The 72,089-nt window shown below is 37.3% G+C and overlaps 3 protein-coding genes across 7 annotated transcripts; 2 read left to right on the top strand and 1 right to left on the bottom strand.

The window, feature by feature from the left end:
* Positions 1–50,560: 50,560 nt before the first annotated feature.
* On the top strand, positions 50,561–53,245 carry LOC113298249 (basic transcription factor 3-like). Of its 2 annotated transcripts, XM_026546939.1 has the most exons (6): positions 50,561–50,636; positions 51,701–51,768; positions 52,023–52,171; positions 52,255–52,311; positions 52,708–52,746; positions 52,879–53,245. In XM_026546939.1, exons 2-6 carry the CDS (start codon positions 51,701–51,703, stop codon positions 53,040–53,042), a joined length of 477 nt encoding a protein of 158 aa, XP_026402724.1. In that variant the 5' UTR covers positions 50,561–50,636; the 3' UTR covers positions 53,043–53,245. The 2 variants fall into 2 exon arrangements, with proteins under 2 accessions (XP_026402724.1, XP_026402723.1); XM_026546938.1 differs by lacking the exon at positions 50,561–50,636 and having other exon boundaries at positions 51,695–51,768.
* Positions 53,246–53,829: 584 nt separating this feature from the next.
* LOC113298247 (nascent polypeptide-associated complex subunit beta-like) lies at positions 53,830–56,707 on the top strand. 2 transcript variants are annotated; one of them, XM_026546937.1, is made up of 6 exons: positions 53,830–53,981; positions 54,878–54,945; positions 55,466–55,614; positions 55,731–55,787; positions 56,091–56,129; positions 56,246–56,707. In XM_026546937.1, exons 2-6 carry the CDS (start codon positions 54,878–54,880, stop codon positions 56,419–56,421), a joined length of 489 nt encoding a protein of 162 aa, XP_026402722.1. In that variant the 5' UTR covers positions 53,830–53,981; the 3' UTR covers positions 56,422–56,707. The 2 variants fall into 2 exon arrangements, with proteins under 2 accessions (XP_026402722.1, XP_026402721.1); XM_026546936.1 differs by lacking the exon at positions 53,830–53,981 and having other exon boundaries at positions 54,872–54,945.
* A 1,855-nt stretch (positions 56,708–58,562) lies between these two features.
* Positions 58,563–63,892, bottom strand: LOC113298246. Of its 3 annotated transcripts, XM_026546933.1 has the most exons (6): positions 63,265–63,892; positions 61,632–61,739; positions 60,004–60,093; positions 59,810–59,906; positions 59,339–59,486; positions 58,563–58,974 (listed from the first exon to the last, which is right to left on the bottom strand). In XM_026546933.1, the coding sequence occupies exons 2-6, from the start codon at positions 61,653–61,655 to the stop codon at positions 58,914–58,916; spliced, it is 420 nt and encodes a 139-aa protein (XP_026402718.1). In that variant the 5' UTR covers positions 61,656–61,739; positions 63,265–63,892; the 3' UTR covers positions 58,563–58,913. The 3 variants fall into 3 exon arrangements, with proteins under 3 accessions (XP_026402718.1, XP_026402719.1, XP_026402720.1); XM_026546934.1 differs by lacking the exon at positions 61,632–61,739 and having other exon boundaries at positions 63,265–63,891; XM_026546935.1 differs by lacking the exons at positions 61,632–61,739; positions 63,265–63,892 and adding an exon at positions 60,244–60,398.
* Between the last annotated feature and the right edge of the window lie 8,197 nt (positions 63,893–72,089).

The following is a 72,089-nucleotide window of genomic DNA, read 5'->3' as shown; positions in this document are numbered from 1 at the left end:
TGAGAGTCCATATCCTTGAGCGCGACGATCGTTTCCTCAATATTTCCTTCTTTTTATTTTTTCCTTTAGATTGGATCTCATCATCTAAATTCTCCTTTCTAGATGAAATGAGATTATCATGTAAACCCGGAGGTTTTAACAATAATAACCTTGAGAAATCTTTAAGGACTTCTGGCGTGCGTTACAGATGCCAAGAGAAAGTTTTCCAAAGAAATTTCTCATGCGACAATTTATAAGGAACGAACAAACACAAACTTATTAGGTTTAGAGTGTTTGTCTGCTCTGATACCAATTGAAAAAGTGGGGGTACAACAACCACACCCAACAATTCGATTAGAATCAACTAGACAGTCAGACTCAATCTAGATAAAAGTATATCAAAGAGTTTATATCTCAATCTCTCGATTTGATCTTTACTCAAGCAAATAGAAATCTGCAAGTCTTTATCAAAGAGAGATAACTTGGATGGTACCAAAGACCAATATCCAAGTGTCAATCAATTTAAATCAACAACCAAAAGATCGGATATTCTAATTGATTGAACAACGCACAACTTGTGATATTTCAATTATATAACAAAATATAATGCGGAAAAGAAATAACACAGACACCAGAATTTTGTTAACGAGGAAACCGCAAATGCAGAAAAACCCCGGGACCTAGTCCAGATTGAACACACACTGTATTAAGCCGCTACAGACACTAGCCTACTCCAAATTAACTTCGGTCTGGACTATAGTTGAACCCCAATCAATCTCACACTGATCCAAGGTACAGTTATGCTCATACTCCTCTGATCCCACCAGGATGCTACGTACTTGATTCCCTTAATTGATCTCACCCACAACTGAGAGTTATTACGACCCAAATTCGAAGACTTTAATAAACAAATCTATATCACACAGAAAAGTCTACGTTAATAGATAAATCCGTCTCCACGAATATACCTACGAGTTTTGTTCCGTCTTTTGATAAATCAAGGTGAACAGGAACCAATCAATAAACCGGTCTTATATTCCCGAAGAACAGCCTAGTATTATTGATCACCTCACAATAATCTTAATCGACACAGCGAAAAAAGATATTGTGGAATCACAAACGATGAGACGAAGTGTTTGTGATTACTTTTCTATCTTTCCTATCGGAGATATAAAATCTCGATCCAATTATTACAATCGTACTCGTAACGATAGAAGATGCAAGATCAGATCACACAACTACAAGAAAATTAGTATCGGTCTGGCTTCACAATCCCAATGAAGTCTTTAAGTCGTTAACCTGGTTTAGAATAAGAAACCAAAGGTTAAAGGACAATCGACTCTAGCTATGCAACTAGTATCACACGTAAGGTGTGGGGATTAGGTTTCCTACTTTCTAGAGTTCTTCCTTGTATAGTTTTCAAATCAAGGTTTGCAATCAATGTTATCTTGGTAACAAAGCATTCAATATTCATCGTTAGATGAAAACCTGATTAGATTCAAGCTAATATTTCTCAACCGTTGGATCGAAAACTTAGCTTGTTACACACAAATGAAATGTCCAATTTTGGGTTTACGAACCGTTCCCAAACATTAACATTTATTGGTTCAACAATAGTTAACCAAATGGTTAGCCATATGATTACTTTTATATCAACCATATTCTTCTTCACCATAACTAGTTCAAATGAACTAGTTAGAGAGTTGTTCAATTGCTTAGATCTTATGTAAATATATAAGACACAATCGAAGCAAAAATGGTTTGATTCACTCGAGTCGGTTCATGAAATTTATAGCCACGGTTTGCAAAAGCATTCCTTTAAATAAACATGAGTTCAAGAACAACCGTTTTTAGATATAACCTGCTCAAGTTCACGGACTGGGTTCGCGGGCTTAAGCTCATGGAAGGAGTTCACAAACTCCAGCAGAAATTCTCGGGTCGAGAATTTCCGCCAGTTCGCGGACTTGGCTCACGCCACTTCCATTTCTCTTGATCAACAAAGTTCGCAAACTTTGGTTCAAGGAATAAGGACTTATACATATATGTGTTTCCACAACAATGCTTATATCTTACCAATGGTTATGTAATCTAAACTCTCATTTCAATCATTGAAACATTCTCAGAGGACGGATATAGTCGTTATTCACAGACCATTTTTCATCAGGGTAATTTTCAAAGTGATTGAAACATAACATGACTTTCGTCACTAGGTAAAGATGAATTCGTCTAAAGCGAAAACTTACCAACACATATTTCAAGAAATAGATAGGCGAGATAAACTCGGCTCGAAATAGCAAATGTGCATAATGAAAGTCTATATATCAAAACGACTTTTGTCTCAAGAGTAGGAGATAGAATAGATGGACTTTTGAGTGCTAGATAAGTTCAAGTCTCCACATACCTTTTAGTCGATGAAGATCCACCAGTTCCTTGAGTAGTCTTTCGTCTTGTATGATGATTGCCATAGAGTTCTTGAGCTCAACTACACTTTATATCCTAGTCCGAGACCTTTAGCTATGTAGGCTTGAAATCAAGACTTATAGTTTTGATCACTAACATTGAAAAACATGCTTGAGATAGAAACGCATGCGAGTTCGACCGAGCAATGCTCTAACAATGTGATTTCCGTTCTGATCAAAGATCAAGGTGAGGTAGAAATCGATTGCAATTGACAAATTCTAGCAAACCTCAAAATACGGTCTTATGACTCCCGAAGAGCAGCCTAGATCATTATTCACCTCACAAGTAGATACTTGTGGAATAACAAAGTCTGAGGAGAGAAAATTTGTTATTTCTATCTATCTTGTGTTTTTGTAGTTAAAGGCTCAACAATCAAAACAAGATCAGGATATACGAACTATCAAGATAAAGATAGTTGGACCTGGCTTCACGAATTCCTAGGTGAAGTCTTTTTTAGTCGCTAAACCTGAAAAGGCTTAAAGGAGAGGAAGACTCTAGTTTACAACTAGGACACACAAGAATATATAGTATCAGGGATTCAAAGATCCCAGTTTCTTGAGGTTCTCCTTATATAAACTTTCAAGATCAAGGTTGCTTTAAGCTAAAGTAGCTTCGGAATCAAGCAATCAATAATCATTGTTAGATGAAAAATTTAACTTGAGATTAACATAACTGAATATACACACTGGTTAGGATTTACCATAACCAAACCATGTACAATGACTTGTTCATTAAAGGTTAGCCGAAACCATCCGATCGAGCGATAAGCTTAACCATTTTCATATAACACTTTAAGACTTTAACCTTGAGTCACATATGTGATCAAACATGTATAGATAGTGTTTTTAGGGAGTTGTACAAATGTTGATTATCTCATAGAAATAATTTTGATGCATCTGAAAATATTCGACAGGGTAAGTACGTGTATTGTACCTATTCGTGAGTATCTTTGTCATGGTACATGTACCGGGTATGTATACCTATAAGAAAAAATGGCTCAGGAATCCACAGATCTTTTATTACTTGCATATTGGGTATGCATACCTTTTCGCTTTAGAAACCAACAAATCTTTTCCGGTTTGTATACTAGGTATGCATACCTTCATGGTTCACGAGTCAACAGACTTTTTATGGTATGAATACCGGGTATGCGTACCAAAAAGTCGCTGGCGAACTATAGCTACGCCAAGACGTGTACTGGGTACATGTACTGCGGCTCTGGACTTATAACAGTTCTTCTCCTAATATGTGAACTGGTATGCATACTGTCCTGTATCCAAAGTTACAGTAGTTATATATATCTCTAATAATCAATTGAAACATTCCTGAATAACATCAATGACACATATCATTGTTCCAGGCTATTTTCAAATGATTAAATCTCGAATCATAATTAGGTCATAAATAATAAATTGTTCTTAACCAAATTCATCAAGTATGAACAGATGTTCTTAAGCTTAGCATATTTCGAGACTGATTATCAAGATAAACTTGAGTCGAAATTTCGGTTATGCATGTAATGTATAATTTATTCATGCGACAATGTCTCATAGATAGAAAGATGAAAACTTGAAAATAGGTGGTTTCGTCTTCACTTAACTTTTGTTGATGAAGTTCTCCAAAAGTTTCGTTTGATCTTCGCCTTCAAACGGTAAAACGCAGTGATGTCTGGTACTCAACTACACACTTCTAGCCTAGTCCGAGACTTGACTAAATGTAGACTAGAAATAAAGATATAGTTTTGATTAACTAAATTTGACCACCAGCTTGAGATAACAACACTTGTGAGTTCGCACGAGCAATGCTCTAACAATCTCTCCATTTGTCAATTTTAGTGACAAAATTATCAATACATATGGATTAAAAAATAAAGCTTCAAAACTCCAGAATCCATCATTCTTGATTTCCTTGGTTCTTCAACTCCTTGGATTCTTCGTTACTTCAGGTTGCAATGCTTGATAATAAACAAATTTGTCTCATACAGAAAAATCTATCAAAGGATAAATCTGTCTTCCACAGATAAACCCTAGGTTTTGTTCCGTCTTTTGATATAAAATCAAGGTGAACACGAACCAATTGATAATCCGGTCTTATATTCCCGAAGAACAGCCTAGATTAATCAATCACCTCTCTACAATCCTTCCTGATTACACAAGCGGATTGTCGATGAATCACAAACAGTGAGACGAAGATGTTTGTGACTTCTTTATCTTGCCTATCGGTGAACTCTCACGATCTCAAGTCAATCAACCGATTGTACTCGTACGATAGAAGATGCAAGATCAGATCACACAACTACGATAAAGTAGTATCGGTATGGCTTCACAATCCCAATAAAGTCTTTAAGTCGTTAACCTGATTTTAGAGAAGAAAATCAAAGGTTAATGGAGATCGACTCTAGCGGACGCACTAGTAGCACACACACGTGTGGGGATTAGTTTTGCACAGTGCTAGATGTCTCCTTTATATAGCCTTAAAATCAGGGTTTTTCCTTAGTTACAAAGCAATCCTTATTCACCGTTAGATGAAAACCTGATTTAGATTCAAGCTAATATTTCTCAACTGTTAGATCGAAAAACCTAGCTTGTCACACACATTTTGGTAAACGTTTACTGGGTTTGTGAAAACCATGCCCAAACGTGTACGTGTATATTGGTTCAACATAGTAACCCAAAAAGGTCAACCATATGAGCATTTCATATTAACCTTGTTCTTCTTCACCATAACTAGTTCAACTGACTCAAATGAACTAGTTAAAGAGTTGTTCAATTGTTATGAGATCTTATGTAACTACACAAGACACAATTGAAACAAAGATGATTCGATTCGATTGAATCGGCTCGTGAACTTTATAGCCACGGTTTGCATAAAGCATTCCTTAGTAATTTAAGTTTCATGTTCAGAGCACATCTTTATATCATAACCTCTTAAGTTCACAAACAAGTTCGCGGACTTAAGTTAATCGGTTGAGTTTTCCAAACTCAGCAGAAATTCTCGGAAAGAGAACTTACGCCAGTTCGCGGACTGAGTCTGCGGACTGGGTTCGCGGACTTGGCAAGCCAATTCCACAATCCTCCCGATTTCTCTTGATCAACAAAGTTCGAAAACTTCGGTTCAAGGAATACATGGTTATGTAATCTAAACTCTTATTTCAATCATTGAGACATTCTCAGAGGACGCTATGTAGTCGTTATTCACAGACTGATTCACGTCAGAGCTATTCTCCAAGTGATTGAAACTTTTCATGACTTTTGTCACTAGGTGAAGATAAACTTGATCAAAGCGAAACGCTTTACCAACACATGATTTCGAGATATAGATAGGCGAGATATACTCGGCTCGAAATATCAAATGTGTATGATCTAGTCTATATAGCATACGACTTTTGTCTCATAAGAAGTAGGAGATAGAAGAGATAGACTTTTGAGTGATAGATAAATTCAAGTCTCCACATACCTTTTATTGATGAAGTTCCACGGTTCCTTGTATAGATCTTCGTCGTTGTATGATGAATCTCCATGAAGTCCTTGAGCTCAACTACACTTTTTTATCCTAGTCCGAGACTTAGCTATGTAGGCTAGAAATCAAGACTTATAGTTTTTATCACTAACATTGACAAACATGCTTGAGATAGCAACGCATGCGAGGTTGACCGAGCTATGCTCTAACAATATGTAGCACGAAACTATTAATCAATTCTCCCCCTTTTTGTCAATAAAAATTGGCAAAGGTATGAAACTATGGAATCGTAATGAATTCAACCAAAAAATGCATCAAGACTTAAAAGAAACACATATCAACTTTTATTTGTATAATATCACATGATATAAAATACTTAGTGTCTCATCTAAGAGATTTAAGATACAAGCATCCCCTTTAAATTCCACATCCACTCTCCCTACAAAGTGAAAACACGAGGGTACCCAAATACACTACAATCTTTTATTTATCAACCTATAAGTCCTTTACCAAGTGTGATCGTCTATGGACATAGTCGATACAATACAACAACTTCGGTACACACTTCGTGTGATCGTCTATGGATACGAGATCGAGACAATACAACAACAATATCACTTGTATAATTGACTATGGATTCATGATCGGGACGATACGACAACAAAGTGTTCACTTGATAATAGGTACGATATTGAACCGAAACTCTATAGGATCAATATCAATTGTTATGGAGTTAACGTACGTGTGTAATGTACTTAATTATAATAAAAATTATAATGCGGAAAACACACAACAAGATTTTGTTAACGAGGAAATCGCAAATGCAGAAAAACCCCGGGACCTAGTCCAGTTTTTAATACTCTCAAAATTGATCCGCTATACAAAATTTAATACCAATTTCGTATAATTGAGACCAAGTAGACCACCCTAGCTACTTAGTTTCCTCAGTATCCCCGCGCCTTCGACTTCTAGAGTCAGGCACGTGAATAGCAAGTCCTTTGGATCGTATTCCAAACAGCAAAGGAAGAATCTTTTTAGCAACCGCTCTAATCAATCTTTGCTATAAAGATACGTAAGTTGTTGACAAAGGCTCTTCTGTTTAAACTAATAAACTCCTTTATGTGGTTAGATCGATCTAAACTTTGATTACCGAAATAATCAAATTCTAGATTCGCATACAATCAATATGGATCTCAATTTGAAACTATAAGGCGATACCGATCTCACGCAACTAGTCAATCAATTCTATCAAATATAAACAAGATTCTAGTTGGATCCCAGCCGATCAAGGTTTGTGCACTAAATCCACAAGATACGAAAACTAATAAGAATTCTTTTTCGTCTTCATTTCTTCTATTGCCTTCAATAACCTGCACAAAACCACTTGAATCCTCTTGTGATCAATCACGCACAGAACGAAGTCTGTTAATAATGGATTATCACAAGATGTCTTTAGATCCGAAAATGGTTCTAAAGATCTCGTTGATACTTTGATCTAGTTTGAGTGAGCCTTATATCATAAGAGAAGGTTCTCAAGAATAAATAAACTAGGTGCAATCAAAGTTTCAACAACCGTTAGTCAATCAAATCAATAATCGAAAACTACAATAACAATGGAATTATCTAGTTTCCCACCGACGGTACTCGTAGAGCTTCTTGATCCCACATAAGTCCTTAAACGAGCGGTCGTAAGAGATTTCGCCTAATTAGGGTAGTTTCCTCTACGGATAGACGGCTCCACTAGAAACAATAAGAGTGAAGTTTGCTGGCTCTTAGGATAGTTTGCAAGAAAACCAAACTCAAGTATTTATAGACCAAGGTTGTTTGGACAACAAGGAAATTCCAAAATAGAAAATATTCTCAAGATATTAACATTAAAGTACCTAATTTGGGTATTCCTATTTCCAATTAATTACCAAACCATATTTCCCAAAACTCCCTTAGAAAACTTTTATTATTAGTCTAGCACGTTAACTAATAATATTTTACAGAGGATATGCTTCAATTGATGGTAATTAAAACATATATTATGAAAATCATAATTAAATACTCAATTTTTGGGTTCGGGATCACCTTGAGCATCAAGGAATATCTTTGAACAATAAATGATAAGAGTTACGTACATGTTAAAATATGTCGACATCTAGAAGTTTCTCAGCAAACCCTAATTCCAAGCTTCAGACATGTTGGTGGTGAGTTTTTGACAAGGGCATCTGTGGCAAATTGGCCTTGAATAGTTTTAGAAATATAGTGAAAATCCTTGACCCGACATCAGGATTATTGAACTTGTATCAATACAATTTGTATTCCGCAAGTGAATTAGTAAAGTGTATTCAATTAACGGACTCAGTAGTCCTAAAGCTATTCTAAAAGTGAATCTGCATGTCAAATTTCAGGGCTTTCTCTAGCAGAAACCTTGTTATTTTATGTACGCTAATACACATACCTTTTATGCCATATACATGGCATTATTCACATTCATATAGGATTGGATGTCATTCTCGAATCAACATGCTACTGAGAGTATCATATTTGGTACATATTCATACCAGTATTGTCTCAAGTCGCAAACTCTTACGACTGAGTTCCTTGAACATGCTATGTGTTAGAGCACTGCTCGGTCGAACTCACAAGCGTTGATATCTTAAGCTTGTTTGTCAAGTTTAGTTGTCAAAACTATAAGTCTTGATTTCCAGTATACTTATAGCTATGTCTCGGATTAGGATAGAATGTGTAGTTGAGCTGTAGACTTCACGACGTTCATCAATTGAAGGTGAAGAACTACTAAGGGGAGCTTGTGGAACTTCATCAACAAAAGGTATGTGGAGACTTGAACTCATCTATCACTCAGAAGTTTATTTCTATTATATCTCATATTGAGACAAAAGTCGTATAACTATATAGACTTTACTTTATACACATTTGATTTGATATTTCGAGCTGAGTTTAACTCGCTTACATATTTCTCGAGATATCTGTTGGTAAGCTTTCTCTTTAACCAAGTTCATCTTTTATTCTTGACGAAAGTCAAAAGATGATCATGTGAAAAATCGCCTGGTAACATCTTACATGATTTGTGTGAGACAGTCATTTGATCTAGACTCGGAATATTTCGTATCGATCATTCGATCACTTGAAAATTGCTTTGAAGCTAATAGTTTGTGTGATACAGTTATTCTCGTCTTCCAAGAATGTTTCAATGATTGAAATGGGAGTTTAGAACAATTAACCTTTGATTGGATATAGTATATTATGCGTACTTGTATGCTAACTGTTGCAAGTGTATTCCAATTCCAGAATTTAGTACGCATACCCGTATGCGTACTGATTCAACAGTTGAAGTCCGGGAACTATAGTATGCATACACGTATGCATATTGATTTCAACTGAGTTCGGTCATGAACAACAATATGCGTACCCGTTTGCATACTGGCGAACAAGACTAAGTCCGGGAACTTAGGTACGCGTACCCGTTTGCATACCTGAATGGGTTAAGTTCTAAAATGGGTTATGTATGTTTACATACTCCTGAACAAATACATTTATATAATAAGGAATGCAATCTTTGTAAACCGTGGCTATAATGTTCATGAATCGATACGAGTGAATCAAAACCGATTTTGCTTCAATTGTGTCTTGTATACTTCAATGAGAATATAAACAATTGAACAACTTTATAACTTGTTTCATTTGAGTCATTTGAATTAGTTGTGATTAAGATGAACAAGGTTGATAAGAAAGTGTTCATATGGCTAACTTCGATCAACTATTGTTGAACCAACCAAGTGTACACGTTTAAGTATGGTTACCCATATCTAAATGAAGGCACATTTCATTTGTGTGTAACAAGCTAAGAAAATCTAATGGTTGAAAGATATTAGCTTGACTCTAATCAGGTTTTCGTCTAACGGTGAATATTGAATTCTTTGTTACCAAGGTAGCATTGATTGCAAACCCTGATTTGAAGACTATGTAAGGGAGAACTCTAGTAACTGGGAAACCCAATCCCCACACCTCTTGTGTGATACTAGTTGCGACTAGAGTCGATTCTCCTTTAACCTAGGTTTTTCCTAAAACCATTATAGGTTAACGACTTAAAGACTTCATTGGGATTCTGAAGCCAGACCCAACTATTTTCTCTGCAGTTGTGTGTTCTGATCATACTTTGTTCTATCGTATTTAGTATTATCTTCTCTAAAATTTGCTCGAGATTTGATCTCTGATAGGTAAGATAAAAAGTAATCACAAAGCTCTTCGTCTCATTATTGTGATTCCATAATATCTTGTTTCGCTGCCATCCGATTAAGATTATTGTGAGGTGATTGATATTACTAGCTTGTTCTTCGGGAATATAAGTCTGGTGTATCATTTGGTCCTGTTCACCTTCATTTGTCAAAAAACGGAATAAAAAACTCGTAGGTATTTCTGTGGGAGACAGATTTATCTATTCTATAGACTTTTCTGTGTGAGACATGTTTGTTTATCAAGTCTTCGACTTTGGGTCGTAGCAACTCTTAGTTGTGGGTGAGATCAGCTAAGGGAATCAAGTGTGTAGGGTCCTTCTGGGATTCAGAGGCATAAGGAACGCGACTGTACCTTAATCAGTGTGAGATTGGTTAGAACTCAACTACATTCCAGTCCGAAGTTAACTTGTGGTAGGCTAGAGTATGTAGCGGCTTAATAAAGTGTGGTATTCAAATCTGGACTAGGTCCCGGGGGTTTTCTGCATTTGCGGTTTCCTCGTTAACAAAATTTTTGGTGTTTGTGTTATTTCTTTTCCGCATTATATTTTCTATATAAGTGAAATATCACAGGTTGTGTGTAGTTCAATCAATTGATGAATCCAACCTTTGGTTGTTGACTGAAATTGATTGACGCTTGGATATTGGTCTTTGTTACCATCCAAGTTATTTCTCTTATTAATTTGGCTCACGTATTTTTATCTGTTCGATTACAGATTGATTTGAGAAATTGAGATATAACTGTTAGAGCATTTCTCGGTCGAACTTGCATGTGTTGCTATCTCAAGCATGTTTGTCAATGTTAGTGATCAAAACTATATGTCTTGATTTCTAGGTTACTTATGACTAAGTCTCGGTCTAGAATAGTTAGGAATAGTTGAGCTCCATACTCCATGGCGATTATCTTGCGAAGACGAAGAATTACTCAAGAAACCAGTGGAACTTCATCCGACCAAAAGGTATGTGGAGACTTGAACTCATCTGTCACTCAAAAGTGTATCTACTCTATCTCCCACTCTTGAGACAAAATTCGTATAAGTATGATAGTTTTCATACATACACATTTGCTATTTCGAGCCGAGTTTACTCGCCTATCTTTTTCTCGAAATATGTGTTGGTAAGCTTTTTCTTTAACCATTTTCATCTTTACTCGTGACGAAAGTCATGATGATGTTTCAATCTTGAAAATAGCTTTGATGACGATAGTCGATTCTTTATGTCTAACGACTATTATAACATTATAGAAGAATATTTCAATGATTGAAATGTAGAGTTGAGATTATGTAACCAACTATGGATATAAGTATATATTATGTGCTCGCACATTAGTGTATAAATCCATGTGTTGGAAACCAAATGCGTGCATATGTGTGCATGCGGTATTGGTGAAGGAGACAGGTTGGGTACGCGTAACCGTACGCGTACTGGCGGAACTTTTCCTCCCGGAAAATTATGCTGAGTTTGGAGTTTCCGAACTCATAAACCATTCACCTTAGATACGCGTACTGGCGAAAATTTTCTACCCGAAAAGTTCTGTTGAGTTTGGAAACCAAAACCAAATCAAATCCGGTAGCTAAGGTACGCATACCCTATGCGTACCCAAGCTGGTTATTCTCAAATCGGTAGTTTCATGAATTTAAACAATAAATCAATAAGGAATGCAATCTTTGCAAACTGTGGCTATATTGTTCATGAATTGATTCAAGTGAATCAAACCGATTTTGTTTCAATTGTGTCTATGTATAAAGATCTAAGCAATTGAACAACTCTTGAACTAGTTCTTATGAGTCATTTGAACTAGTTATAAGAAAGATGAATACGGTTAACATGAAAGTGCTCATATGGCTAACCATTGGTTAACTATTTGTGAACCAACTAAGTGTACACGTTTAGGTACGGTTACTCAAACCTAAATGAATACAATTCATTTATGTGTGTGACAAGCTAAGTTTCGATCTAACGGTTGAAAGATATTAGCTTGGATAAATCAGGTTTTTCATCTAACGGTGAATATTGAATGATTTGTTACCAAGGTAACTTGGATTGCAAACCCTGATTTGAAAAACTATATAAGGGAGACGTCTAGGAACTGGAAAAACTAATCCCCACACCTCCTGTGTGATACTGGTTAGTTTGCTAGAGTCGATTCTCCTTTAACCATAGGTTTCTTCTCGAGACCCTGTCGGTTAACGACTTAAAGACTTCATTGGGATTGTGAATCCAGACGAAACTACTTCTCTTGCAGTTGAGCGATCTGATCTTGCTATTTTCTATCGTACGAGTTCAATTGTAAGATTGGCTTGAGATTATATCTCCGATAGGGCAAGATAAAAAGAAATCACAAACATCTTCGTCTCATCGTTTGTGATTCCGCAATATCTAGTTTCGCTACCATACGATTTAGATTATTGTGAGGTGATTGATAATACTAGGCTGTTCTTCGGGAATATAAGTTTGGTTTATCAATTGGTTCATGTTCACCTTGATTTTATCAAAAGACGGAACAAAACTTGTAGGTTTATCTGTGGGACACAAATTTATCTATTATCGTAGACTTTTCTGTGTGATACAGATTTGTTTATTAAAGTCTTCGACTTTGGGTCGTAGCAACTCTTGGTTGTGGGTGAGATCAGCTAAGGAAAACAAGTGCGTAGTATCCTGCTGGGATCAGAGACGTAAGGAGCAACTGTGCCTTGAATCAGTGTGATATTGATAAGGTTTCAACTACAGTCCATACCGAAGTTAGTTTGTAGTAGGCTTGTGTCTGTAGCGGCTTAATACAGTGTGGTGTTCAATCTGGACTAGGTCCCGGGGTTTTTCTGCATTTGTGGTTTCCTCGTTAACAAAATTTCTGGTGTCTTTGTTATTTCTATTCCGCATTATATTTTGTTATATAATTGAAATACCACAGGTTGTGCGTTTGTATCGATCAATTGTGAAATCCAAACTATGCTTGTTGATTGGAAATTGATTGATCCTTGGCTATTGGTCTTTGGTACCATCCAAGTTTATTATCCTTGTATTTGATAAAGACTCGCAAATTCTTATTTGCTTGAGTAAAGATCAAATCAGGTGAGAGAGATATTAACTCCTCGATATACTTTTCTTTAGATTGAGTCGGACTGTCTAGTTGATTCTCTAGAAAGTATATTGGAGTTAGTCCATACAGATTGCTAATCGAAATATTGGGTGTGGTTGTTAGACTCCCGATTTTTCAATGGTATCAGAGCAGGTAAACACGTTCAAGACCTCAAAAGTCTGTGTTTGTAGCGATCCGACTCTATGGACAGAAGTGTTATCTCAATAAATGCACCACAAGATCCAGGGATCCCAGAAAATACTTCCATGACTGATTTAATTAAATTCATAGAAGAAATTCTGGTCAAACCTCCACCTGGTTTAAACTCTCTTGAAGTCTTCTCAGGACTTGAAAAGAAACTTGAAAGCTTATCTTCTGATGTTGATTTATATCTCCAGAAAGAACAAGAATCTCTTGACAGTCTAAATCAAGTTATGATGAATAATGCTCATGTTGAGGTGGATATTGATTTATAATCAATAATAGCAATGCTTCTCCTCTGTGTAACTCAATCAGTTGTAACAAAACTAAATGATTTACAAAACGAGTTTAAATCTCAGTCATCTGGGTATGTCACCTCAAAGTATGAATTGATTCAGAGCTCAATTCATGATCCTCTATATCAAGATAGTAATATTGTCTTCATCTCTGAAGAAGCCAGGACATCTTTTATTAAAGGGGTTGTCCTGTGCAATAGTAAGAACTATCTACAAAAGCTGTCTCAATTGAGTTGGAAGAAGAGAAATCGGTCACTCAATATTTCTTGAGTTCTTTTAAAATTCTTGGATAAACTTACAAAAATAAGACTTTGGAAGGATCACAAATTTGTGAGTTGTAAAAGTTGTTGGAAAGAATCCCTCTCGTGGTGCCATACTCTGCAAGTCTAATTTTGAGCTAATACTCCTTGTTTGTACCAAACGAGTCCTAGACTTGCACACGAGCAGTTCACATACGATGAACCAGAACCGTCTCACGAACGAATCCATCTCTCATACGTGTCAAAAAGGTTCACTCGACACTTAAAGGAGAGAAAAATTCTCTTCGGTTTCTTCACTCTTCTCTTCGTCTCTCTAAGTCCAAGACGCAAGAAGAAACCGATCAGTTCTCATACCTTCAACATCTTGTTTCTAAACCAAATCAAGGTTGGTTTGTTCTCTTGGCTCCAGAATCCGCTCGTGCACGTTGGGTCGAGACATCAAACTAGGGATGTATGTGTGTGTGCTGGTTTACCATCCACAGTTCACAAGACAAGTAAGTTTCTCAACTCCCTCTTTGTATCTTTTCAACCATGGAGCAAAGAAGAACCAGGCATGTAGGAAGCTCGAGACATCAAACTAGGGATGATTCGTTCTATGACCCCAATATCCTTGCTAGGTTCGTCAACCCTACTGCTCGTATGCTTTATTTAGAATTGTTGATGGTGGATTTTAGTTCAGGGATAAAATTGTGAAACCAAATTTATGCGCTGACATCCTGCAAAGGATAAAGCCACTGATAAAATGATGAATACTTCTTCACTTCGCTAATTTACCTAGAATGGAGCATGTGGCAACAATCCCATGTACCATGTGAATTTATAGCATTATTAATGCATGCTTAGCCTTGTATTTCCTGCAGAACTCTCACTATTAGTGCGGCATGACGACTGAGTGTTGCTCTCAGCAGAGTAACACGAATCTCCAAGTGTTAATAATGAAGCATACAAGAAATACCCGTACAGGTTACATCTCTCGGTGTTTTATACTAGCCCAATTGAGCATATTTTAATATGGACTGTCCATATCGGTCTCAAAAACAATCACGACCACTAAGTTGACCGCATGATTTAACCAGCCTAGACGATTCTCAGCAGGAGCAGGCTACCACCTTAATGACCACCAGCGGTCCCATTTATGCCCTGGTCGGTCGAATACATACCACACCTCCCAAACGGCCATCGAACACCAGCCTAGAATGGGATGGTTGGGATAGTGTGGAGCAGCTTGGAAAATCTTGTGCGCACAAGACCGCCTGCGGAAGTCTCAAATTCATCACGACCGTCCAACTTCATCACCATGATTGGACGGCGTGGATTATCCCATGACCGGTTGGACAAAGCTTTTACTGCACACCGACGAGCCCCCTTCACGCCTGCATAATCGATCCTCCCCTGGCCTAGCCACAGAACCATGTACGGTTGCCCGAAGTTGGGCCGGCGTGAAAGCTTAAAGGGTCGCAGGAAATTCCACTAAAGGTCTCAAATTGATCACGACCATCCAACTTCACCGGCAAGATTGGATGGCTTAGACATAGCCGTCAGGAAGGTATTGACGTGTTCATCACCGGCCCAATGTGGGCCCCACTTGGTCGGCCTCCCCAAAAGAGGAGCGTGGCTTCCTAATTCGTCCAGCCAAAGTGGCGTGGACGTGAAACCCTAATTAGGGTTTGCGGAACATCACATGTGTCGCAAATCAGTCTCAACCATCCATTTTCGTACGCCCAAACTAGGCATGGTCGTGCGGTCTCAATCGCAAAACGATCTCGACCACTCAACTTCGCCGGAAAAATTGAGTGGCTTAGATCACATCTCCATGGGACAGTGAGGTACAAACACGAACGCTGGCAAGCCGTCTACGCGCATGCCCGTTCGGTTTTTTCCAAAAGCCTCTTCCATGCTTGGATTCGACCAAGCTGAAAAAGGGGTACTTCCGCACCTCCAAAACCCTAATCCGACGGTCGCAGATGTGGGTCGCAAGTCATCTCGTCTGTCCAACTTCACCAGCTTGGACGGACATCCTAAGACATGAGTTAGGCAACCAGTCAGGCATCACCACGATCACCGTCCACCACTCTTCCACACAGAGTGATCATCAAAGTCAGGACTTACCTGTACAGCCTCCAAACGATCACTCGAAGATGGCTGGACGTGATGCTATTTTAAGACGCTTAATTCGTGACTTACTCCGTTAAGCCTCAAAACAGCGATGCTTCATACATGTTGAATATATTCGATGCATTACATGCATAGAATACACATGATATTTCATAAATATCGACTTCCTAAATAAATTAGTTATTTAATCTAGCATCACATGCTACTTTCTGTGGGTCCCACGATCCACACATTCGAGACATCAAACATGTCACAAACTGGGGGATACATACTGGGGTATTGGTCTGGAGGTTTACACTGTGCAGCGCACAACGCGCCATCACAAGAACATGTCAGGAAGACATGGACGGTTAGTGATGATGGGAGAAGTGGGCAAGACTAATCGTGTGACACTAACACACGCGACTCCACTACTCCATCACTCCACTTCCAATGAGAGACGTGGGTAAGGCACAATGACTTGTATAAATAGGTTCTCCTTACTATTTCCAAGAAAAAAACAGAAACCAAGTGTTGATACAACCGTATCCAAACACCAGAACTGATAGCTTACTTTCTGCAAGCCGGTTCAGCTTTCTGATACAAGTCATACACAGCCAACACCTCCACAATCTCAACACCTTTTTTGCTTCCCTCCCTAAGATCAACCCCATCTCCTTCACTTTGTAACCGAAGCAAGTATGGAACGACCATTTCTTGGTTTAGGCCGGAGTTCTACAGATTGATTTCTCGAATCACAAGCACTCCCGTGCAGTGCATTTGTTTGGCGTTTAGATTCATTTCTCAGCCACACACCCCAAATTACCAAAACCAGCAGAAATAGTTTTCACCCATAAACAATTGGCGACCACAGTGGGAGATTAATCTCTCGGTTACAAAATCAATTTTCAATTTCATTTTAATTTGTTCATATTGCAAAATGGTGGATTTTAGGTCTGAATCAGCAACCAATCACGACGGAGCCAGCGCCGACAACACTCTCGGCGTTGATATCCCGATTGGTGGTTTTACATGTCAATGCAATCAATGTATCTCGTGGAATTACGTCCTCTACCACCAGCGCCAGCGGAGCAGGAGGAGATATTCCATTGGGTGTGACGCCTCCTATCACCAAAGCCAGAGCAGCTGCAAATCCCGACGTCTCATCGATTTAACGCCCCCGTCCGTCACCAAGGCAACTAACACTCCTGCCTCAGGACGAGGGGCTGGAGGAGCCAGAGGAGGACAACCCCCTATTACTATGGTGGATTTGATGGAGAGACAAGAAGTCCTTGCAAAGGCACAGACGGACATGACTGCAACTCAGAAATAGGTACTCACTTTTCTCAAGATATTAACTGATCGGTTGCCAAAAGAGCCAAGACATCCCCTGGAGCCAACAAGGAACGCTTTCAACGCACCCGGAGCAGGTACTTCAGCGGCACGGGCCTACATGGACCTGATCAAAGAAGCGATAAACGACATCTCCTCATCAAGATGACATCGGATATGAGCGGTCATGTCATGGAGATGATTAAGATTTTTGATTGTGATTGTTGTAGTAAATAGGATTCGAACTCAAATATTTGTGAAGATTAAATTTAAAGGTTTAATAAAATTATATACAAAAAAAATATTAACAATGGTGAGAGGTACTGAGACTAAGAATTTCACCAAATTCCATTCATGTGATTCAAATAATAATTCCATGCAATTATAGCTCAAATATTAAAAATATGGACTCTTATTCTTTGCCAATATAGATTCTCAAAATATTAGTTATAAATCGTAAGCATGGAACATCAAACATTTAAGCAAGCATGACCCATCAAATAAAATGATAACTAATTAATTCGAAACATAAATCAATTAAAAACAAGTGCAAAAGTCATAAAAAGAATTATTCAAATTACCACATGCGTGAAATAGGGCTCCATCCGTCGTCCCAGTGTTGGGATTTAGCTTCTCATATTAATCACTTGCTCAAAATACATGTTTGTTGCTCAAAAGTTGATTAAAATGATAAAAATGAGTAAAACAGTGAATGTACGACCCACAGAAGATGTCACAAAAAGAACGATAAGAGACAGGTGCTGCTGACGTTGAGATTGCACTGCGACCCACCAGTGTGCGTCTTAGACACTGTTGATTAACGACTGTCTACGCCAGTCTGTTCTTCCTGTTCTTGGTGTTCTTCATCATCAGCAGCAGCAGAAACAGAGTTTGATCAACTCGTGATTTCTTGCTCCTGAGCTATCCTTTCGACCTCTAACTCTCGACCCAAACTCTCGACACCCCTTCTCTGTGATACCAGAAATCTATTTATACTCCTCAGCCTCATTTAATCACGCCATAACTCAAGATAATTCTCTCTTTACTCGGCTTAAAGAGAAAATATTTTTTTGGATATTTTCTTCCTTTAATTAGCTCCCCACGCGCTGAAATGATGTATAAACACTCCAAACATGATCTTACATGCTGTAGAATTGATTCAACACTCTCCAAACACATGAGTACACGTCTAAATTTGATGTGATCGTGTGATATTCATTTCTTGAACGTGCTTCCTGATTTCTTGATTGCGATGATTCCAGCCAATTATGATCGATCCTAACACCCAAAATGTCTTCCTCTATCCATATCACAAATACCCATTGAAAATCAGAGGTTTAATCGAACTCTAACCCCTCCAAAAATCGATCGACCCAACTGCCAGTGAGAAGAAATATTTTCCCGCCTTTTTCCAAAATTTGAATTATGAGAAGAAAAGTGTCCTCCCCCTAATCTTGTACGGGTGTCCCTTTAGCAATTGGGGTGGAAATAGTAATTTTGGGGTGGAAATAGTAATTTTTCTGGGTTCCTCCGGTACATTTCTGGGACGCTTCCGGTGCATTTCTGAGGTGCCTCAGGTACATTATCCTGGGGTGTAAAACACTACTTTTCGAGATCATTTCGCCGCAAAGGCTTATTTCTCTAAAAACATCTACAAAAACACAAAATAACACAATAAGTACTTAATCGAGTCTAACAATACAGAATATTGAGAACAAAATAGACACATAAATGCGTCTATCAAATACCCCCAAACTTATTATTTGCTAGTCCTCGAGCAAAACTAATAAAAAAATAAAATAAAACCGAGTTAATCTCGGGAGGGTTTACCAGTGGTGTGCCCACAAAACCATTACTCCTAATTGGTCACAAGTATCCAAAGAGCTATGAGGACATACATATTCTCAACCTATCTCCAAGTAAGTAGAATGCCGGAGAAATTAAAGGTGTCAGCTCTAAAACTGACTGAAGAAAAGGGGAGACACATCCACACGACTGCTAGATAAAGAGATATCCGCTACACAGCTAGATAAACATTGTAAGATGCGTCCGCTGCTTTACAGCTGGATAAGATTAGGAGAGAGTTAAAAATGAGAGGGACATCTGCTACACAGCTGGACTAATTACGTGTGATGAGTTAAACCAGTGCTAGAAAGATCTTGTGCCAGATTGAAAGCAGACTAACAAAGCAACCAAAATGCATCTTTCTTCGACTCTCTCACAGTGCTCAGTAGAAATAACGTCTCCTTTTGTCTTCAACTGTTGATGATAAACTCTCGAACCTCATAGAACCTTGACAATTAACTCTTCTCTTCGATTTCTTGCTTGACTTATAAATTTCTTCTTCTCTATGGCCTTATTGAACAAAAAGAACGTAATGATGTTTCATTTTATTTATTTTTTGATGAACAAAAAAATATTAGACAAAAATTTACATGGCCATGAGAGAAGGACTTTCAAAACTTGGATCTTCGTAACTTGTGATGTCTTGGTATCATGGATTCTAACAAATTATATCATTTGCTCTTATAACTTCAACTTTGATTTTTGAATTATTCTCTTCTATTGTTGCTTCTAAACCTAAAACGTCTTCACTTTCTTCATATATTTTGATGTCGCTCCGCTTGTTGATGATGATAAGTTTCTACTGAGAGAGAGTCGCAATCCAGTAACTAAGACTACATTGTGAGGTTGCTTTGTCTTTATGGAATTTACCTGACCTACTTCCCTTTCCATCATATATGGTTAGGTCCATCACGGTTACCCTCTAAAAGGAACAAGTTCTCTCCTGAATTTCAAGGATCTCAATGTCTTTTTCTCTAATGTCTCAATAAGTTGTTATCTCTAGCATTCCAGTTTCTATCTTTTCGGTGAGAAACAATATGTAAACTTAGCTAACCGGGTACTATGTGACGCTAGAAGTTTAAAAAATGCGACTAAAATGTTTCTCCCATACCCCCAAACTTAAATCTATCATTGTCCTCAATGTTCTAAAGATAAAATTAAAAGCCTGAACAAGGAGAAACTGTTACCACTTGAAGCAAAAGAGATAAGGAAAGATATTACCGTGTCGCAAGAATATTGGGTTACCTCCCAAGAAGTTCTAAGTTTAAAGTCTTCAGCCAGACATCGGAAGGAATTAGTCACCTCATAGAATCATATAGAAGTAGTCGGAATAACTGTGGGTCATCTGGATCAAAAAGTATTACCCACAAGAAGAGGAAACTGCAACAGACCAAAAAGATGTCGAACATACCCTTGTTTAAGACAACTACATCTAGTTGTGGCTCATGTTCAGGTTCTATAACTGGGTCTAGATAACAGGTTTTCATCGGTTGGATTTCCTCAAAGCTAAGATCCGGTTCAGGTATTAGAGTCTGAAAAAACTCAACTAAGAACTTATAAGCACATAACAACAACCTGAATAACTGGGGATCCTCTAAGTCAATCAGATTTGACTCACATAGCTGACCACAATGAAAGAGGTGGTCTTCCTTAAGAAAATGTGTCGACCCTAATATCCTAAAGTGATTAGGTTTAGTATTAAAACTTAATAACCGACACATCTTAAAATCAAAAGTTCCCACAATTGGTTGAAAATTTTTTGGTGGGAAAACAAAGTCAATCTTGGTATCATAGCCTGGGCTAACCACATCAACCAGAGGATGGGTTTCTAACAACTGAGCTTCTTTCTGGACATCATTAGGTTCGGGAAAACGTGTATGAAGATAATCTTGTAAGATGGTTGAGGCACAAATGTCAAGTCCTACAGGAGGGTACTTAAGAGTTAAAGCACACGGAGAATGATAATAACCCCCAAACTTAGAGTTTTCTGTGTCTCTAGAAAGACTAGTCACAACTTTCCTAATTTCTAGGTCATCGGATTCCTGGAAATGGTCAATAGATTCTTCTAAGTTGGGTTTATCCTCACTCATTTCTATGAGTTTATCATCTTCTAAGACTAGTGTTTCTCACTAGATTCTAAAACAGTATTCTCAGGGTAAACTCTTTCCCCTAAACCATCATCACAATCATATAAAGGATTATCAGAGAAAGTTTCATATAAAGGCTCATCAATTAAGGTTTTAATCATAGTTACCTCCTCCGATTCACTGATAGGCACATCAAATAATGGATTATCCAACATACTGCAGGCTAAAGGATCATGAACTACATCGTCTAAAACGGTGGTATCTCTAGTCAAATCCTCATCCTTTTGAATAGGTGAATGATTATTAAAATTATTTGGATTTGTACTAGAAACAACACTATCATTATAAAGCTCAACCGGAGTAACAAATTCATGATCACTAGGCCTACATATTTCATGTTCTTAATCAATACTATCATCATCATAATCATCACTATAATAACATGAAAATAATCGAACCTTATCAAAACAAGTAGTGTTACCAATTCTAACCTCGTCATCTTGATTATGTGAATAAAAACTATCCTTATTTTCGAGGGTGGTATTGGGAAAACTACACTGGAAATTAAGACTATCCTGAGCAAGTTTTTCCACAATCCTATTTGTATTCTCAGTAAATTGCTTGAGGGTCTCTTTTAGAGATATCTTAGTTGACCGCTCTACGGACTCTTCTGGGAGAAGAATATTATAAGTATCTTTCATGAATAACTTCTGTGCTGACTCATTGAAACTCTTGAGAGACTCTTCTAGAGAAATAGAAGGATTGTTTTGCTCGTATGACCTGTGGGTATGTGGACAGTAATTGGGCTCAAAATGGTATGGACCATAACCTTCAAAGGTTTCGCGTTCCCAATCACTATTCACATTATGGTCATAAAAAGGATAATGTCTAAGCTGCTCAGTCGGATACTCATTGTATTGGCTATTATAATACCAGTTTGACATCCTAACTGCAAGGGAATTCTAAAACAAACACAAAGAAGGCTGACTCGACCACAACAAGCCTATTTTATCTAGCAAACAAAAAGCATGATGGCTCCACTTAGATTATTTTCTAGACCAGCTTCTATTCCTTCGAAAAGGAATTCGTTACAATTTGTGCACACCCTTCTGGAATCAATCCGAGCTAATGTAAGTTGAATCGAGGCGAGGGAAGCTCAGTGGAGCTTTGATACCCAAAGCCTCACCGCTATCACAAGGCGGCGCAGTCAAGCATTCAACTCACAGAAACCATCATGAACTTCGAAGTATGCTAAAAGAGTAACCAATATTTTTCGAACGACTTTCCTACTAAGCTCGTTACCCTATCGGTCTCGTTCTAGTCAAAATTTTAAGCTTAGGTTCGCATTTGGTTTCGTTTTCCTAAAGCGGGCAAGAAGGGAGCGGTGATGAAATCCGAACCCTTATCTTGTATTGGCCAGGCCTTGCCATTTACTATGAATTTAAAAACAGTCCAAATTCTTCCTCAATCAATGAATCACCTTAAGGAATACAATAACTCGCTTACAGGAGATTCGCGAGTGTTTCGATGGACTTACCTCCCATACCAGACGGGGGATGAACCGTTGAAGTCGACTCGGGCCACGACTCCTATGTCATGTACGAACCCGAGGGGCCGAGACGATATTGTAATCATCGTCCTTCCCTGCAAATAGTTTATATTTTTTTTTTTTTTATATAACCCTTCCGTAGGGTTTAAAATTAAAATAAATTGTCCAAAGTCCAGTCCAATGAAAAGAAATGCAAAAAATAATAATAATAATTACAAAAATAAAAATAAAAATGGAAAGTCTCTTAAAAAAAAGAATAAATAAAATAAATCTCTCTCCTTTTTTTTCTCTCTTTTTTCTTTATTTTTTTGCTTTGTCTTTTTTCCTTCTCTTTTAGCTTTAAGCTTTGATTCCAAGGTCTTTAGTATCCAACTTCAAACCTGTAATACAAAGACACAACCAAAGAGACGTAAAAAGAACAAATGGAATAATAAAAAATAATAAAAACCTAAAAATTCCACCTAAGCACAAATCCGTGTCGGCGCCGCCAAAATGATTAAGATTTTTGATTGTGATTGTTGTAGTAAATAGGATTCGAACTCAAAGATTTGTGAAGATTAAATTTAAAGGTTTAATAAAATTATATACAAAAAAAATATTAACAATGGTGAGAGGTACTGGGACTAAGAATTTCACCAAATTCCATTCATGTGATTCAAATAATAATTCCATGCAATTATAGCTCAAATATTAAAAATATGGACTCTTATTCTTTGCCAATATAGATTCTCAAAATATTAGTTATAAATCGTAAGCATGGAACATCAAACATTTAAGCAAGCATGACCCATTAAATAAAATGATAACTAATTAATTCGAACCATAAATCAATTAAAAACAAGTGCAAAAGTCATAAAAAGAATTATTAAAATTACCACATGCATGAAATAGGGATCCATCCGTCGTCCCAGTGTTGGGATTTAGCTTCTCATATTAATCACTTGCTCAAAATACATGTTTGTTGCTCAAAAGTTGATTAAAATGATAAAAATGAGTAAAACAGTGAATGTACGACCCACAGAAGGTGTCACAAAAAGAACGATAAGAGACAGGTGTTGCTGACGTTGAGACTGCACTGCGACCCACCAGTGTGCGTCTTAGACACTGTTGATTAACGACTGTCTACGCCAGTCTGTTCTTCGTGTTCTTGGTGTTCTTCATCATCAGCAGCAGCAGAAACAGAGTTTCATCAACTCGTGATTTCTTGCTCTTGAGCTATCCTCTCGACCTCCAACTCTCGACCCCAAACTCTCGACACCCCTTCTCTGTGATACCAGAAATCTATTTATACTCCTCATCCTCATTTAATCACGCCATAACTCAAGATAATTCTCTCTTTACTCGGCTTAAAGAGAAAATATTTTTTTGGATATTTTCTTCCTTTAATTAGCTCTCCACACGCTGAAATGATGTATAAACACTCCAAACATGATCTTACACGCTGTAGAATTGATTCAACACTCTCCAAACACATGAGTACACGTCTAAATTTGATGTGATCGTGTGATATTCATTTTTTGAACGTGCTTCCTGATTTCTTGATTGCGATGATTCCAGCCAATTATGATCGATCCTAACACCCAAAATGTCTTCCTCTATCCATATCACAAATACCCATTGAAAATCAGAGGTTTAATCGAACTCTAACCCCTCCAAAAATCGATCGACCCAACTGCCAGTGAGAAGAAATATTTTCCCGCCTTTTTCCAAAATTTGAATTATGAGAAGAAAAGTGTCCTCCCCCTAATCCAGTATGGGTGTCCCTTTAGCAATTGGGGTGGAAATAATAATTTTTCTGGGTTCCTCCGGTACATTTCTGGGACGCTTCCGGTGCATTTCTGAGGTGCCTCCGGTACATTATCCTGGGGGTGTAAAACACTACCTTTCGAGCTCATTTCGCCGCAAAGGCTTATTTATCTAAAAACATCTACAAAAACACAAAATAACACAATAAGTACTTAATTGAGTCTAACAATACAGAATATTGAGAACAAAATAGACACATAAATGCGTCTATCAGGAGACTCCTACACTGGGGACTGATCCTCACAACGATCCTCCTCAAGTCAATAGTTTCACTAAGAACCGGAGGCCAGTGGATCAGGAGGCGGCTTCTCTAGTAAAAAGTTTGTGTGAACTTTTACACCTCTCGAAGAATCAGCGGGCGGATACTTTTGCTGCAATCAACCAGATAGCCTTGGACGTGCACCTAACTCCTCGACGTCCAGAAGTCTCAAACATACCAGAAACATATGTGAATAATGTTACATTTACAGAGGACGACATGATGGTGGAAGAAGGTCACAACCGGGCCTTACATTTTATTGCACGCATCAAGGATTCATAGTTCAAGAGAGCCCTCATCGACACAGGAGCGTCTTCGAATGTGATTACCCTCAAGACTCTCAGGACAACCAAGATCCGCCCATCCAAGATCGTACGGCAGCCTACCATTTGAAGGAAACCAGACTAGCACATACGGGTATGTCAATACGAATTTATCAGTAGGACCCGTTCAGTCAAAAGTAAAATTCGAAGTCATAGAGAAGGAACCGGACTACCATATGATACTAGGGAGACCATGGCTTCATGACAATAGGATCGTCCCTTCAACATATCAACAGTGCTTGAAGACTATGCTGAATGAAGAAGTCGTTCGTATTCCTGCATCATTGTCTCCATACGCACCAATATGCAGAGTGGAACTGTTCGAACCGAGAGAAGCTCCGTAGGAAGAATCAGACAAAGTCCATTGCATCCCACTCCCCACATGGGCGTCAATCCAGGAGGAGGACCGACTCGCATCATTGAAGGCTAAGCCCCACGACGCATCTTTGTTAACGAAACATTCTTTTTCATCCGGTGAAGCCGAAACCCATGTTCACACCAAGAGGGAACGAACTTTTGTGGTGAGTCTTAACTAGAAAGGGAAAATGGTATACCGACGCTGCTATTATCAATTAGCAGGGGAGACTGTTACCCAGTCTCTCCACCCAATGGAATGCTATAACAACCACAAAAATAAGTGCTAGATACTCCACAACAGCTGCAAGATGGAACCAACTCCACAACTTATGAGATTGAAATCGTTGAGGAATCTCCTAGGCCTATCTCCATCAGCTCAACCTTGTGTACGGATGAACGCACGAAGCTTGTGGAACTTCTCAAAGAGTACCAGGACATATTCGCTTGGAGTCGCAGTTCAGACACGAGGAAAATTGACAGATAAGGTGCTGCATGGACTTGAACAGATGCTTCCCCAAAAATGATTCTCCTCTACCTAACATCGACATGTTAGTAGATGCAACCAGCGGACACGGCATGTTCTCCTCCATGGATGGATGTAGCGGCTACAACCATATAAGGATGTACGAGCATGACGCAAGTAAGATAGCTTTTCAAACTCCTCTCGGAAATTTTATTATACTGTACTGCCATTTGGTTTAAAGAACTCCGGTGCAACGTATCAACGCTCTATGACGACAATCTTCTACTGGAGCCGATAGTTCAAGAGAGCCGCCTCAAGAAGATAACGATGTCCATGCGGCATGTCGAGCAAAATCCGGGCGAGTCACTCTATCAGACGATGGTGCATGTCTATCGTGCTATGTTGGAGAATCTGCGCTTTTGGTCATTCTCTGGACTTCGTGAAGCTGTTGAACGCTCATCTACAACAGCATCTGCCCTACTAAAAAGAACCAGTTTCGCTGAAGCAGCAAAAGGAAAGCCATCGAGATACAACATCCTGCGCGTCCAAAATTTCCAACTTCAACTCTAGTACCACATGCATGACTGCCGCAATAATGAAACAACGTCCAAGATATTCCATATCTGGATCGACGGTAACTACATCAATGAGAGACGCTTTCATAACTTGTCTCCCCTGGAAAAAGTAGTTTTGTTACCAAAGGAGATTGCACCTGGGACTTAAGAGGGTGCCAAGTTCGTACAAGTTGCCACCACGCCTCTCCCTGCCAGTCTCTTCTGATCACAGCTGCTGCCAAGAACTGTTGTTTCTTGTCGATTGATACCATCCAGAGCTTCACCATATCAACGACCATTACGTACAAAAGACCCATCGGGCATACAAGATAGAACCATGTAAACCACACTTGGGGACTGAGGCTCAGCACGAAGTTCCTTCACCGTCAGTCAAGGACTTCTTCAACACGAGAGAGATGGTCAATCAAGAAGCATGGAATTCACAAAAGTAAATCAAACTGAAGACGAAGCCACTTCAACGCTCCCTCCAGCAGAAGCTGCTTCAATGGTCTATTCAAGAGCCGCCTCAAAGCTCTCTCCGGGACCCACGTTCGCTTCAGAATCCTGCTTCAATGCTCTCTACAGGAGCCACCTCCACATTTGCTTCAGAAGCTGCTTCAGTGGTATATTCAAGAGCCGCCTCAACGCTCTCTCCGGGACCCACGTTCACTTCAGAATCCTGCTTCAACACTCTCTCTAGGAGACGGTTCAACGTTCGCACCAGAAGCCACTTTAACATCCTCTCGAGCCGTTTCAACACGCAAGCTACATCAATAATCTGCGCTTTGGTCAAGTTATCTTTGATGTACTCATTGCTCAACATACGTCTCATCCATCCTTCATAAGGGCCCAGCGGAGCATGACAAACCTTGAAGTCGATAGGAGAAAGGTTATCTTGTGGAACGGATATTTTCAGATAGTTGAAAGGGCGCGGTGAACAACTCATCATATATGTTCGCCATATCTTTGAAGCTGTCAACACTCCCTGACTTGGCATCAACATTATCCCCAGAAGACATCTTAGCATGACCCCTTTTGTTCATCCTACAATAAAATAAAAGCAGGGGAGTCAGTACTTGTAAGAAAACGCATGGGATGTGTAGTCACGCACGACAGGACATACATTCACGTTAAAATACACCAGGCTGGGCAAAGCAAACAAGGCTGGTATTGGGCCACGTCAGCAAACGAGGCTGGTGTTAATCAAGTCCGCAAATCCGGTGTTGGTCGAGATCGCAAGGCTAATATCCCGTCACGCAAGCAAGACTGATATCACGTCACGCAAGTTGGACGGTATTGGGTCACGTCAGGCCGGTATTGGTCAAGGCTGATCATGGTCACAAGGCTCGTACTGGTCCACGTCAGCAAACAAGGCTGGTATTGAGCCAAGTTAGCAAGCAAAGCCGGTGTTGGTCAAGTCCACGAAGCCGGTGTTGGTCAATTCCACGAGGCCGAACGAACAAGACAGCAAGGCCGGTGTCGATTGAAGCAGTGATGTCCGTCAGCAAGGTCGGGGTTCGTCAAATCAGCAAGGCCGGTGTTGGTCAAGGGGTAAGTCTGGTTTTGGGGTGAGGCAACAGGTATGGTGTTTAGTCGAAGAAGGCACAACCGGCAGCAAGCAAAGCCGGCATGCAGCGGGTCCCACTTGATCAGGCACAACCAACCCCAAATTGGTCGAAGCAGGCACAGCCGTCCCCAAGCAAAGCAGGTACGCAGCGGGTCCCACTTGATCAGGCACAGCCAGCCCCAGATTGGTCAAAGCAGGCATAGCCGTCCCCAAGCAAAGTCGGCATGCGACGGGTCCCGCTTGATCAGGCACAGCCAACCCAAATTGGTCGAAGCAGGCACAACCGTCCCCAAGCAAAGCAGGCACGTGGCGGGTCCCACGTTCGAGCAAGGCAGGCATAACAAGCCCACGTTCGAGCAAGGCAGTCATAACAAGACCACGTTCGACCAAGCAGGCGCATGATGAGTCCCACGATCGAGCGAAGCAGACGCAACAGTCCGTTGAGCAGGCACATCATCCCCACGCTCGAGCGGAGCAATCACGAAGCAGGTTATCGACTGAAGCAGGCATAGCAAGGTCGATCGAAGCAGGCAAGACCGACATCATGCTAGGGGAACGCTCGCCTGGACGCCTCTTGAACTTGAAATGCTCCAAGGACAGGACGACTCGTCTCTCCTGGTAACATCTAACTTTGTCTCATAAGTTTTATCTGTATATGTCACCATCTAATGCCTACCCTACAATAGTGTAACCATTATGTGCTAGGCAGGGGACTTAATGTTGATGGTGGATTTTAGTTCAGGGCTAAAATTGTGAAACCAAATTTATACGTTGACATCCTGCAAAGGATAAAGCCACTGATAAAATGATGAATACTTCTTCACTTCGCTAATTTACCTAGAATGGAGCATGTGGCAACAATCCCATGTACCATGTGAATTTATAGCATTATTAATGCATGCTTAGCCTTGCATTTCCTGCAGAACTCTCACTATTAGTGCGGCATGAGGACTGAGTGTTGCTCTCAGCAGAGTAACACGAATCTCCAAGTGTTAATAATGAAGCATACACGAAATACCCGTACAGGTTACATCTCTCGGTGTGTTATACTAGCCCGATTGAGCATATTTGAATATGGACTGTCCATATCAGTCTCAGAAACAATCACGAGCACTAAGTTGGCCGCATGATTTAACCAACCTAGACGATCCTCAGCAGGAGAAGGCTACCACCTTAATGACCACCAGCGGGCCCATTTATGCCCTGGTCGGTCGAATACATACCACACCTTCCAAACGGCCACCGAACACCAGCCTAGAATGGGATGGTTGGGATGGTGTGGAGCATCTTGGAAAATCTTGTGCGCACAAGACCGCCTGCGGCAGTCTCAAATTCATCACGACCGTCCAACTTCACCACCATGATTGGACGGCGTGGATTATCCCATGACCGGTTGGACAAAGCTTTTCCTGCACACCAGCGAGCCCCCTTCACGCCTACATAATCGATCCTCCCCTGACCTAGCCACAGAACCATGTACGGTTGCCCGAAGTTGGGCCGGCGTGAAAGCTTAAAGGGTCGCAGGAAATTCCACTAAAGGTCTCAAATTGATCACGACCATCCAACTTCACCGGCATGATTGGATGGCTTTGATCGGACCCATAGCCGTCAGGCAGGTATTGACGTGTTCATCACCAGCCCAATGTGGGCCCCACTTGGTCGGCCTCCCCAAAAGAGGAGCGTGGCTTCCTAATTCGTCCAGCCAAAGTGGCGTTGACGTGAAACCCTAATTAGGGTTTGCGGCACATCACATTTGTCGCAAATCAGTCTCAACCATCCATTTTCGCAGGCATAGATGGAGGGTGTAGATGTAGATTCAAAGGGCCCAGAGCATGCCAACACAATCACCGTGGTCCCGTATACATGTGTGACCAATCGGCCAAGGCCGACCATGACTAAGTGCCTCAATTCGTGCTCCCAAACTAGGCATGGTCGTGCAGTCCCAATCGCAAAACGATCTCGACCACTCAACTTCGCCGGAAAAATTGAGTGGCTTAGATCACATCTCCATGGGACAGTGAGGTACAAACACGAACGCTAGCAAGCCGTCTACACGCATGCCCGATCGGTTTTTTCCAAAAACCTCTCTCATGCTTGGATTCGACCAAGCTGAAAAGGGGTACTTGCGCACCTCCGAAACCCTAATCCGACGGTCGCAGATGTGGGTCGCAAGTCATCTCGTCCGTCCAACTTCGCCAGTTTGGACGGACATCCCAAGATAGGAGTTAGGCGACCAGTCAGGCATCACCACGATCACCGTCCACCACTCTTCCACACAGAGTGATCGGCCAAGTCAGGTCTTACCTGTACAGCCTCCAAACGATCACTCGAAGATGGCTAGACGTGATGCTATTTTAAGACGCTTAATTCGTGACTTACTTTGTTAAGCCTCAAAACAGCGATGCTTCATACATGCTGAATATTTCGATGCATTACATGCATAGAATACACACGATATTTCATAAATATCTACTTCCTAAATAAATTAGTTATTTAATCTAGCATCACATGCTACTTTCTGTGGGTCCCACGATCCACACATTCGAGACATCAAACATGTCACAAACTAGGGGATACATATTGGGGTATTGGTCTGGCGGTTTACAGCGTGCAGCGCACAACGCGCCATCACAAGAACGTGTCAGGAAGACATGGACGGTTAGTGATGATGGGAGAAGTGGGTAAGACTGATCATGTGACACTAACACACGCGACTCCACTACTCCATCACTCCACTTCCTCCACTTCCCACGAGAGATGTGGGTAAGGCTCAATGACTTGTATAAATAGGTTCTCCTCCCTATTTCCAAGAAAAAAACAGAAACCAAGTGTTGATACAACCGTATCCAAACACCAGAACTGATAGCTTACATTCTGCGAGCCAGTTCATATTTCTGATACAAGTCATACACAACCAACACCTCCACAATCTCAACACCTTCTTCGCTTCCCTCCCTAAGATCAACACCATCTCCTTCACTTTGTGACCGAAGCAAGTCTGGAACGAACATTTCTTGGTTTAGGCCGGAGTTGTACTGATTGATTTCTCGAATCACAAGCACTCCCGTGCAGTGCATTTGTTTAGGGTTTAGATTCATTTCTCAGCCACACACCCCAAATTACCAAAACCACCAGAAATAGTTGTCACCCATAAACAAGAATATAAGACCAAACAACCAACTTTTGAAAGATTTGATGATGAGTCAGAATTTGAGGTACAAGGTTTATTGGATTTCTTCAAAAATCACTCCTGGGGTATTATTCACAAGCCAATAGGAACTGATCGCATTGAAATGGTTGCACAATTATATGCTAATATTCATGAAGAAGATACAGTCAATTTCCAGTTTAAAACTATGGTTGGTGGTATCTCCTTTACTGTGGATCGTTATGTTATTGCATACTTATTAGATGCAACCCATATTGGTAATACTCGTTTCCCTCCTCTTAAGAATGAAAGATTGACTCCAAATGTAATGTCAAATCGTCTCTTTAATAGAGATGTCTCTCAGAGAGATGGCAAAATTTTTGTTGGTGGTGCTGAGTTGTATCTCAAAGTTGCTGCAAAACTTATTGTGGCCAATATGATGCCTAGAACCATTGACAACAATCTATGGACCAGGTCTCTTGCTGAATTTATCTGTTATGTTACCGAAGGAAAAGATATTGACTTCTGTGGACTTATTGTCAATCAAATGATAAGTGTGAAACAGACTCCAAAAAAAACTCCAGGGTTTCCTTGCCTTATCACAAGAATCTGCAGTCACTTTAACGTTACTCCTTTTGGGACTGAGATTGGTGGTCCAAAAGTTCTGAGTAAATCTAGCATCCAAAAGATGAAGCAATCCTCAACTAGCACCTCAGCAAGTACCTCTGCAGCTGCAAATCCTGAACTGGTGCGCCTTCAAAGAGAAGTTGATTGCATGAAAGAACAGTTGGAGGTTGCTGAAGCTGAACATCCTAATCTAATCGAGAAGTTCCCTGAGATTGCTATTGACTTTTATGGAGGGAATGATTAAATCTTGTTCTGATAATCTCTTTCTATTGAACTTCTTATGTTGATCTTGTTAAAACTATTAGTTGTAATAACTTTTATGTTATTTTAGCTTTCAATGATTTCGTCTTTCAATTAAAATGCTAAATATTGGATCCATAAAAAGTACAGAATACGATGTCAAAAGTTATCTCTTTTATATGTCGATATGTAAGTAATGATACAAGATCGATGAACTTTTGAAATACAAAAGTGAAGCCTATTATGTCAATTTATTGATGGAAGATAGGTTAAAATCTTTTGTTAAAAAAGATTATGTTTATTATATGTCGTTATGCAAATAGTGATGAAAATAGAATGAATCTTTGTATATTCCGCAGTATTGATCTTTCCTTGATCCATATCTTATGTGTATACTGCAATGCTTCATAAGGTTTTCTTGTGTTGAGCATAAAACGATTGAGTTAATCACTCTTTTATGGCTAACATAGTCGTAGCTCCGTAAGTTCTCTTATGTTGAGCATGTTCAATTAAATTGATCACTTTGGTGTTTAATTTGATTGTGTATTCCGATTAAAATGATCGTGGGTTTACTTGTGGTTAGTTTAATTGAGAATTTTGGATATAGAAAATCATTTCATTATGGTTTTTGGCGTCCAATAAAATCCTTCTTTTCTTGTAAAAGTAAGGTCGCTCTTGTTGTTCTCTCGGGAATTACATCAAATGGTGGAGAGTTCTTTTGAACTTGCGCTTAATTTCCATATCTTTGTGGGGAGTGCGGCTATGGAATTATTTACGGGTTATCTTGTATCTTTATAAACTCCTTGATGAATGTATTTAGCTTCGGATTTATGATTGCATCTAAATAAGTTGATATGTACTTTTCTTTGGTCTTGAAGCATTTTCGTGGAAATTTCATTAGGATCCCATTTTCGTACCTTTGCCAATTTTATTGACAAAAATGGGGAGAATTAATATGTAGTTCACACTACAAATACATATGATTTACGTGTTTTACGGGTCATTATGTAAGGGGGAGTGTTTTTAATGTTGAGACGAAAGTATTGACTAAGGGGGAGTGATACATATCACCATAGTATTGTTGTCGAAGTTGTGATATAAGAAATTTGATGTTGTGTGATAATACTATGACACTATATAACAATGATCGAGGGCTTTTGTTTTCTCATTGTTATGGCTACGAAACTTCAACAACTATGATGTTGAATTGAACATCTATGGAATCATGGGAGTACTTGGAAAAGACGAAGTTTTCGAGTAATGTTGAAGCACCAAGGAGATCAAGCATGTGGACGAGAAGCTACAAAGTTTTATCTATTTTGTAATCCATATGTATTGATAGTTTTGTCACTAAAATTGACAACGGGGGAGATTGTTAGAGCATTGCTCGGTCGAACTCGCATGCGTTGCTATCTCAAGCATGTTTGTCAATGTTAGTGATCAAAACTATATGTCTTGATTTCTAGTTTACTTATGACTAAGTCTCGGTCTAGGATAGTTAGGAATAGTTGAGCTCCAGACTCCATGGTGATTATCTTACAAAGACGAAGAACTACTCAAGGAACCAGTGGAACTTCATTCGGCCAAAAGGTATGTGGAGACTTGAACTCATCTGTCACTCAAAAGTGTATCTACTCTATCTCCTACTCTTGAGACAAAAGTCGTATAAGTATGATAGTTTTCATACATACACATTTGCTATTTCAAGCTGAGTTTACTCGCCTATATTTTTCTCGAAATATGTGTTGGTAAACTTTTGCTTTAGCCATTTTCATCTTTACCCGTGACGAAAGTCATGATGACGTTTCAATCTTGAAAAAAGCTTTGATGACGATAGTCGATTCTTTATGTCTAACGACTATTATAACTTTATAGAAGAATGTTTCAATGATTGAAATGTAAAGTTGAGATTACGTAACCAACGATGGATATAAGCATATATTGTGTGTTCGCACATTAGTGTATAAATCCATATGTCGGAAACCAAGTGCGTCCATATGTGTGCATGCGGTATTGGAAACCAAAACCAACTCAAATCCGGTAGCTAAGGTACGCATACCCGTACGCGTACCCAAGCTGGTTATAGTTCTCAAATCGGTAGTTTCATGAACTTAAACAATATATCAATAAGGAATGCAATCTTTGCAAACCGTGGCTATATTGTTCATGAATTAATTCAAGTGAATCAAACCGATTTTGTTTCAATTGTGTCTATGTATAAAGATCTAAGCAATTGAACAACTCTTGAACTAGTTATTATGAGCCATTTGAACTAGTTATGAGAAACATGAATACGGTTAATATGAAAGTGCTCATATGGCTAACCATTGGTTAACTATTTGTGAACCAACTAAGTGTACACGTTTAGGTACGGTTACTCAAACATAAATGAATACAATTCATTTGTGTGTATGACAAGCTAAGTTTCGATCTAACGGTTGAAAGCTACTATCTTGGATAAATCAGGTTTTTCATCTAACGGTGAATATTGAATGCTTTGTTACCAAGGTAACTTGGATTGCAAACCCTGATTTGAAAACTATATAAGGGTGACGTCTAGCAACTGGAAAAACTAATCCCCACACCTCCTGTGTGATACTAGTTGGTTTGCTAGAGTCGATTCTTCTTTAACCGTAGGTTTCTTCTCGAGACCCTGTCGGTTAACGACTTAAAGACTTCATTGGGATTGTGAAGCCAGACGAAACTACTTCTCTTGTAGTTGAGTGATCTGATCTTGACATTTTATATCGTACAAGTTCAATTGTAAGATTGACTTGATATTATATCTCCGATAGGGCAAGATAAAAAGAAATCACAAATATCTTCGTCTCATCGTTTGTGATTCCGCAATATCTAGTTTCGCTACCATACGATTTAGATTATTGTGAGGTGATTGATAATACTAGGTTGTTCTTCGGGAATATGAGTCTGGTTTATCAATTGGTTCATGTTCACCTTGATTTTATCAAAAGACGGAACAAAACTTGTAGGTTTATCTGTGGGAGACAGATTTATCTATTATCGTAGACTTTTTTGTGTGATACAAATTTGTTTATTAAAGTCTTCGACTTTGGGTCGTAGCAACTCTTGGTTGTGGGTGAGATCAGCTAAGGGAATCAAGTGCGTAGTATCCTGTTAGGATCAGAGACGTAAGGAGCACAACTGTACGTTGAATCAGTGTGATATTGATTAGGCTTCAACTATAGTCCAAACCGAAGTTAGTTTGTAGTAGGCTTGTATCTGTAGCAGCTTAATACAGTGTGGTGTTCAATCTGGACCAGGTCCCTGGGTTTTTCTGCATTTGCGGTTTCCTCGTCAACAAAATTTATGGTGTCTGTGTTATTTCTATTCCGCATTATATTTTCTTATATAATTGAAATATCATAGGTTGTGCATTTGTATTGATCAATTGTGAAATCCAACCTTTGGTTGTTGATTCGAAATTGATTGATCCTTTTGGATATTGGTCTTTGGTACCATCCAAGTTTATTATCCTCGTATTCGATAAAGACTCGCAAATTCTTATTTGCTTGAGTAAAGATCAAATCAAGTGAGAGAGATATTAACTCCTCGATATACTTTTCTTTAGATTGAGTCTGGCTTTATCGTTGATTCTCTAGAAAGTATATTGGAGTTAATCCATACATATTGTTAATCGAAATATTGGGTGTTGTTATTAGACCCCCGCTTTTTCAATAACTCTTGGATATATTTTCCTTGATTGAGTCTGACTGTCTAGTTGATTCTCTTGGAATTATATTAGATTTGGTCCATATAGATTTCCTAAACGAAATATTGGGTGAGGTTTTTAGACCCCCACTTTTTCAATTGGTATCAGACCAGGCAAACACGTTTAAGACCTTATAAGTCTGTGTTTGTAGCAATCTGATTTCTGTGGATAGATTGTCTCATTTTTACGCACATAAAAAATGTCTTCCAAAGTTTTTGATTACGCCAAATGTCTTGGGCTTACCTCAAAGGATAACTCCTTCGATGATTCTTCCGAATCCCGAGGTATAAAATTTTTGCTATCAGATTCTGATAACATTCGCTCTGATGAGACAATTGACACTATGTCAGAAGCTGAAATGGAACTCACCAAAACGTTAAAAAAATCTGCTGAGATTATTGATTTTAAAGATTCTAAAATAAAATCTCTTGAATAAAAACATGCTTAGCTTATTGATGAACTCGAGAAGTCTCTTGGTCGAGAATGGGAACTCTATAGTATTGTTGAGTCTTTTTCTAACAATATCGAAAAACTTGTTCAAGAAACTACCCTACAGCGTGAAAAAATTAGTGTTCTTGAAGATATTGTTAAAGAAGATTCAATTAGAGAAAAACTTTTTATCGAGACTCATTCATCAGATTTGAACAACATTCATGCTGAAAAGGAAAAACTGGTCGCATCTCTTCTCCTAGCCCGGGAACAGTGCAATTTCTTGAAAAGGGAGAACTCTATCTTAATGAGCAAATCTTCTTCTATGTATTTCTCTAATTCTCACAAGATATTACATTACATGAAGAAAATTAGTCCAGAGGAATCTTCTGTTAAGAGACGTTCACATAACTTGCAGTCTTCCAATAGGGCTATGAGTTTAGAACAGGTTCCTTCCAACGTCTCTCTTTCACGAACATGTTCTTTCTGCTGGAAAAGAAATCATTATGATTCACATTTTTTTATTAAAAAGAAACAAATTTCCGATCTTCAAAATCTACTTATTTTTGCTGTTGACAGGGTGAATTGTCGGACGACATTTACAGTGGATTTCATTCCTGCAGAAAACAAGAATTCTCGTGCACAAGGTTTCCAAAGTCACTCTTCTAGAAATCTCTACAGGAATTGTGTCCCTCATAATGGTGCTAAGTCTTGCGCTACAAATGTACACATTCACAGTGCTAATGAGAATAAGTCTGGTAGATCTAAGTCTAGGAAATGGATTTCTCTAAATCCGGACCCTATGGAACCAATCTCTAGAGGTCCTAATTTTGTACTCAGAAAAATCCTTCTGATGGATACTCAAAAAGGTTTATGTCTTATTCCTCTGGGATAAGAAACAACCGAAGGAAGGTAAAGAATACAAGGCTCAAACATTTATATGGTATTTACAACTCATCTCTCAATGTTCATGGTGGGATTACATCTCACTTAGCTACCTATCTCGAGGTAATTTCATCCTTATATCTAACTTGAGAGTTGCAAGAATGACAATTTCGAGATGCTCAAGTTTTCTATAGGTTACCATCTTTCTTGTGTTTGATTTAGTTGTTTTCTTGTTTTCTGAATGTTGAGTCATTTCTTGACTCCTAGTAACTGGTGTATCTTTTTCATATGCTCTGATTAAATCTTTTAATTATTGAGCTATGAAGGTAAAAGATATCTGAAAACAGAGAGTATTCCCTTATTCTTGGGTCTTTTCGGATCAATTAACCTTTCATAACAGGTCCACGAACGTCCGCGTCTTTCTTGGGAGTTTTAGGGTTTCCATTACAAGGGTGTCCTTCTCTTGTTCGTAAACATATATTATTTTTTCTTCCCTAATAGAAAAAAAATGGAGAACTCCTTAAAACCTCAGGAAGTGGTGAATCTTGAGATGTAAGAAGATATTAAAGGATGCGATTCAGTTCAAGAACTTGTCTTGAAAAAGATGATTGCCGAAAGAGTACACCTCATGGATTGGTGAATCTGTCAAGGATTTAATTCTTTTTCAGAATGACTCTAAGGTCGAATTTGCAAATCTTCAACCGCAAATAAATCATCTCATTGATGGTCAGACCAAAATCCTTGAAAATCAAAAGATCTTGATTCGGAATCAAAAGAAACTCATCGTGGACTGCGTCAAAGCTAGGCTGCTTTCCCGCATTTTTTATCGAAAAGTTAATGTTCTAACCCATGAACATGGAGTCTCTACGGTCAAAAGAATCAAGGATATCAATGATACCTCTTATGTCAAAGTTTTTTCAAAGGTATGAAGTTATCAAAGAAACTTGATCTTCTTAATGTCTAGAAAACTTCTTATGAGGATTTATTCTTATGTTTTAAAAAGGATAACTAGGGTTTCGAATAGCATATATTGTGACTACACATTGCTATTGCCAACAATTTTCATCTTGCAATATTTTTAGATTTATTTATTTAAATTCTAAGTTTATTTGGAAGATAATTTTGCAGTATTAATCTCTATTGGTTTTATATATTGCAAATAATGTTATGGGATACGTGTGTTTACGTCCGTGAACTATGATTATCCCATATATGTCAAAAGTTAAGTTTATTGGGTCATTATGCAAATATTGATGAAAAATAGAATGAATCTTTGAATATTCTGCAGTATTGATCTTTCCCTGATCCACTTCTATGTGAAAGTATTGTATGGCTCCGTAAGTTTTCTTATGTTGAGCATTTCCGATTAAATTAATCATTAAGGTTCCTTTGTGGTTAATTTAGTTGAGTTTTCTGGATACAAATTCATGATTCATGTGATTTGTTGATGTCCAAAGAAATCCTTCTTTTCTTGTAAAAATAAGGTCGCTCTTGTTGTTCTTTCGGGAATGACATTTTATGGGGAAGTGTTCTTAATTAAACTTGTGTTTAATTGCCAAATCTTTGTGGGGAGTGCTGTTGTTGGAATATTGTAGGAGTTTTCTTGTAATTTATAAACTCCTTGATGAATACATTAAGTTTCGACTATGTGAAATCATCGAAACAAAGTTGATGTGTTCTCTTTTAGTCATGAAATATCTCTTTGAGAATTTCATTATGATCCCAATAGTTTTCGTACCTTGCCAATTTATATTAACAAAAAGGGGGAGAATTATTGTGTAGTTCACACTACAAATACATATGGTTTATGAATCATTATGTAAGGAGGAGTGGTTTTCATTTTGAGATGAAGACTAAGGGGGAGTGATAATATCACCGTAGTATTATTGTTAAAGTTGTGATACAATTGAAATTTGATGTTGTGTAATAATACTATGACATTGTATAACAATAATTGAGAACAATTGTTTTCTTATTGTTATGGCTACAGATCTTCAACAACTGATGTTGAGTTGAACACGTTCAGAATCACTAGAGTACTTGGAAGTGACGAAGATTTCGATTAATGTTGAAGAACCAAGGAAATCAAGCATTTGGATGAGAAGCTACAAAGTTTATTTATTTTGTAATCCATATGTATTGATAGTTTTGTCACTAAAATTGACAAACATGGAGATTGTTAGAGCACTGCTCGGTCGAACTCGCAAGCATTTCTATCTCAAGCTTGTTTTTCAAGTTTAGTTGCCAAAAATATAAGTCTTGATTTCTAGTTTACTTATAGTTATGTCTCAGATTAGGATAGAATTTGTAGTTGAGCTTTAGACTTCACGAAGTTCATCGATTGAAGAAGAAGAACTACTAAGGGGATCTTATGGAACTTCATCAACAAAAGGTATGTGAAGACTTGAACTCATCTATCACTCAGAAGTCTATTTCTATTATATTTCCTATTGAGACAAAAGTCGTATAGCTATATAGACTTTACTTTATACACATTTGATATTTCGAGCTGAGTGTAACTCGCTTACATATTTCTCGAAATATGTGTTGGTAAGCTTTCGCTCTAACCAAGTTCATCTTTTATTCTAGACGAAAGTTAAAAGATGATCATGTGAAAATCGGCTGGTAACATCTTACATGATTTGCGTGAGACTGTCATTTGATGTAGACTCGGAATATTTTGTATTGATCATTTGATCACTTGAAAATTGCTTTGAAGCTAATAGTTTGTGTGAGACAATTATTCTCGTCTTCCAAGAATGTTTCAATGATTTAAATTAGAGTTTAGAACAATTAACCTTTGATTGGATATAGCACAGTATGCGTACTTGTATGCTAACTGTTGCAAGTGTATTCCAAGTCCGGGAATTTAGTATGCATACCCGTGTGCGTACTGATTCAATAGTTGAAGTCCGAGAACTATAGCATGCATATCCCTATGCGTACTGATTTCAACTGAGTTCGGTCATGGACGACAATATGCGTAGCCGTTTGCGTACTGGCGAATGAGACCAAGTCCGGGAACTTATGTATGCGTACCCGTTTACATACCTGAGTGGATTAAGTTCTGAAATCGGTTATGTATGTTTACATACTCGTGAACAAACATATTTTAATAATAAGGAATGCAATATTTGCAAACCGTGGCTATAATGTTCATGAACCGATTCAAGTGAATCAAAACTGATTTTTTTTCAATTGTGTCTTGTAAACTTCTATGAGAATATAAACAATTGAAAAACTCTATAACTAGTTTCATTTGAGTCATTTGAATTAGTTGTGATTAAGATGAACAAGGTTGATATGAAAGTTCTCATATGGCTAACTTCGGTTAACTATTGTTGAACCAACCAAGTGTACACGTTTAGGTACGGTTACCTATATCTAAATGAAGGAACATTTCAATTGTATGTAACAAGCTAAGACAATCTAACAATTGAAAGATATTAGTTTGTCTCTAATCAGGTTTTCATCTAACGGTGAATATTAAATGCTTTGTTACCAAGGTAGCATTGATTGCAAACCCTGATTTGAAGACTATAAGGGAGAACTCTAGCAACTGGGAAAACCAATCCCCACACCTCCTGTGTGATACTAGTTGCGACTATAGTCGATTCTCCTTTAACCTAGGTTTTTTATAAAACCATTATAGGTTAACGACTTAAAGACTTCATTGGGATTCTGAAGTCAGACTCAACTATTTTCTCCGTAGTTGCAGTTTTGATCTTACTTTTTTCTATCGTATTGAGTACTATCTTCTCTAAGATTTGCTCGAGATTTAATCTCTGATAGGTAACATAAAAAGTAATCACAAAGCTCTTCGTCTCATTCTTTGTGATTCCACAATATCTTGTTTCGCTACCATACAATAATGATTATTGTAAGGTGATTGATATTACTAGGTTTTTCTTCGGGAATATGAGTTTGGTGTATCAATTGGTTCCTGTTCACCTTGATTTATCAAAAGACGGAACAAAAAACTCGTAGGTATTTCTGTGGGATACAGATTTATCTATTCAATAGACTATTCTATGTGAGACCGGTTTGTTTAACAAGTCTTCGATTTTGGGTCGTAACAACTCTTAGTTGTGGGTGAGATCAGCTAAGGGAATCAAGTGCGTAGAGTCCTGCTGGGATCCAGAGGCGTAAGGAACGCGACTGTACCTTAATCAATGTGAGATTAGTTAGGGCTCAACTACATTCTAGTCTGAAGTTAACTTGTAGTATGCTAGAGTATATAGCGGCTTAGTACCGTGTGGTGTTCAAATCTGGACTAGGTCCCAGGGTTTTTCTGCATTTTAGGTTTCCTCGTTAACAAAATTTCTGGTGTCTGTGTTATTTCTTTTCTGCACTATATTTTCTATATAATTGAAATATCACAGGTTGTGCGTAGTTCAATAAATTAATGAATCCAACCTTTGGTTGTTGATTGAAATTGATTGACGCTTGGATATTGGTCTTTCGTACATCCAAGTTATTTCTCTTATTAATCCGGCTCACAGATTTCTATCTGTTCGATTGCAGATTGATTTGAGAAATTGAGATATAACTCTTGGATATATTTTCCTTAATTGAGTTTGACTGTCTAGTTGATTCTTTTTGGAATTATATTAGAGTTAGTCCATACAGATTGCATAAACGAAATATTGGGTGTGGTTGTTAGACCCCGCTTTTTCAATTGGTATCAGACCAGGTAAAGACGTTTAAGACCTTATAAGTCTGTGTTAATTTGTAGCAATCTGATTTTTGTTGATAGATTGTCTCATTTTTACGCACATAAAAATGTCTTCCAAAGTTTTTGATTACGCCAAATGTCTTGGGCTTACCTCAAAGGATATCTCCTTAGATGATTCTTCCGAATCCCGAGGTAAAAAATTTTTGCTATCAGATTTTGATAACATTCGCTCTGATGAGACAATTGACACTGTCAGAAGCTGAAATGGAACTCACCAGAACGTTAAAAAAATTTGTTGAGATTATTGATTTTCAAGATTCTAAAATAAAATCTCTTTAAGAAAAACATGCTCATCTCATGGATGAACTCGAGAAGTCTCTTGCTCGAGAACGGGAATTCTACATTATTGTTGAGTCTTTCTCTAACAATATCGGAAAATTTGTTCAAGAAACTACCCTACAACGTGAAAAATTAGTGTTCTTGAAGATATTGTTAAAGAAGATTTTGTTAAAGCATTGCTCGGTCAAACTCGCATGCGTTGCTATCTCAAGCAGGTTTGTCAATGTTAGTGATCAAAACTATAAGTCTTGATTTCTAATTTCTAGCCTAATTATAGATGTCTCGGACTATGACATAGATAGTGTAGTTAAGCTTAGATCTCTCGATGTTCATCTCTTGAAGACGAAGCACTACTAAGGGGAGCTTGTGGAACTTCTTCGACAAAAGGTATGTGGAGACTTGAACTTATCTATCACTTGGAAAGTCTATTTCTACTATCTCCTATATTGAGACATAAATCGTGTTACGATATATTTTTCTCTATACACATTTGAGATTTCGATCTGAGTATATCTCGCTTACATATTTATCGAAATATGTGTTGGTAAGCTTTCGCTTCGACCAATTTCATATTATATCATGAGAAAATTGCAGAGTAACATCTTACATGGTTTGTGTGATACAATCATTTGATATAAACTTGGAATGTTTCGATAATGATTATTTCAATATCTTGAAAATTGTTTTGATGCTAATAGTGTGTGAAAACGGCTATTGTCATTACAGAAGAATGTTTTAATGATTGAAATAAAGAGTTGATGATGTAACTATCTTTGGATATAAGCATATATAGTGTGTTCGCACATTAGTGTATAAATCCATAAACCAGAAGCCAAGAGTATGCACATGTGTGTATACGAAATTGGTGAAGGAGACAGGTTAAGTATGCGTACCTGGCGGAAGTTCTTGAACCGAAAATTTCTGTTGAGTTTGGTTTTTGACAAACTCTTAAATAGTCACCTTAAGTATGCGTACCCGTACACATACTGGCGGAGGTTTCTGAACCGAAAATTTCTGCTGAGTTTGGAAACTTTACAAACTCAAAACCGGTTGCTTAAGTACGCATACCCGTACGCATGCTTAAGCTGGTTACTTTGTCAAATCGGTTAGTTCATGGACTTAAACATTTAAATCATAAGGAATGCAATCTTTGCAAACCGTGGCTATAATTTCCATGATTGATTCAAGTTGAATCAAACCGATTTGGTATCAATTGTGTTTTCTAAACAATTGAACAACTCTTTAACTAGTTTCATTTGAGTCATTTGAACTACTTATGGTTAAGATGAATAAGGTTGATACGAGAGTAATCATATGGCTAACCTCGGTTAACTATTTGTGAACCAACCTGGTGTACACGTTTAGGTACGGTTACATAAACCTAAATGAGGGTACATTTCATCTGTGTGTAACAAGCTAAGTTCGATCTAACGGTTGAAAGATATTAGCTTGGTTGAATCAGGTTTTTCATCTAACGGTGAATATTGAATGCTTTGCTACAAAGGTAACTTGGATTGCAAACCCTAATTTGAAAACTATATAAAGGAGAACTCTAGAAACTGGGAAACCTAATCCCCACACCTCCTGTGTGTTACTAGTTGCATGACCAGAGTCGATTCTCCTTTAACCTTAGGTTTCTTCTCGAGACCCTGTAGGTTAACGACTTGAAAACTTCATTGGGAAGCGAAGCCAGACCCAACTATTCTCTTTGTAGTTGCGTGATCTGATCTTGTTGTTTCTATCGCGTTGAGTGCAATTGAAATAATTGGCTCGAGATTTTATATCTCCGATAGGCAAGATAGAAAAGTAATCACAAAAAAAATTCGTCTCATCGTTTGTGATTCCACAATAACTTGTTTCGCTAGTCGATTAAGTTTATTGTGAGGTGATTGATAATACTATGCTGTTCTTCGGGAATATAAGTATGGTTTATTAATTGGTTCCTGTTCACCTTGATTTATCAAAAGACGAAACAAAAACTCTTGGGTATTTCTGTGGGAGACATATTTATTCAATCCTATAGACTTTTTTGTGTGAGACAGTTTGTCTATCAAGTCTCCAACTTTGGAGTCGTAAAAACTCTTGGTTGTGGGTGAGATCAACTAAGGGAATCAAGTGCTTAGTATCCTGCTGGGATCAGAGACGTAAGGAGCTCAACTGTACCTTGAATCAGTGTGAGATTGATTAGGGTTTAACTACAGTCCAGTCCAAAGTTAATTGGTAGTAGGCTAGTGTCTGTAACGGCTTAATACAGTGTGGTGTGCAATCTGGACTAGGTCCCGAGGTTTTTCTGCATTTGCGGTTTCCTCGTTAACAAAATTCTGGTGTCTGTGTTATTTCTTTTCTGCATTATATTTTGTTATATAATTGAAATATCACAGGTTGTGCGTTAAGAACAATCAATTAGAATATCCAACCTTTGGTTGTTGATTTACATTGATTGACACTTGAATATTGGTATTTGGTACCATTCAAGTAACTCCTCTTATATTCAATCAGGTTCATAGATTTCTATTTGTTGATTGCGGATTGAATTAAGAGTTAGAGATATTAAACTCTTTGATATACTTTATTCTAGATTGAGTCTGACTGTCTAGTTGATTCTCTAGAAAGTGTATTGGAGTAAGTCCCCTCAGATTTCCAAACGAATTATTGGTTGTGGTTGTTAGACCCCTGCATTATCAATTGGTATCAGAGCAGGCAAACACATTAAAGACCTCATAAGTCTGTGTTTGTAGCAATCTGTGTTCTGAGGACCTAAGAAGTATCTCTTTAGATAACTCATATTATATGTCTTCCGAAAGTTCGGATTATGCCAAAAGTCTTGGGTGTGCCACAAAGGATAACTCCTTAGTAGATTCTTCTGAATCCCGAGGGAAAAACAAGATTTGTGGAATTGTGTCAGAATACGAAATGGAACTCACCAGATCGTTAAAAAAATCTGCTGATATCATTGATGTTCAAGTCTCTGAAATTATGACTCTTGAAGAAAAAAATGATTTTCTTATTGATGAATTTGAGAAATCTCTTGAAAGGGAACGTGAACTCTACCTCTTCATTGAATCTCTCTCTAACGACATCAAAAAACTGGTTCAAGAAACTACTCTACAGCGTGAAAAGATTAGTACTCTTGAAGATACTGTTAGAGAAGACTCTGTTAGAGAAAAGCGTTTGATCAAGGCTCTTTCATCAGAAATAAACAGCTATCGCGTTGAAAAAGAAAAACTTGTTGCATCTCTTCGAATTGCCCAAGAACAGTGTAACGCCTTGAAAAAGAAAAACTCTATTTTGATGATTAAGTCATCTTCTACACCTTCTCCTGATACTCACAACGTATTACCTGGTGTAAAAAAAAATTCCTACAAGGAAGTACCTACTGAGAATTACTTGCAAAATGTGCAAATGAAGGATGAAGTTTTGGGTAAAGGCAATCATATCTCAAATCCACGATGTTGTTCTTTCTGTGGGAAAAGGAATCACTACGCTCTTCCTTGTTTTATCAAAAGGAAACAGATTTCTAATCTTCATAATTTGCTTCTTTCTACTGTCAATGGAGTAAACCGTCTGACGACATCTACAGTGAGTTTCTTACCTTATAAAAATGATCTCTTGTCTAGAAATCATCACAGGCTACATGTTCCTCATTATGGTGTAAACTCTCGTGCCAGTATGTTTGTAAGAACAAATCCGATAAGTCTAGATCAAAAAGAAAGAAATCTTCCAAATTCCCTATCCTGGAACCGATTTCTAGAGGTCCTAGACTCAGTCCTCAGAAAAATCCTTCAGTTGGACTATTGAAAAGGTTTATGATAAATTCTTCTGGAATACATTATAATCAATGGAAAGGAGGTAACACACAAGTAAAACACTCAAAAAACTTGTACAACCCTTCTCCCATGTTTCGTAGTGAGATCACTTCTTACTCTTTTACCTAACTCTAGGTAACCTCATCCTTGAATCTATCTTGAGGGGTACAAGTGTTAGAGCATAGCTCGGTCAACCTCGCATGCGTTGCTATCTCAAGCATGTTTGTCAATGTTAGTGATCAAAACTATAAGTCTTGATTTATAGCCTACATAGCTAAGTCTCGGACTAGGATAGAAAAGTGTAGTTGAGCTCAAGGACTTCATGGCGATTCATCATACAACGACGAAGATCTATACAAGGAACCGTGGAACTTCATTAACAAAAAGGTATGTGGAGACTTGAACTTATCTATCACTCAAAAGTCTATCTTATATCTCCTACTTCTTATGAGACAAAAGTCGTATGCTATATAGACTAGATCATACACATTTGACATTTCGAGCCGAGCATTCCTTGCTTATCTTTTATCTCGAAATCGTGTATTGGTAAAGCGTTTCGCTTTGATCAAGTTTATCTTCGCGAAAGTCATGAAAAGTTTCAATCACTTTGAGAATTGCTCTGACGTGAATCAGTTTGTGAATAACGGCTACATAGCGTCCTCTGAGAATGTCTCAATTATTGAAATGAGAGTTTAGATTACATAACCATGTATTCCTTGAACCGAAGTTTTCGAACTTTGTTGATAAAGAGAAATCGGGAGGATTATGGAATTGGCTTGCCAAGTCCGCGAACCTTATTCGCAGACTCAGTCCGCGAACTGTCGGAAGTTCTCGACCGAGAATTTCTGCTGGGATTTTCCAAATACTCGTTTGTGTGCTAAGTCCGCGAACTGGCGGAAGTTCTCTTTCCGAGAATTTCTGCTGAGTTTGGAAAACTCATCCGATTAACTTAAGTCCGCGAACTTGTTTGTGAATTTAAGAGGTTATGATCTAAAGATATGCTCTGAACATGAAACCTTAAATTACTAAGGAATGCTTTATGCAAAACGTGGCTATAATGTTCATGAGCCGATTCAATCGAATCGAATCATCTTTGATTCAATTGTGTCTTGTGTAGTTACATAAGATCTCATAACAAATGTTCTTAAGCTTAGCAAATTTTGGAGAACGATTATCAAGATAAACTTGACTCGAAATTTTTGTTATGCATGTAATGTCTAATTTAGTCATGCAACAATGTCTCATAGATAGAAAGGTGAAAACTTGAGAAATAGGTAGTTCATTATTCACTTACCCTTTGTTGATGAAGTTCTTCAAAAGCTTCAAACAGTAGAACGCAGTGATGTCTGGTACTCAACTACACACTTATATCCTAGTCCGAGACTTGACTAAATGTAGACTAGAAATCAAGATATAGTTTTGATCAACTAAATTTGATAACAAGCATGAGATAACAACACTTGTGAGTTCGACCGACCAATGCTCTAACAGATACGTCTTCAGGTTCTTCATCAGTAACAAGAGCGAGTCTCAACATTTATATATTCCCATTTTAACCTAACAAAGTTGAATCTAGTAATAAAACAAGGAGCTTCGGGTTTTTGAACTAAAATATGGCAACCAACTTGACATACCAACGCTTGGTGGGTTCAACCGAGCAATGCTCTAAAAAAGTCTGTTGATATTAACCTCAAACTGAAGGATGATGTGTTTGTTGATGCACATACGTTTTCATGTTCTTCGTGAGTTACAAGAGCGGGTCTCAACATTTCTATGTTCCTAATCTAACCCAACGGATTTGACTCTAGTAATATGACAATCAAACTCGACATACCAACGCTTGGTGTGTTCATCCGGGTGATGCTCTAACAAATTTGTATAACAATAATAAGCTTTATCAAATATCATGTAACTTTATTATTTAGACAAAAGCTTTTAAGCCTTCTTGTGAAGATTCTGGGCGAAATTAATCTTTTGTCTAAGATTTTTACATGTGCGTTGGTAATGACCATTCTGGCCAGAAAACATACACATCGAGACCGCAGTACATGAGCCTGCTCTGATACCAATTGAAAATGAGAGGGTACCTAGTACATCATCAACTGTTTCGCTTGATAGAACAATGAACATGCAGTTTACTTTAAACAACTAAAAGGAAACTTTAAATGTTGAAAAGTAAAAAAAACACGCAAGAACTCTGTTAACTAAAAAACTACAATCTTGTAGAAAAACCCTAGAACCTCGTCCAGCTTAAACACCACATTGTATTAAATCGTGTTAGAGCATTGTCTATCGAACTTACCAAGCGTTGGTATGTCAATTTTGGTGTTAGCGCTTGACTAGCTGGCTTTGCACTATTCAATAAAGGGTACAAACACAAATCAAGCAGCTTCCAGTTTTGGAACTATTAATTGTTCAAGTACCATAACCGGCAAGCATTATATACCTAGTCGATTACAATAGATTTTAATTCTGAAAACGAAGTTGGATTAGGTTCAAATTTGTATAATAAGTGTTCAACACTATGAATTGTAATGTTAGAGAGTATCTTCCTCGTTTTTTATGGAAAAAAAGGTGTTCAACACTACAATTGACAAGTTATTCTTAAGTATTTTTGATATTTATAGTTAAATATTTTAAAGTCTACATGGAATCCACAAAGTGTTATTCAATTTCCAGCCAGGTGAAAGAGTAAACTAAGTAAGCTAACCGATTTGAATTTTGTGTTCTTCAAACATTGTGTTCTTCAAACAAAGTGCATAAAACAAATTGTATAATCATTTTGAAGTAAACTAGATTAGATTTTGTATAATGTAAGGTAACATTCAGAAATAAAAAATAATTTGATATTTTTTCAGATAATAGGACACCCATGTGCCAGTACCTTAGATGGCAATAACCCAAAAGTTAAAAAAAAAAACAACCCTTAAAATTGTTGTTTGAAATTGAACAACTGTCCTGTATATAACATGAGTTATCACAATTGTCAGGTTTGGTTTTGTAAGTATTTTCTTATTTTTTGGTCTCTCAACATACTTATACAAGAATTTTCTTATTGTACGGTGTCTCAGATCAAACACTAATTTTGGAAAAAAATGTAAGTATCAAACAGTAAGCAATCCTTATATATTCTTATATAATTCCAGGATGAGAAATTGTCTAATGTCTTCTTCATTTTTCCAGCATTTTCCCCATGTCATATCATGGAAAATAACCTGAGTTAATTCCATTTAACAAATAAATGGATTTTCATTTTTATCAATTATCAGATCGGGAAACATTATCACAATCTGCAACTTTATCATCTCAAATTAAAGTATGGATGCAAAGGGCTCCCTCCATCAAGTAGCATGCGTAACAATAACTCTCCACTTAGCTAAACGTATTCACATAAGCACTCCCTGTTCTCAAGGTCTCCATGTAATTTTTTCATTGAATGAAAAACCTTATCGATACCAAGTCCTTGTTTAAACTAACCGGAGTAGTAATATTCAAAGAGTAAGTATTCAAATTATACATAGTTGTCATATAAATAATGTAAGAAAGTAATTAGAGATTGTATTCATTTCTTTTTCAGCATTTGAATAATTAGTAAGTAGTTGAATTTGCTATTCTAGCTGAAATATCCTCCGTAGTAATTATATGTGAGAACCAAATGAATTTGCAAAAGTTTTTTTTTGTCTTTAAATGTTTTTGTTTAATATACAACATTGATAAATGTTTCAGTACATATTTTTCGATATGCGACAATCTATGTTAGCAGATTTTTGAACTTCAAACAGATACATTTTTCTTAAAACAAAATCCAAATCAAATGATGGAAGAACTTTTGCAGGCCTAGCACTATGACTTCCACGAGGCGTGTATTGGAATTATTAAAAATTAGTACAAAGGAATATAAATATATTAAGGATCCGCGACAATTTTTTTCCACGAAGATACATTGTCATAGTTGTTCTTAAATTATCTCACCATTACAACGCCAATTTCCTTATAAAACCTAAACGTCAATGAATTTATAACTTTTTTTTTGTTGGTGATATGTCCTTTACAAAGAAATTCCAAACCTCATCACCAACCATTTTCAGTTTCGACTATTTATTTTTAATGGTCAAAGGTTTCAGATTGTGCACATTTTTATTATGAATATTTAGCTTTGTAGGAGGAACATATCATATTTTTTTTGTATTGTATTGTATTGTGAAGCATGAACATATCAAAACAAAACTAGCTTCAAATTTGTTATAAGAAATTTGTTTATTTTTATAGTGTATATTTTATTTTGAAGCATAGAAAATTGTTAAATGGAACCTCCATATTTTTTCTAAAATCTTTTTCTTTTGAAAGAAATAATTATATTTGGATTAAAAATATTCGTATAGGGACAAAACAGTAATATATACAAGTGAACGAGGATATTATTGGAAATGAAAGTAATAGGTATAAAATTTCGTTAGTCATACAAGATGCATCTTCCAAAACCCTCATATTTCTACCCCCTTTCACTCCAGTCTCCACGACACAAAAGAAAAAACCCTAAAGAAAGGTATCATCCTAAAATCGCTCTCTGTCTAAAATGTCATTCCTTTTTTTAGTTTAGTTGGTTTCATAATCTTATTATGTTTCTTGATTTGCACTTCCTTATGAATGGCTTTTGATTTTTTTAGTCTTTAGGGTTTTATTTCATTATCTGATACTGTGGTTTTCTTCTTTCATTTATGTCGAAAACTGTTTTCTAAATTGGGGGTTTTAATTAAAGTTTAGTATCAGTGTTCTGTGGGTATCGTATGTGTAAGTTTATCTTGATTGAACTTTTAGGGTATATTTACTTTCGATTTATTATTGTATTTTGAGTATCGTTTCTTTTTTCTTGTGTGGTTGAGATTCATGCCTAGTAAGTGATGATGCCTCTTTATAAGTTTGTTTTTCTTTTTGTTCGATAATTTGCTTGTGTCATTTGAGCTAGAAATGTCTGGATATGGTTTGAGTTACTGTATGGGTCTTGGAGGGGATTAGTAGTACTTATGGGCAGTCTGAGCTTGTATTTTGGCACTAAACCTGCTGGTTTGCGTGATGTCTGAGAAAATTAAAATAGTGTTCACAATGTATGTTTTTTCTGTTAATTAGATGAAAAATTTGTGATATTCCACTATAAATATGTTAGATGTTGGACTCCAGCTAGATTAAGGAGTTCATCTAATTTTAGATTTCCCCACTTCTTTTCTGGTTTGATTGATCAATTTGATCTAAGGGTGTTTATGTCTCTAAATATAACTAGTGGTGCTTTCATTGCTGTTGATAATGTCCTCTCCTGGCTATGAAGTTTTCTGTCATTTGGCTTACCTTCTTTTACCCTAGTTCTTTATCTTAAGCATTTTCCAAGTTTTTTTTATTTTTGTTGCATTTGAACATACATATCATGTGTCTTTCGCCATAAGTCACACTATGATTTGAACATACATTTGTGAAAAGGCGTCTACCTGTGCTTGTTTACTTTTGGGGGTCCTGTAATTGATTTTTGTATCTCTGTTTTGTCAGAATTTCGAAAAGCTCTATTTTTCAGATATACAAGTCGTTAATTTTACTGATTCAATGTTATGTTTGATGCAGATGAATAGGGATAAGCTCATGAAGATGGCTGGTGCCGTGCGCACTGGTGGAAAGGGTAGTGTACGAAGGTTTTTTTTTTTCTTTTGGTTTCTCTCTTGTTTTTTGTTTTTCAAAAGTTGTGATATTTTTCTTTCAAATTGCTTATATATGTGTCTTGTGAGGAATTGCGATTGAAAATATTTGCTATAGATTCATGTAGACTGTAGCAAATGGAAGTGAACTTCATGTTTTCTTCACTTTCCTCCAATTTGCTTGTCTTGTTTTTTAAATACCCGTGTGCTCATTAATTCTGTTGTACTGTTCTTTTGCTCTTAAATAACAGAAAGAAGAAGGCTGTACACAAAACTGCCACCACAGATGACAAAAGGCTCCAGAGCACTCTAAAGAGAGTAGGTGTGAATGCGATCCCAGCTATTGAGGAAGTCAACATTTTCAAGGATGATTCAGTTATCCAATTTTTGAACCCTAAAGGTAACGAAAGGTCTCCCAGCAGTAATCAACTTTGTTGCTTTGATTCCTGGTATTTGTTATAACATATATTGCTTTCTGTTCAGTTCAAGCCTCAATCGCTGCAAACACATGGGTTGTTAGTGGATCTCCTCAAACAAAAAGTAACCTCTTTGTTCTTTTTCTTTACTCACTTGTATGCTTTCCTTCTGTTTATTTGGTTGACATCTATGTCTATTATTCTCATCTATCTATATCTATGTGTATGACAATTCTTGTACTCCACCGTGATTGTTGCGTTGTTGCCAATCAGTGCATCAGTCGTAAGCAAGCCCCACTAACGAATGCATCACTAGTCGTATGATCCTCTGATTTTTCACTTTCTTATTCATTGTTTTATTGTTGGTTATGCAAATGTGAGGTTTTTTTTTATATATTCATTTATTATAGTGCTGTATAGTGCATGAATGTTGTGTTATATCCTTTGAGTGACGAAATATTCGAACTCCTGATTTCCTGCCAACATTTGATCACCTAACACTTGTACTTTTGTGACACAGAATTGCAAGATATCCTCCCTGGAATCATCAACCAATTGGGTAAGTTTAGCTACATCTATATGACATTTCTTTTCTATGTTCTTATTTGCTTATGAGTTTAAGTTGGGACAGTTTAAATCTTGTAATGGCATCTCGGGATCTTGTCTGAAGATGGTCTTAATTTGTTTGCAGGGCCTGATAACTTGGACAACCTAAGAAAGCTTGCAGAGCAATTCAAGAAACAAGGAGCAGGTGCAGCAGCAGCAGCAGCTCAAGAGGATGATGACGACGATGTCCCTGAGCTAGTAGCTGGAGAGACATTTGAAGCAGCTGCTGAAGAGGCTAAAACTGCATAGATATTCGAACCAAGCTTTGTCTACAAATATTTTTGTTTTGATAAATCGATTTTCGTAGTGATTTTCTCAATGCTGTTTTATCTTTATTGCTTTTCATATTTGTGTCTTGACATGTTATATTTTAGTGTTATTGGACAAACATTGTTGAGAAAAGCTTAGTCTGCTTATATTTCTTTGGTTGGTTCTTTCCAACTGTTTCTCCATTTGAACCTTCAAATTACACAACCCAACATCCTGCTATCTCATTTCCCCCTGGAGTGGTGTTTTTGAGAAAGGTCCAAGATGGAAAATAAATATTGGACCCTCTTTGGTGGTGCATCTTTTGTGGTTCACTTTCCATCAGGCAACATAACCTCTCCTTGTTTTTTATTGCACGGTAGTTCCTTTCTTATTAGGTATAAAGATCTGCAGTTTCTTATTAGGTATATGGATAAATAAATGTTTCGACTAAATAAATTGTTTGATGAGGACATGTTTAGTTATTTTCTGTGTAGATACTATGTAAATTGTTCTATCACTTTAATTAATGTTCGCATATAAATGATGTGGTGGCTGGATGTTCAAAAAAGAATCCATGTTTTGTTGATTAGGATCAAATTATATGCGGTATGATCATCACCTTGCCCCAATCTTATGCCATATAGTTGGGCAACAGAACTCTCTGCGGATTGAAAACAAAAATGACTCGCATCGTAACATTTCTCGGGTGCAAAAATTCTTATTCATTTTTCCCGAGGCTTGAATCCAGAACTACAAAAGAACCAGAACCAAAAATTATACAGAACCGGAACCAAATTCTAGATTGAAATAGGGCAATAATGGAATTTTCATGATTAGGTTTATATATATACTTACAATATCAGTGTGAGCTAGCTCTGTTGCGGCGTACCAAACAAACCCATCGCTCTTTCGTTATCCACAAAACAAAAACCTTCCAAGGTATTGTTATCGTTCATCTTTAGGGTTTTCAAATCTGTTGTTGATTTGTTTTCTCCACGAAATGAAGTTTAGATTTGTTTCCTTTCCTAGGGTTTGCTGTTGATTAGGATTGAGATTAGTTTTGATGTTAGGGTTTTGTGGCTTTGGTTGAAAGGGTTTATGATTTGTTAAGGGTTTTTTGATCTTCCTTCTTTAAAGGCTATTGTATTATGTTTTCAATGAATCGATTGATAATATGATTTTTAGTTATGTTATTTTGTTGGCGTGTGCTTGATTATATGCATATTAGATGAGATTGAGTGTGCTGGTTCTCAGTGTAACAATAGAGGTACTCTTTAAAAGAAAAGTTTTCTTGGATTTGATTAGATATTCCATTTGTTTGTGAGATACTGTATCTTCAATGGGAAGGTTAGTGAATCAGTTGCTAAGTTTTTCTATTGTTTAGCCACAGGGTAAGTCCATTAGAATACAACTATAGTTGCTTTCAATGATAGCATATTTACTTTCATTTGTTGAATCGCCTTGTATGTATGTTTATCCGTAAATTTATATTTCTGCCATCTAGTTTGAGAATTAGTATCAAAAATTAACACGACAGGTGATACTTGTTTATCATTATCACAATGAGTTTCATGTAGGGTTCCCATATCATAAAACAATGATCCTAATTCCTAGAAAGTGAGTACTGAAAAATGTGCACATTTATTTTCTCACCATCCAAAGTTTGTAACGAATAGCGTTTGTGTCAAATAGACGAAGGATAAGATTCAGTCTTTCAGGGATGATCAATCCCAGTGTGTTGATTGTAATTATGTACTGTTTAACTGTAGTTTAATGTTCAATTTGATCCATTAAAAACTTGCCAGGTTCCCTGATGTTCTCTTGTGTAAATGCAGATGAATATAGAGAAGCTCCAGAAGATGGCTGGTGCCGTGCGCACTGGTGGAAAGGGAAGCGTTAGAAGGTCTACTGAATTCTTCTCTTGTTTTCCTTTCTCCTTATTGCTTTTATATCCATAGGTTCCCTAAAGTCATTTTTTTAATTCAAGCATAGTTGCTATGCTTTCATGTTTTCCTATCAAATGTGATAATTTATAACATTACAGATTGGTGTCTGTGTATCTTTCCATTTATCAAATGTGATAAATATATACACATGTGATTGTCACCTTTAACCCTTAATAGATCTATTTTTACCTTGGTTTATCTGCGGGGGTAGTAGGAATGACGTGGTTGCAGAGCCTTTTACTCGTGAAATCGTTTTTCTACAGGTTCTTATAGTTGATCCCCCCTAGTTGTGGGATGGCTTGTATATTGTCGATTACTACTCTATTCCATAACAAAATTTAAGCCCCAGGAAGAAAAGTGTGTTAGTCTGTGCATTAACTTTGTTTTTGAATCTCATCTGCAAGGTTCTCCATCTTTTCTCCCTTATAACCATTATTTTAAAATTATCTGGTTGTGACTTTTATTTTATATTGGCAGAAAGAAGAAGGCTGTACACAAGACCACAACCACAGATGATAAAAGGCTTCAAAGCACTCTTAAAAGAATAGGTGTTAATGCCATTCCAGCCATTGAGGAGGTCAATATTTTCAAGGACGATGTAGTCATCCAGTTCCAAAACCCTAAAGGTATAAATATAATGAGTCTTAGGATTCAGTTAGCGGACAGTTCTTTTTTAGTTAGTATTGGCAGGCTTTCATGATTCTGTGTGTTATACTAAGCAATGAATTTATGTCTCTTTCAGTTCAAGCTTCAATTGCTGCCAACACATGGGTTGTTAGTGGATCTCCTCAAACAAAGAGTAAGCTCCTCCAGTATCATTGTTTAGCTTTCTAGCACGAGAATGTTTTTCTTCTTTATGTGAATGTTTAATGCACCAACAGTATTTGTTCAGTTTGTGGATCATATACTAGGTCACGAGTGCCCTAAGTTCCCATTTCGGACATCTATTTCTACGCTTAATCAAGTGATTAGATATACAAGTTATTCTGGTGCTTCTCTGTGGTTTAGCAGTACCATGGACCATCATTGCTGTGTTTCGCATGTCCATTCCATTGTTGTTTGGAAAACTTACTCGGTTACAAACTTTTTTTGTGTATTCCAGAATTGCAAGATCTTTTACCTGGAATTATCAACCAATTGGGTAAGTTTTCCTTTGTTCATTTCCGTGTTTTCTTGTGCATTTCCAAATATCATTGTTGGTACTGGTGCTTGGTGTTTAAACAACGGTATGCCCTATACTTGGTGTTACTTTTTCAGGACCCGATAACTTGGACAACTTGAGGAAGCTTGCAGAACAATTCCAGAAGCAGATGCCTGGTGGTGCAGGTGCCATTCCTGGAACAATCCCTGAGGAGGATGACGATGATGTGCCAGAGCTTGTGGCTGGAGAGACATTCGAAGCCGCAGCCGACGAGCAAAAAGCAGCTTCCTAGATATTGTAAGGGAGAGCTAAAATACTATATCCCTACAATTTCGGTTTTTTGACATATCTATTGTCTTGAAATTTTTAGTGTTCTCTACTGCCTGGTTTTTTTTTCCTCTTAGGCTCTCCCCTCCTTTCTCTTCGTAGCCATCAACCATGTTCATTGGAAAAACCCTGTTGAATAGAGTTTACACCCTTGAGCATTACATGTAACTGTCCTGTTTGAAGATTTAATCTGTCATTATTGCAAATTTTCTTATGCATTTGCACTTTATTGTGAACTCTTTTTTCTATCAGAAGTTGTTCCCATGACATATTAGTTTAACGACGAAGTACAAGATTCGGCGATGCAGAAGCCTAACATGAAAGTCCATATAGTTTATTAGCTTTTTGGATAAATAAAGTAGATAATTTGGTAATGAAGGTTAGCAGAAATATTGTTAGTAAGAAAATCCGATGGACCTATAATCTCTTACCTGCAGGTTCACATCTTACGTCTCTGTAATGGATTATGTACTGCGTCTGCGTGTAAATTGTAGTAGATGGAACTCCACATGGGAAGGAGTGAGAAAGAAAGGAACTCTCTCGAATTCATCCCCCTCCTTAAAATCAAGGAGAGCCAGGGAGTCGGGGTCATGCATCAATAAAGTTCAATTACATTTGACGAAAATAAATAAATTGATGAGCCCTTCCGTACGAGGCCTTCATGACCAAGATTTAGAATTTGGTAGTTTTAGCAGTGGACACGCACATGAAAAACATAGCAGCATGGTTCGAACTTGGAACTTAGAAAAGCTAAAGAAAATGCTGCTACATTCGTCTCCTCTATTTGTATCTAGGTTTCCGGTAGATTCCAAAGAGCACCGAAGCATCACTGTTTCTTTTAGCTCACAAGACACTGCTGATCTACTCCCTAAAATCTTGTTAATTGGACCATTTATAAGGAATCAAATCGCATCTTTATAGCGGGGGACCAAAAATAGCTGTGCTGAAATGAACCTGTTGCAGAAGTTGAAATATCCGAAGATTAGGCATCCCCATAGTAGAAATGAGATGCAATTTTTTTTTCTCTAAAATAGTTGGTGGCTAGAAAGGTGCATGGACATGTACGCCGTTCACCCACCGACTGCTGTTGGATGCGCCTCCATGTCGGGCTGTATAACAAGCCCCAGTATGCTGTCGCTTGCTCCTTGTTGGTTTATGATCAAGGAGAGCTCCACAGTCCACCCATTATGGACTAGTGAAATTATCACCATCCCTTTGAGAATGGTAGCTTGAACAAGTGACTTAGTCTAAACTGTTTCCGTACGATATCTCATATTCGTTATTAAAAATATATATAGCGTCCATGTCAGATGTCAAATGTTTCCAACAAGTTGTTCCCAGAACTCTGAGAAAAGTGTAGCATGAGCGGGAAATGTATGGTATACATGATTAACTATATTACCCTTCTACACTACTACTCGTTTCCTAGTAGAATCACGTGTGCAGCCGCTGATATGGTTTAATTGTAGCATCTGAAGTACATAGGCATTCGAGGGAAGAAGGGGAGAAAATGCTGCAACGGTTTTAACAATTTGAGGGGTGACTTGTAAATGCAATTAGGTTTCCATAACTATTCTTAAAAGAAACTGTTCATAAAGTTCTTTCACATATGCTACCATGTGAAATACTTTCTGAGAACTACTGCACTTTTGCCTTTTAATCCGAAAACAACCTGCTTAATACTGTTCGTCTTTGCTCTCATTTTCGCATCAAATAAAAACCTTATATTAAGTATTTCTTTTTGCATGTGCACTTGTTAAATTTTCGTAGCAGCCAACCTTGTACTACGACTTACAGTTGACGGAGAAATTTGCACTTTATCTCGACAGAGTTGAGTTGAGGACATCACACCATTTTGGAGACATGCCACAGGATATACAAGCTCAACTCAAATCTGACAAAAGTTGAAAATACAACTGAAGTTACCAAAATTTAATAGAAAAGTCTGCTGACATATTGAGAGTTTCCAATAACATACATTAGGTTTTGAATGTCCATACTCTATGGACAGTATAAGGTAATGTACTGGAGAGAGAGCTCTGCAGAAGACTAATTTCAAGGCAAAAGAGAAAAGAAGTAATGAATATGAAGTATTAAATGAGTGTAACAGGAGCAGAAAATTTTCCTTCATATATTTTTCATTTTAAATTAACATTTGATCAGAAGGGAACTTTAAATTCCTGAGGTTTAGCAATTCAATACACATTAAACAATTCTCTTCTCTTCTCTTCTGTTTTTTCTTCTTTTTCTTTTTCTGCTATGGACAGATGCTAGTGACCCCATTTCAAAACTCAACCTTTTCCCAAGATGTAGATCAACAATAACAAAATGAAAAGAAAAGAAAAGAAAAGAAAAGAAAAGAAAAAAAAGGATGGGATTCCTTTCTGTTTGATCCATCACCTTCCTCCATATAAACAATAAATATGGTGATATTCAAGCACCTAACTTTTGGAGTTTTCAATTACTTTTGTTCATGGCAAGTGTGAAGTATATGAGTATCATTGTGCCCATGCTAGACCTGCAACATCAACAAATGCTTTGAATGAATAGTAATAATTTGTACCTACAGCATATACATAATTGTTGGGCTCATTAAAGATTGTTTGGCATGCACGAGAATGATTTTGCCGTTGTGCGAAATATGGCAGTTGTCTAAGACCCTAAACAACCACTTATTATTTTGTGGTTAAGCTTAAGCCTTAAGCACCAGAAAACTAAAGCCATTTTGACTAAAAGATCTAGCATTTTACATGGTGATTTCTGGCAAATGATATACTATGATTCCTATCCATGTTTTTGATGAATTAAGAAGTTTGTTATGCAATATTTATGCTTCAAGTTTTCTAAGCAGGAGACTTGTAAAAATTTGAATGTGCACTTACACAGTTGCAAACATGAGAAGAATCTTCCTTGGATTTATAAAACGATTGAATCGCTTAGTAGTCCTTCCATCGCTCATTTCTGTAAGTTTGGTTGGGGAAGTTGAAGGTGCAGCTTTAATTGTGATTAATGGTTCCAGATGCGAATTTACTGCAAAAGAAAAGGGTACAATTTTCTTTGTATCAAATATAACCCAGTTACAAAAAACACTAGAAGCAGTTTAATCTAAATGATGGTAAGCGACCATTTCGCTACCAGGATTAGTTAAAGCTAGTATGTGTAGATAGTGTATTATCAAAGTCTAATATCCAAGCAAGGGAAGCTGGAAAGGCCTAGTTAAATGGAGTAGATATGTAGGTCAATTTGAAATTCCGGTTTTGAAACTTAATATTCACTCATAAGTAAAATTTCTAGCTAAGTTTGAGCTTCTTGAAGAGACATTATATCCAGCAAATTGAGACAATCATCCTTACCTTTTATTAAGAGCTTCTTCGATGGCAAGTCCATCTCTTCTTCCTCAGCACCACACTTTCTTTCCATCCTATAAGAGGGTTTTCGAGCTAGCACCCTCTGCAAAACAAAGCGTAAGAAATTAATACTCCGTATATCATCTCAGAACCAATGTTAGTGAGAGTTCTTAAACTTGTTTCTGAATTCAGTTACTCACTGTCATTTTTGGGCTTCCAGAATTTTTATCTGAAGACTGAATCAAGCTCTCAATATCCAAAACCACACTATCCATAGTTGTCGAAGGATTCTGCTCAAACATAAACGAAACAAGAAGAAATTAGAAGATATAAAATGGGGTTCTTGATTGAAGGTTTCACATTTCTCTATATGTAATGCAGGTTTTTGCATTGCAAACACATATATGAATTGTATCACCAAAACGATATGTTTTGGTTACCTGATTAGATGATCAGAACATCATTAATGAAGACTATATTCTTTCAAACAAATTCACATTGCACACTAACAGTAACTATTTATCGTAGAAATTTCCAAAGGGGCTCATCCCAACGCCCTTGGAAATGTTGACCATATCCAACAGATGCATCATAACATCTCACAAAAGGCAATTACAGATAGTTTAAGAGTTAAGCAAAACATTAAGTTGATTAAAGAAAACAAACAAGTTGTTCAAAGTAATTATTGTTTATAGGATAATATTTATGAAATTAGTGAATATTTCCAGCTGCTAATAATACTATAATAATAATTATCACTTGTTAACAACCCCAGAAAAGTGACCACCTGATAAACTATTCCCATGTGGGTTGCTTTATAAAGTTGTATGATTATTTGAAACAGGAATGTTCCTACCCTTGTTGAGATATGTGTCATGAGTAAGCAACTGCACTTACGAATTCATGTAATACGTAGTAGATAATGCTAAGGTTCTAGTGATTCTTTCTGTTTGAACTCTCATTTTCTAACGATGAAACAAAGTATGCTCCGCCAACAACCGAATTATCTCTGAGCCAGTAACCCTCTCTTCTAACCAAACATTACTGACAGACGAGAAGGAAGCGGGGTTTGAAGCTTCTAATAAGATCACTGGAAACTAGTAATGTTGTAAGCATTACTCATATCATCACCCTATTTTTATTTTCCTTTATTTAATTCCTTACAATTTTCATTTGCCAACTAAAAGGAAAATTCACCTGTAGACTGCAAAAGTTAGCTGATAAAGCCAATTATTAATAGAAGTAGAAGATCTCACTTCACTTGCAAAGTAGGATTCCTAAACATCATGAGAATTTGTCATTTGTTCAACAGATGAAAGTACTTCCCGCACTTTGCACAGTTACACTACAGCTAATTATTATTCAACTCCAAGATCTGGCTTCCTTTTAAGTCTTCCTGTGTTTTAATGTGACCTATACGGCTATACCTATGCTATACTACGTTCAAGCATATTATTTTGTTGGAAGAATGAGATATTCATCTATCCTTGATTAGATATGGATCCGCCATTAATGGGTCAACTGTATATTTTTCTCCAATCCAACAGTTAAAAAGATTTTTTTGATTAACTGGATGCTTTTATAAACATGTAAGTTGATACTAAAAATCGATATACACATGATTCATACAAGAGATATGTTTGACTTTGTTTTTTCAAATAAGGACAGGTCGATGATGGGACCAATTTCTTGTGGGTATGATAATTAACACAAAAGGTCGACCCAATCCTGCATTATATTGTTTGGCCCTCATATTTAGTAGAGATGATCAGACTTGAAAAATACAAAAACTTGTAGAGGAAAGAGGTGTGTTTTTTCTTCTTCTAACCTGGTGGGGCAAAAGTTCTTCCATTTTAAGTGAAGCTATGGAGGAGGAAGTAGAGAAGACAAGTAATGAGACAAAATGCCTTTAAAGAGAAAGATCAAACAAGAATCTCTGCATCATGAATAAAGCTTGATTAAGAAATCATCTTGCAATAATATTCATTCAAACAAACCAAAAGACAATACTAAAACTATTCTCACCACTCTAAAGAAAGAAAAAAAAGAGAGGTCTAGCTTAATATTCAATGTAAGCAGTAAGAACATTAACAGAAATTGACACCACAAGTTGTTGCAGTTGTTTTTTAGAAGCAAGACAAAAGAAGTTGTAGCTAGTAGTAATTGTTACTAGGTGTGTACGAATTAGAAACAACTACCTCCTAGAGTCCTAGGATATTTGAATGTTTTTGCAACTTGGAATGTATGAAGGAAAAAGTTCTGGAGTGGCCAAAGTTTATTTGTAAGCCTCTTATTCTTTTTGTCCAGATATCATGAATACCGGGCGACACTCAGAATGAATAGTACTAACAAGGTCACGGTTGGACACACCACTTTCTTGACAAAGTAAAAGGATTGTCTTGTTAAGTTTCAAGAGATAAAAGATTGCTGAGCAAGTATAAGAGGATAAGAATGCATCAAAAGGAGGGATGAAAAAGCTACCTTAAGAAAATACTACTACTCGTACTGGAAATCTTTATTTGAAAACAGTGAAGATGGTATCTCCAAAGGTGGACTTTAGATTGACTTCAATATATATTCTCCAAACATAAACTTCAAATTCCAAAAAAGTAGAAATATAATTTATTCTATCCTGTATTTTTATGCACACTCTCTAAAAATTGTTTGCGTGATATTAACAACGGGATGAGATTTTCAGCACGTAAATGATTCAAACTGATGAGTAGTGTGCACAAAATTGGACTTCGAAGGAACCGCCAAACTCGTTTCACAGTACTAGTATGTTTTCATCACAAGTAGTTACCATATCTGCTTACAGCATTACAGTAATAGAATGATGATCACCCAAAAAAAAAGAATTTACTTTAATTAGTTAAAATCCGACAAAGCAAAATAAAGATGTGTGAAATCCCTATTCGTCTGTATCATGTCAAACGAAAATGATAATTAGTAATAATGAAGAGTTAGAATGTAGTAGAAACTGTACCAAACCTACATCAATTCTACCACAATTTATGGTTTTTGTTTCTGAAACATTAGATTTCAACTGATTTTGAATGAAACAGTACGTAGTAATTAAAAATAAAAAAGAAAGAGAGAAGACTGCCAGAAGAAGTACAACGGGCCGGAAAAGAAGATGATGAAGAAGAAGAGGAACTAATTTCGAGAATGAAAATGGAAACGAAACTTTGTTCAGTATTTGTGTCTTCTTCTTTCCGTGATTAAAGTATGAAAACCAGATACCAAAGCAAAATTCAAATCATTTTTTAAGTTAAAACAAGGAACCAAACAAAACAATACAAACAGCGATGTTATCGAGATTCGAACGTGTACCGCACCACAGCTTATTACAATAAATGCAGTCACTCAAATATCCGGCCATGGCCATTCATGGTTACAAGAACAAGAAGATGTAGCAAAAGAAGAAGAAGAAGAAGAAGAAGAAGAAGAGAAAGAGTTACCTTAATTTTATGGAGCTAGGCAATGTCTAAGCAGGAACTGAAAGTACTAAAGATGATGATCACAATTGAATCTTTATAGGTAGCGATGGAAAACTCTAAACACTGATTCTTCTGAAACCTGCTTCTCTTTTCTGATGAATTCCAAATATATATGTACTATAAGTTGCAGTGTCTTTCTAATAAGCAAGCAACGTGGGTTACGATGATGTGAAAGTTCAACGAAACAAAGTATCAGAAAACATGTTTTGGTTGTTTTCTCTACTTGAAGTAAAAACAGATACTATTGATCTTCAGTGTTGGGTCAGAAACAGAGATATTTCGATTTATCAACTTCTCTTCTCTCTCTCACTGTAACTCACGCTGTGTTTCTTTGTTTGTTTTTTGAGGGTGGGGGCGTGGGTGGGTTATGATTAGAGCAAACGGGAGAAATCAAGAGAGTGTGGAGGGACTGAGACGCAGTGTGTGTCAGTTCTCAGTCGTGCCTCTAAATTTTTCTTCCTCCATAGCTTCTTGTTCTGTATATATGTATATATCTTTAACTCCAGTTTAAAAGCCCATGAGCATTCAAAAAAATTTCGAAAAATGCCATCGTCCAGAATAGATGCTGCTACTTGGAACATTCCAAAAAGAAGTTGTGTGTCTGTGATTGTGAGAGTTTATGTTGTCGATCGATTTTCTTGGCATGGGCGGAGAACCATGAAGTGAAGCGTATTATAGGGTGGGTGTCGTGGTGACCTGTGTTCTCTGTGATTCTCAACCCTTGGCTGCCCCAATGCCCATACCCACCTTAATTATCAACAGCCTGGGGGAACTGAGACCAATATATGTCTAGAGTTTTAGATTTTAGCTTCAAAAATTTCTACTTAACTCTAGCTTGAATACAAAGAGGACTTGAGGTCGGCACAAAATGACCATTTGTTTTATTTTTGTTAATATTAGGGATCACAATTATTATGATATTTTTTCTTGTTACGTGAGGTCAAGATCTTTGTCATGAGATACATGTGGAACTTGTCAACATAGCTCGTCAATTTGTAAGTCCCCCCCACCAATGTATTATCATCTTATGTCCACTACTTAAACACGTACGTAGCAGTTAATGATTGATACAATTGCTTAAGTGATGAGAAGCGTAACCACCAGCAGCAGGAGATATACAGTCTAGATAGCCAAGAGCTTTAACTCCTCGTATTCACCATTGAATTTGATAATCTCTTAAAATTCTTCTCATATCTCTGTGAAGGAAAAAAAAATGTTTACCCGTCCTTCTGATTTCTTAAACCAGGTATAACGATATGTATGTTCGTGTAATAATTTATTATTTTGTTTAAACTTATGTAAGTTACAAGATTTCTCAAACTCTAAGCTAACCACGAACACCTGTGACTACAGAGTTGTTGTATTAAAAGAGCCTAAAATAGGTCCATGTAACAAAACGTGTTAAATACATAAAATTAAGTCCAATAGGCAACGACTAATCAATCAACTTTAAATCTTGTATTCAAACGATGGATACAACAAGAAAATAAAGAAGTCACTGAAGTTGTAAATTATAGAATTATTAACCTGTGGTGTCTGCCTAAAACATTCTTTTAAACATTAATAAGTAAAACAAAAAATTAAACTAAGATCAGAATCAACTTAGTTACTTATCAAAAACATAGTTACATAAAGTAATTTTTCTTAACTTCGATGAGTCTACTAATGTAGAAATTAACTTAATTTCTCGTCAGGAAAGAGATTAACTAGAGTAATCCTTCCATAACTTTGATAAGCTAAACTAGAATCGAAAACGATCTAGTGACTTACCAGGAAAGCAATTATCAAAAATAATTCTTCCCTCAATTTTCACAAGCACACTCCCACAAATATATATCATTAAGCGCAAGTTCAAGATAGAACTCTTCTCATGTGTTTGCTATTCCCTGCCATTAGTTGCAACAAGAGAGACTAAAACTGAAACCACTCATATGTTGTATGATTTCCTTTTACAGTCAAATAATTTGATCAAAGGTGATGGAAATCGATAGCAATAGACAAAGTCTAGCTAACCTCAAAATCCAGACTTATGCAACTCGAAGTCCAACATAGATTATTATTCACCTCACAAGTATAAAACCCGTGGAATCAACAAAGTTTGAGACGAAGAGAACTTTGATGATTTCTATCTACCTCGATCAAGTGAGTAGCTCAACAATCGATCAAGATCAGGATACACAAGTTACCAAAGAAAGGTAACTGGACCTGCCTTCACGAATCCCTATGAAGTATTTGTAGTCGCTAAACCCTAAAAGAGTTAGGAAGAGGACGACTCTAGCTACAACTAGGATACACCAAAAAGTAATGTCGAGATTCAAAGATCACAGTTGCTTGAAGTTCCCCTTTTATGAACATTCAAAGCATAGGTTGCTTTAGGTTTAAGCTAAGATAGCTTTGAACCAAGCAAACAATATCCACTGTTAGATGAATCTTTGAATCTGATTTACATAAACAAGATACACACTCTGGTTAGGTGAAACAATAACCGAACCCTGTATACAGACTATGTTCAACGTGGTTAGCTGAAACTAGCCGATTTGAACTTAAAAGCTTGATATTCATTTTCATGAACACATAAGACATCAACTTTGAGTCACAAACATGTGATCAAATAAGTCTAGTGTTTTTTAGCGAATTAATCAAATGCAAATTATCTCGTAGAAATAATTGAATCGCACTTGAAAATATAATCGACATGGTTAGTAGGTGTACAAGATACAAATACCATTGTCGTTCGTGAATCGGTTCAGTCACAGTACATGAATCGGTTTGTAAACATTTAACCAAACCAAGTTCCGAAGTTAAATAGAACTAATTAGGTTTGCGTACCGGTTTGGAAACCTTAAGACTGTCACCGGTTCTGGAGTTCACAGAACTATTGCGTACCGGTTTGGGTACTAAACTGAGTTCGGGAACAGAAAACCGTTTTAGTTAGCATACCAGTTTGGTACTAAACCCGGTTCCATAACCACAGTTCCAAAATGGTTTGCATACAAGTATGCATACCGATCTGACTCACGAGTTAAACATATTTTCATCTGATATACATAAGAATATGCGTACCACAAATCTGTAAGTCGATATATAGCTACTCCGCTACGTGTACGAGTACATGTAATACGGGGTCAGACTTTAAATAGTTTCCCAATTTGTAAGAATGATAACACTATCTTGTATCCAAATTTTTAGTAGTTCTTCTCTCTAAATCGATTCGAAACATTCCCGAATATATCAATGACACATATCACCGTTCCATGCTATTTTCGAACGATAAAACTTGAGTCACGATTTTGATTTCGAACATTAAACTTTCCGAGATTCCATCAAGTATGAATAAATGTTCATTAATCTAAGTCATTATGTTTCGAAAACTAATTATCAAGATAAACTTGACTCGAAATTCTTGTCTATGCATAATAGTCTAATTAGTTATGAGACATCATCTCAATGATAGAAAAGTGAATATAACTTGAGAAATAGGTGGTTCAGGTTCAATCTTCACTTACCTTCTGTTGATGAAGTTCTCCAAAAACTTCGGTTGATCTTTGCCTTCAAACGGTAGAACACAATGATGACTGCCGTGATCCACTGTTTCTCAACTACATTTCTATCCTAGTCCGAGACTTAACTAATTGTAGGATGGAAATCAAGATATATTTTTGACAACTAAATTTGACAACTGGCTTGAGATAACAACACTTGTGAGTTCGACCGAGCAATGCTCTAACAATCTCCGCCTTTGTCAATTTTATTGACAAAACTATCAATACATATGGATAAAAAATAAAGCTTTGACAACTTCTCGAATCCATCATGTCTTGATTTCCTTGGCTTATTCAACTCCTTGAACTCTTCGTAATTTCAAGCTTCAATGATTCCGAACGTGTTCAACTCATCATCGTTTTTGTTGAAGAATGGATTCCATAGCGATAACAACTTTTTAAAAACAAATATTCTCAATTGTCGTTATACAGAAACACAATATTATTCCTTCCCCAAAGTTCAATTGTATCCCAACTTTGAAGTAATACTACGGTGATATGTTTCTCCCCCTTAATCAATACTTACATCATTTGCATAATAGGTAAAACTCATAGATTATTGATTACCTTCCCATTATATAAAGATTCGTAAACCATATGTATGTAGTATGAAACTGTATGAAACTACTAAATAATTCTCCCCATTTTGACCCGTCCCCCACCGATACTGTCCCCACTTAGCCACTGCGGTCATCCGATAGTGTGGGGTTTTCAACGGGCATCGCTGCGGTAATCCGGCAGTAACTTCCCGGGAGGTCACCCATCCTTGGATTGATCCCGCCCGAGCACGCTTAACTGCAGAGTTTTCTGCCAACTCTGGAACCAACTGTGCTGAAAAGGCCTCGGTGTTAGGAAATGACAAATCATTACTTATATTCCATTCGGCCAACCACTGCCGAATATCGGGGGTATTACAATACCACCACCTTAGATTGGAGCCGTCCTAGGCTCCAAAATATATTTGCAAGCCCAGATCTTTGTCATTTCCTGCCCCTCATGAGAGCACCTGGACCAACCCCTTCCAGCGTACCTTCCCACCCTCGGCAAGTGACCCATCGTCGGCTATGATACCATTGTAATGACCCGTCCCTCTACCGATATTGTTCCCACTTAGCCACTGTGGTCATCCGGCAGTGTAGGTTTTTCAACGGGCATCTTTGCGATAATCCAGCAACAACTTGTTGGATGCTCACTCATCCCTGGATTACTCTCGCCCGAGCACGCTTAACTACAGAGTTTGTTGCCAACTCTGGAACCAACTGTGCTGAAAAGGCCCCGGTGTTAGGAAATGACAAATCATTACTTATATTCTATTCGGCCACTGCCGAATATCGGGGTATTACACATGTCAAGTTTTAAGAAGTTTTGAGACTCCACATTATAACATAGTTAAAATGCAACTCTTCATATCAACTTTTTTGTATGATATCACATAGTAAGAAAATACTTAGCGCTCATCTAGGAGATTTAAGATACAAGCACCCCCTTTCAAATTCCACATCCACGCAACTCACAAAAATATAACAATTAAGCACAAGTTCATTTAATAACTCTTCCCTATTTGATGTCATTCCCAAGAGAACAACATGAGTGACCGTGATTTATGAAAAGAAATATTCTGAATAGATTACCGCAATTCCTTACCTTGAACTCAAGTTTCGTTGGCTAAAAGATATGAATAAGTTCATGGGCCATGATTAGGACTTGATTCAATGAACCAAAACAACACTAATAGACTTTCGTAGGTGTTGAAACGTCACAGTGTCTAGAGGTTTGGTGAGAATATCAGCCAATTGTTGTTCTGACGACACAAACTCTATGTTGACAATACCATTTTCATAGAGATCTCTAATGAAGTGGTATAATATGTCAATGTGCTTAGTTCTTGAGTGCTAAACAAGATTCTCATTCAAATCGCACTTGAGTTATCACAAAAGATCTTCATCGTTCCCGTATCTATTCCATAATCAGTAAGCATTTGCTTCATCCATAAAAGTTGAGTACAACACGAACCTGTAGCAATGTATTCCGCTTTGTACGTCGACAGAGACTGTGAATTTTGTTTCTTGCTATGACAAGCAACAAGGTTCAGTCCTACATAGTAGAATCCTCCAGATGTACTTTGACTTTCCTCTACAAAACCTTCCCAATCTGTATCAGAATATGTTGTGAGATCTATGTTAGTATCAAACGTATATGAGAGACCATAACCGATTGTATGATGTACATATATTATGATCCGTTTAGTAGCTGCAAGATGAGATTCTTTTGGATTAGCTTGAAATCTAGCACAACAACCAACGCTAAAAGCGATGTATATTCTTGTTGTTATAAGATATAGAAAACTTCCAATGATGCATCTGTAAAAATTTTGATCAACATCAACACCATTCTCATCCTTATGCAGCTTCCCAGTAGTGGGCATAGGAGTTAGTTTGGGAGTACTTTTCTCAAGACCAAATCTTTTAACAAGATCTTTTGAATACTTTTCTTGAGAAATGTAAATTCCGTCCTTATGTTGTTGAATTTGTAGACCCAAAAAGAATCTTAGTTCACCAACATTGCTCATCTCAAATTCCTTGCAAGAGAGGTTTGAAACTCTTTAGCAAGTTTTTCAGAAGTAGATCCATAGATTATTTCATCCACATAGATTTGAGTAATAAGGACATCTTTTCCACTCCATTTGGTAAACAAAATGTTAGAGCACTTCTCGGTCGAGCTCGCAAGCGTTGTTATCTGTTGATGGTGGATTTTTGACAAAGGCTAAAATCGTAGTCTTGCATATTCATGATCCAGCAATCAGACGAGTATTGAGATCCATGTCTCTCGTTTAAGCATGAAAGCTCATGCCACGATGATCTTTGACTGAGTGTCGGAACATCATAAAAACCTCTGACTGAGTGTATTGAGACCACGACATATTTCATCAACTGAGCAATTTCAGTATTCACTTCTATATAGAATCGAAAACGGTTGGACGACTCCTAGACAACTTTCCTGCTAGTATAGAGCGATAACGTCTTCAGGATGTAACAATGTTTTCCCTGACTATATAAAATACATATGTATAGAATCTTAATGATTGGACGACTCCTAGACAGCTTTCCTGCTAGTATAGAGCGATAACGTCTTCAGGATGTAACAATGTTTTCCCTGACTATACAGAATTAATATTCAGAATAAATATGACGCTTCAACTAACTCATATCGCTCAATTCTCGAATAATCATAATGTTCCTAGACAGCTTGCCTGCTAGTACAAAGCCATCAATTAATCAATTAATTATTTCTAGTCGCAAGATTCATCAATTGAATTCCTAGAAAATATTCTACGTTCATCATACTATTTCATTACTTCAATGCATGGCTTTTCCCAGCAGAATTCCATGGGTTAGTAATAAATATTCAATGCACGGGCATCTGGGCCACCACCGAGTAAGCCCTGAGAAAATGGTGCGAGTGTACTTAACAATAATGCACGAACGAGCACCCAAATGCACGAACGAATATGGACGAACGATGAAACCTATGCAAAATAGGGAAGAAAAATAATATAGATGCGCCTAGGAGACCAGGCCCACCGGACGGCCGGTCATCCCGTCGTGGCCAGTCCCACGCCTCTCCCTTTTATTTTATCTTATTTATTATTTTTCCTAATCTCATGAAGACTCCTTCATTCGAGCAAACTTCCTCGTTCGAGCGAAACTCCTAGTTTCTCCATATTTCCTCACACGATGAAAAATAATATAAAATAGGAAAAAGTGTTACGGGACCGTGCCTACTAGCCGGCCGGACATGCCCTAGCCGTGGCTGGTCCCACACTTCTCTAATTACTTATTTTATTATTATTTCTTCCTTCATCTCATTAAACTCCTTCGTTTGAGTAAAAACCTATTTTTTTCCATATTTCTCAAATGTTGCTCAAACTATATATCAAAAGCCAAAAAAGACAAATGGTCACACGACCGTCTGGGCTCTTTACGGCAAATATTAAAATATCATTATTTTAATATTCTCAAAATATCGACCGCACGAGCAAAGTTTTACTTGCTCATATGAGCAAAACCAAGAGTTTCAGTCAAGATAAAACTCTTCTGAAAATCAGAAATATTGCTCGAACACTCGTCAGAAAATATCAAAATTCTCAGGATTGGGCCACGAGCAACATGGTGACACTGGAAGGCTACCTTGACAGACCAAGGTAGGTCATTTGTCTTGCAAGGATACGGTCCCACATATCTTCATAATTTTGACCTAATTTGCTCATATTATGTTCAAACTCTTTCCAAACATCTTGGAATTTTATCAAACGACTGTCAGATGGTCCCACGACCGCTAGGGCCGGTTTTCATACTCCTTGGTTAGTCTATCATCTCTCCATAATTTAGGTGAAAAGACGAGAGTACCCAAATATACCTCAATCTAAAACTTTTCCACCTATAAGTCCTTTCTCCGAAAGTGATTGTCTATAGACTGAGTCGAGACAATACAACTAATCGGTTCACACTTCGTGTGATTGTCTATGGATACGAGATCGAGACAATGCGACAACAAGATAACTTGTGTGATTGACTACGGATACAAGATCGAGACTATACAATAACGAAGTATGTTTACTTGATAATAGGTTCGGACTTAACCAAACTCTAAGGATTGTCTATCAAGTAAAATAAGAATTAACGTTTGTGTAATTTACTTTAAGTTATAATAACACCAATTATAATTGCGGAAAATAAAAATAAATGACACAACAAGATTTTGTTAACGAGGAAACCGCAAATGCAGAAAAAACCCGGGACCTAGTCCAGAATTGAATACTCTCAGAATTAAGCCGCTATACAAAATCAAACCAACTTCATATAGTTGAGACCAAGCAACTAAACCTATAGTTCACCTAATTTCCTCAGTATCCCTGCGCCTCCAACTTGTTAATAAGTCACGCACTTGGAACAATTCCTTTGGTTCGTATTCCAAACAGTAAAGGAACAACAAATCTGTTCGGTAACAACTCTTTTCAAACAACGTGATATGAGTTTGACAAAGGGTCTTCCGTTTAACCAATAAAATCCTTTGTCAGGTCCTTAGATCAATCTCTCAACAACTACCGAAGTAATTGTTAGACTATGCAATCAATACTATTAATCACAAAGAAGTGTATTGATGCCGATCTACTCAACTAATCAATCCAATCTATCACAAAGATAAACCGATTATAGTTGGATCCATTTCCAGCCGAAACAAGTA

Source organism: Papaver somniferum, chromosome 7, assembly GCF_003573695.1.
Source record: "Papaver somniferum cultivar HN1 chromosome 7, ASM357369v1, whole genome shotgun sequence".
NCBI classification, from domain to species: domain Eukaryota; kingdom Viridiplantae; phylum Streptophyta; class Magnoliopsida; order Ranunculales; family Papaveraceae; genus Papaver; species Papaver somniferum.
Note: the sequence above shows the minus strand (reverse complement) of the source record. Positions and strands in the feature narration are given on the sequence as shown.

Excerpts from the sequence above, each read along its gene's own strand:
- LOC113298249 (XM_026546938.1), top strand. The coding sequence starts at position 51,695 with ATGCAGATGAATAGGGATAAGCTCATGAAGATGGCTGGTGCCGTGCGC. Across the intron at positions 51,769-52,022 it reads GGAAAGGGTAGTGTACGAAG|AAAGAAGAAGGCTGTACACA; the intron begins GTTTTTTTTTTT and ends CTTAAATAACAG. Across the intron at positions 52,747-52,878 it reads TGGAATCATCAACCAATTGG|GGCCTGATAACTTGGACAAC; the intron begins GTAAGTTTAGCT and ends ATTTGTTTGCAG.
- LOC113298247 (XM_026546936.1), top strand. The coding sequence starts at position 54,872 with ATGCAGATGAATATAGAGAAGCTCCAGAAGATGGCTGGTGCCGTGCGC. Across the intron at positions 54,946-55,465 it reads GGAAAGGGAAGCGTTAGAAG|AAAGAAGAAGGCTGTACACA; the intron begins GTCTACTGAATT and ends TTATATTGGCAG. Across the intron at positions 56,130-56,245 it reads TGGAATTATCAACCAATTGG|GACCCGATAACTTGGACAAC; the intron begins GTAAGTTTTCCT and ends TTACTTTTTCAG.
- LOC113298246 (XM_026546933.1), bottom strand. The coding sequence starts at position 61,655 with ATGGAAGAACTTTTGCCCCACCAG. Across the intron at positions 59,907-60,003 it reads CTGGAAGCCCAAAAATGACA|AGGGTGCTAGCTCGAAAACC; the intron begins GTGAGTAACTGA and ends TTTGTTTTGCAG. Across the intron at positions 58,975-59,338 it reads CTTCTCATGTTTGCAACTGT|GTCTAGCATGGGCACAATGA; the intron begins GTAAGTGCACAT and ends TTGATGTTGCAG.